Source organism: Mya arenaria, chromosome 4 (assembly GCF_026914265.1).
Source record: "Mya arenaria isolate MELC-2E11 chromosome 4, ASM2691426v1".
Classification (NCBI taxonomy): Eukaryota; Metazoa; Mollusca; class Bivalvia; order Myida; family Myidae; genus Mya; species Mya arenaria.
In genome coordinates, this window is record NC_069125.1 from 10,789,769 (window position 1) to 10,860,407 (window position 70,639).

General features: G+C 35.8%; 1 protein-coding gene across 1 annotated transcript; it reads right to left on the minus strand.

The window, feature by feature from the left end:
- Positions 1–1,243: 1,243 nt before the first annotated feature.
- On the minus strand, positions 1,244–47,410 carry LOC128229992 (serine/arginine repetitive matrix protein 5-like). Its single transcript, XM_052941956.1, has 12 exons — positions 47,357–47,410; positions 34,659–34,830; positions 28,959–31,748; positions 27,371–27,434; positions 24,446–24,484; positions 21,667–22,065; positions 20,400–20,582; positions 19,591–19,680; positions 14,040–14,072; positions 5,990–6,019; positions 5,322–5,351; positions 1,244–5,113 (listed from the first exon to the last, which is right to left on the minus strand). The coding sequence occupies exons 2-12, from the start codon at positions 34,785–34,787 to the stop codon at positions 5,064–5,066; spliced, it is 3,837 nt and encodes a 1,278-aa protein (XP_052797916.1). The 5' UTR covers positions 34,788–34,830; positions 47,357–47,410; the 3' UTR covers positions 1,244–5,063.
- Between the last annotated feature and the right edge of the window lie 23,229 nt (positions 47,411–70,639).

Genomic DNA, 70,639 nt, shown 5'->3' on the forward strand with positions numbered 1-70,639 from the left:
GACTTCGATCCTCCGCACTCCCCCCCCCCCAAAAAAAAAAAAAATAAATAAAAAAAATAAAATAATAATAATGATGATGATATTAATGATAATCCCACCCAACCACCAAAAAAATGCTCATATCAGGTCACGGTTCATGAAAGCTATACTTTTCGTAAGAAGCATTATTCAAATGCTGAATAAACCGCAATTTATTAACGTAACTATACAGACACGAAACACAAAATGCCCCTTACTCTCATTAACATGTATGCCACAGTCAGAACAGTTTGGCACGTCATACTTTGAATAACTCGCTGAATGTAAAAGGCCATTGTCTTCAAGAAGTTTCAATATTGAAATAGTTCGGCAATAGACGGGTTTCGATAACAAAGTGGTCAGTTCATACGTGTATGTATATAAATATATATATCATATTTGTGTCTTCAGTTTTCATACATTCATAAACTGACACGTGTGGAGTTTGTTTATTTTTAATCTTGTCAATTACGCGATGTACATGTAGGTCCGACCTAATCAGATCTGTTGTGGGTAGAGGTGTTGTGGGTGGAGCCAAGTAAATCAAGGATGTACTTTGAGTGGAACCAGATCTTTATCTACTGTTAAGTAAAAGATTTCACACTAGAGTCAATTCATTTTAAATGACTCTCGAAATATTTTGAAGCTTATAAAAGAGCAATATCAGAGTGAGAAATCACGTGACTTCAACGGGGCTCTCACATAGGTCAACACGGGTCAAAACCAATGTAAACAATCAAGTTAGTGGTGTTAATTTTAAACAAAACTGTTTTGAAAGAAAATGTATTAAAATATTTCTTAGCCTATAAAAGACTTCGCTATTTTCTACTTCTACACTTATAGATATCTTAGATTTGCTTGTAATTCAACGATGCAATCCCTGGCCAAAATTCCAACTTGACAGCATTTTGTAGAACGATGCAACGCTGTATGCGCCGTGAAATTTCACCCGGTGGTGTGGCATAACATTAATGGGTACATATGTTGACTACCTTTTTCAACTTTATTCTTCGAAAAAAAAAAGAAATCTGTGGAAGTTTCCATATTGATGACCCATTAAAACACACGTGCCAACTTTAGTGACCACCAATTTTAGAGACCACGAGAAACCTACAATACCTTGTGTGGGTGGACGCCTTTTACAAATTGTCCAGTACAAACGAGCATACAAGTGTAATGGGGTATTTCGCACGCATTATAATTATGTCGCTATAAGAAAAACTACACGTGCATTACGTCTTTCACAAAGTCTCCTTTTTGGGTTAAGTGTTTTTTATTATTATTCTCATATTTACGAAGCAAAACCGAGAGTCAAAATGCCACAGTGCATCTATTTGTGAAAATTTGACATTGGACTATTTCTTTCAGAAAACACAACATTGGTATTAAAAGCAGCACACACCCACCCACGTTTGTTTCAGATATGATCAATATTTGACAAGCAATGAGTACATGCATTCACACCTTCTAATCAAGCTTTGAGCACTTAATATACAGTTAAATACATTCTTATTGGAAGATATTTCTCACAAATCGTGTATGTACATACATGTATCACGAACTGTTAAAAGCAAGTTCAAAAGGAAATAAGTAAATCTGTGTTAACTATATGTTTCACCATAATGCCATCACTATCTGAACATTCTGTAAAATTAAGGAATGTCATAGTATACATAAGTTAAATTAAGGAATGTCATAGTATACATAAGTTAAATATAACTTAAACTTCTGAAATGAGAAAATACTTAAAATGTCTATAAACTTGTTCAATGCCAAAGGAAAAGAAACAAACAAGAACAATGGGAAAGAAAACTTATCAACCAATGCCAGTCTTTTTGACAATAATTTCATATCTGATTCATTTCTTTTTGGATATAACTTAAAACCTTAATGAAAACAACTATAATGCCTGTAAATTTCTTCAATGCCGAAATAAACAATGAAAACTAATCAACTAATGCCAGACTTTTTAATAACCATTTCATATTTTATTTATTTATTTTTTGTATAAACCTTAATGAAAAAAAGACTAAAATGCCTATAAACTTGTCCAATGCCAAAATTAACAATGTAAATATGAAAGAAAACTAATCAACTATTATATAAATACAGCCTTTTTGATAATGATTTCATATTTTATTCATTTCTTTTTGTATAAACCTTAATGAAAAAAGACTTTAAAATGCCTATAAAGTTGTCCAATGCCGAAATGCTGAAAATGGGAAAGAAAACTAATCAACTTATGCCATTGCCAGTCGTCCTTTTGATTATAGTTCCATGTGTTAACATTCTCTCAGTCATATATTTAATAAAATTAAAACAGTAAATAAACTTCCCAGCTTCTTAAGAGATAGTGTATCTGATTCAAACAAGAACATTTCATAAGGTAGTTCTAAAAAGCAATATAAATAACATAAATAGCCGAGAGGAGAATTATTTGTTTCAGTTTACCATTACAATATACTTGAAAGTAAAACCATTGAAAAATTTACTTTGTGTTTTAGGTGAAATTTTTTTAGAGTGCATTTTTTATATTTAACACCAAAAGCTTGTTTTCTTACTTTTCAGAAACTCATTTCATATTTTATGTACAAAATGGCAAATAAATTAAGATCATTTACAGTATATGTATATATAGTCTATATGCATTTGCTCAAACAACCTTTTATACAAGCACTTACATTTTACATTATTTACAATACTTTATATATATAGTATATGGTATTTACAGACACAAGACCATTAAAATGTTGTCTTAAGCTTAAACATAGACTCTGCTCAGTGGCATAGGGTCAACGCCACAAATAGAGAACAACAACAACACCCACACATTCACAAACAACAAACATTATATGGAATGTGTAATACTAGGGGGTCAGTAAAATGTAAATTTATTAAACTAAGTTTGTGTGCACAACCTCACTCTTGTTCCAACAACCCTGAATAAAAACCAGAAACGTAAATGCGGTATACATGTATCTTATCTAAGTATTCATTAACATGTAGAAACTTAAAAATGAAGCAAATCATAATAAAAAATAAAAGGTAACAACCAAGAATGTCTATGCTAAATGGATTCTAACTCTATCTGAAGACAAAGGAATAGAATTCAGAGTAGCTAATACAAACTTTTTTAAGATTTGATGCAGTTATATTTTTTTGCTATAATACAATACCACAATAAAGGTTTAAAACAGAATGATAATAAAGTTTCATTATTAAAAGCACTATTATAAATTCATTGAGATGTTATTGCATAGTTTAATGCGAAGCTTTTAACAATAAATAGTGTATTAAATGACCGATTTCCACACAATGACCAATACAAAAGTTTCATACAAAGCTTTTTACAAGTGACACCCTTATTCAAAATCAACACATACACATGCAGTCATCGAAATTAGACTTTTGGATCAACAAGCCCGAATTATTATACTATTGCTTGGCATCAAATTTTTGAACAAGCCCTGCTATATAAAATTCAGAAGTTGAGCGAGCCCGAAAGACATTTTACCAGTGCAGGGCTTGGGTGCTAATGTGCTAATTTCGATCACTGTACATGTATGACAAACATAAATTTTAAGTGATAAAGCTTTACCAACTTAGTGCTATTTCATTCAAACATATAACCCCCGGGGGGAAGGCACTTTTAAAATATACTACCTCCTTACAGAAGCAAATTTACCCTTTCGGGGTCAAAATTAGCGAAAAGACACCCACTGATATACTATTTAAATAATTGCCTTCCCACCATGGGTTATATGTTTTACTGGAATAGCCCTTACTAAATTTCATTCTTTACATCAAGTTCCTTAAAAAAATGTGTCAAATTCAATACAATGAAACCCATTTCAAAGCCATATTTGATTTGTTTTCAGGAATAAGTATGTACATTTTTCTAAAGCCATATTTTTCAGTACATGTACTTTTTAGAAATACTTCTTTCAGTATTTTGAAAAAATACAATCAACATTCATTAATAAAATTGGACAATTTAATCAAACAAAAATTATCAAGCATTGTTTTCTTATTTTTTTATAACCATCAGCCTTTGATTTTTTGGGGTACTATTATTTAAATATTGGTATTTGAAAAAATGGTGTTAAACTATGACATCTTCAATTTGTTCATAACAATTGAACTTGAATAAGTTTTCAGGAAATTTAAAAACATTATAAATACATAGTGAGAAATATAAAACACATTTTCATTTAGTTAATTGTAACAATTGAACTTAAACAGTTTCACTTAAAGCTGCACTCTCATAAATTGACCAATCTGACAACATTTCTATTTTTTGTCTTATAGAATGAGCCAATTTTAGTGTAAATGTCTGGAAACCAGTGATATAAGACTGCTGATAAAAGTTCAGATCAAAGTCTTCATATTTAGGTTCAAAAATTCATTTTTATGTCTAAAAGCATTAGTAACACTTTAAGAAAAATAAGTTTTTCGGCAGTTTTCCAAATAATTGAGATATGTTCTATAGTTATCTATCTTATATGAATGAGTTGAAGGTATTGATGCTTAAGTTTTAAGACAAAATTAACAGAAAAGTTAAAACTGTCAATCTGTGAGAGTGCAGTTTTAAAATAAATAAAAAATGCACAGTGACAAATATAAAACAAAGTACATGACATATCAAAATAATAAGTCTATCTTCTCTTCTACTTCATCCCATTGTTGTTATCTTTCCATTATGTATAAGCAGTTCATTGTTGATTTTTTTTGCACACATCCATTATTAGACTAGCTTCACATGCACGCCGCAGGTAGTATTAAGACTGTGAACTCCAAAGAACTACTTTAATTCATATTGTTTTAACACATTTTTTTGTCTCAATGCGCTCTATGTTAAGCAGAATGACGTCAAAACCATAAAAATAGATACATGTAAATTGTATAGCAGTCTGAGTATGAGTTTTGCTTGTTCGGCTATTTCCGCGCTGTCTTTTTGTATCCCGGCGTTTTATTTTTTATTACAGGAGAGATAATGGAGGAGACTGGAGTGTTGATTAAGCAGGTGGAAGTGTGGCCTACACCTCCTAAGTCGTGTACCCATCCTCCTCGACCAGTAGAACATGCACAGTGGAATCTGCGGGTTCAAATAAAATTGGCTACATTGATTCTATTAACAAAAAATATCAGGGTTTGTAAAAAACAATACCGGGTAAGCAAAATATGAGTCGTTAATCTGTGTCCAATTTTATCCTTTTCTGTATCGCATTTAATAAAATTTTGCATGTCAAAAGTAATTTTTTGTTTAAAGTTTAACGAATTATTAAAATGCAAACATTCTTTACCATTTTCGGTTGCATTACCATTTGGCAGGCCTGCAATACAATTATATAGAAATAATTGAAAATGAAGTAATTTGACAAATATGATTAAATAGTGGATATTTTGGAACTTCTGTGTAAAATAAAAAAAAAATTCAGAGTGACTAAAGAAAGAGATATTTTCACAGATGAAAATATGAGTTTCTGTGGTCATCAGTTAAATATATTTCCATCATAAATCGAAACTCAACAAATTTTCTCTTAATTTTATGTTAAAAATTACGAAAAATGTCAATTTATTTGGGGTAACCTTGAAAATCAAACAATAAAAATAATGTCATGATGTCCCTTTGGTGACGTCATTTCAAACAAGTTCAACTTGGCAGGTGAATGCTACATTTCTTTGGTTAAACACAATAGAAACCATATATTTAGACTGCTACCTCTTTATTTAGAGGTATACCTCTATTTTTAGACTAGTACTTCTAAATTTAGACCCGCATCTCTAAACCACATAGATTTGCATCTGTATTTCCGCCCTACTTTTGTCTTTAAGCAACTTTTGACCCAAATATTCTGTCATATAAAGAGAGGCTCCCATAAGCCTCATTTTAAAAGATAATAATTCTATGTTTCACTCCATGCCGCAAAATTAATTAAGACTATTATACAGCAGTAAAATAATGTGTTACCTGTATTGTGTCCATTCTGTCGGGCTGCACCTGGAATGCAAATATGGCATTTTATGTAGCTGAAACAACGTGCCAAAAACAATACTTATTATAAGATTTATGTTGTTGAAACTGTCTGTTTCTATTAATTTTGATTTTTTTTTTCTTTGTTATTTTGTCCTCTACAGGAAAATTTCTTGTTTATATCGATAAACAAGGTAAACTATTTATCAAAGCATGCCACAGTCTATAATATTTTTGCATAAAAGTGTCTTTTAATTATGAGAGAGGAAATTCGAATTAGGAGATAAAAGTCCAAGTCTTAATCAAGAGATAACTAATTCCTAATTCTGATATATACTAGTAATCTTGTTAAGAGGAAATGAACTCTCTAGTTAGGACTAAGTATCTCTAAGAGCCAGATACAAGTAGAATATCTCTCAAAATTATTATGGACTGTGACACTGTAAATGTTCTAAGTTTTGGGGTTAGAAGGTGACCCGATATGGGATATACGGGGCAATGGAAACCATATCGGGTGAGAGCGTCAAGCGTATATCACGTCGACAACCTGTTTACATGTTTCATCGAAATATAGACGTGATTTTGGTACAATATAAATTTGTTGACCCAATATGGAACAACAGATGTTTGTCATACAATACGCCCCCCCCCCCCGGCAGTTTTAAGATTATGACCATTCAAAATGTGGGGATAGAGTGTGTTATGACCATGACCTTTGACTCTATGACCTTAAAATCAAATCTGAGTCATTAGTTGGTCACCAAAAACTTGAATGTCAAGTTTAAGTGTCATGGGTGCAGGCATTGTCAAGTTATCACACAGACAAGCTTTTTTCGTTTAAGGTCACTGTGACCTTGACCTTTGACCTAATGACTCCTAAAATCATAAGGGGTCTTCTACTGGTCAGGCCTAACCCCAAGTTAAGTTTGAGGGCCATGGAAGCAGGCATTGTTCAGTTATCACTTGGACAACCTTTTATCATTGAAGGTCACTGTAATCTTGACCTTTGACCCTATGAGCCCTAAAATCGATCGGGGTCTTCTAATGGTCAGGCCCAACATTCACGTCAAATTTCTTCGAAGGGGGGCATAAGAAAATGGTGTCACCGCTTGACCAGCCCTGGACCAATTGCGTTGCGTCATTAATGTTGGAGGCATGATATATTTCCATAACTATATTCAAATTATTTATTTTACAGTTTGGTATAACTGAATATTAAATCTTATGATTTTCTTAAAGTCAATGACCCATCATGCAAAGTGGACAACCATTTTTATTAGTTTTTTCACATGTTCTCTTATATCGCAACTGTTTTAATGATGACTCAAGTATAAGCATATCAGACCCGTAGCTGACTGTTCACAAATACACAGTTATGTAATGAAATTTTGACAGGTCAAATTTTTTGTCATACCAATAACCCTGAATTTGAAATAAAAACCGAATGGGGGTAGGAGGTGAAGGGTTAATATGCTGTCTGTCAACGATCTGCGTAATCCAAAATTTGCACTACTTATGCGCCTGCGTATCACAAAACAAGAGGCACATCAGTGCCTGTGCTCCACTGGCCAAAAGGTTCAAGCAAAGACCACCTAACGAACATTTTCGTCAAGTTTCATAGAAATACAATCATCAATTTTTGAGGAGAAGTTATTTAAAAAAATTTTTTACTTTAATAGCTCTGGCTGCCATGTTGTGCAGTGGACCGAAATGATTTGGGCAATTTGAGTAAAGGAGCACCAAACAAACATTTCTGTCAAGTTTTATCGAAAAAAGGTCATCGGTTTCGACGACAAGTCGTATAAAGTTTTTTTTATTTTTTAGCTCTGGCAGCCATGGTGTGCAGTGGACTGGAACCATTTAACAAATTTTGGTTAATGACCACCCAAGGAACATTTCTGTCAAGTTTCATCAAAATCTGATCATCGGTTAACATTTAATCTGAATAGATTATGAAGCAAATATCTAACCTGAACAAGAACTGACGAGATAGAATCGACTTGGTGTTTCACTTACACTTTTCGGCCATTTAAGTTACTAAAAATAGCTGTTTCATAAACTTTCAGAATGTCACTTAAACGAAAATTAATGTTCAGTCTATATATACTTTCCTATGTATAAATGTAAGGTTTTTAAATTGATCTTTTTGTGAGAACTTTATGCTTATATGTTTACTTAAAAATTATTTAAAGATGCTATAGGTGAAAAATTAAGACATTATTTTTTTTTCTATTAAAGGGAGGTAATTCAGTAGTAAAATGTAATCAAAGCTATTAAAGCATGGCATTTCTTTTCTAACCATGTTGATATTATTACAGTCTATTCAAGCAAGATGCCTTTTGTTTTTACATAGTACCCATAGGTTCTGAAAAACAAGGAGCACTATTCCCAACAGAAGGATGTCACTCTGGCGGCCATATTGTGCAATGGACCGGAACCATTTGAGCAATTTTGGTAAAGGACCACCAAAGGAACATTCCTGTGAAGTTTTGTCAAAATCCGCTTATCAGTTTCAGAGGAGATGTCGTTTAAAGTAAAAGTTTACGCACGCACGCACGCACGCACGCACTCACGACGGACAATCTGTGACGACATAAGCTCCATGGCCTTCGGCCAGTGGAGCTAAAAATGACAACTCTTTTGGACTAATTAATTTTTTAACAGCAGAATTTAACATCAAATATATACAGTTCAATGGAAGTCATATATAAATTAGGGATCCAAACCATATGATATTCGAATATTTGGTATTTCTTTCAATATATATATAATATTCAATTACCAAAATACAACTTTTAGATGTTGTAGTAAAGAAGCATTTTATTAGCTAAAGAAATAGCCTGAGGGCATTCTAGCCCTACTTGTTGCAACAACAACAAAATCGAATATTTGAATATTTTGACATTCGAATACTAAACGTTTGATCAAATATTTGTTTGCATCTCTAAATTATCAATTGTTTTTTGGGCTCTAGCCATGTGCCTCTTAGCTGAGTTTATACTTAAAATGTTTGAATACTTGGCGGTCAAACTTTCAGGGAGGGGGCTGTAACTGATGGACATATAACTCGTGGCCCAATCCTCTTGCATGCTTGATTTATAAAAGTTTGTTTCAAATATTGTGTTAAGCTTTCCATAAATATTTAATTTTTATTGTAATATTTGTTTTTATGCAAATTAGGCTACCGGGGTATATTGAACAAGAGGGCCATGATGGCCCTAAATCGTTCACCTGAGTAAAAGAGTTTAACCTTTGTTATTAATATAGCTTGTTTCTCAAAGAATATTGAACAAGAGCTGTCAAAGTATGTGAAAAATGCCCCCCAATGTGACATTGATCTATGAACAAGTACATAAAAAGTTGATCTTGCCTTTATGTGTCAAATACATATTGCAAGTTATATTAAATTGCATCTGAGCATAGAAAAAAAACCAATCATACTAAATGACAGCCAACACTCTTTATGTCCTCATATTCAGCATTCCATTGTGAATAAACCTTAGAGGTAGGGACATGCGTCTTGCACACGACACGTTGTCTTGGTATGTCGAAAACATATGGCAAGTCATTTTAAAATCTGTCCATATAAGAGAAAGTCACAGCGCGGACACGACAGCCTATATTTTCCTTCAGGTTGCCATGGCAACCAGAGTTCTGCATGGAATTAATTTTTTTGAACAATTTTGAAAAAGCACCAACCAAGGATCATTTCTATGAAGTTTCATCAAAATTGTCCAAGCGGTTTAGGAGAAGAAGATGATTGTAACCAATTGTTGACACTTTTCCTTTAGGTTGCCATGTCAACCAGAGTTCTACATGGAATTAATTTCTTTGAACAATTTTGAAAAAGCACCAACTAAGGATCATTCCTATGAAGTTTCATCAAAATTGTCAAAACGGTTTAGGAGAAGAAGATGATTATAACCAATTGTTGACATGTTCCTTTAGGTTGCCATGGCAACCGGGCCAAACAAAATTATGTGAACAAATTTAAGAGAGGTCCATGCAAGGACACTTCAAACCAAATTTGCTGAAGATCTATCAAGGGGTTCATGCGAAGAAAATGTTAAGGTTTTTTTACTAATTTTAGCTCTGGTGGCCCTTAAAAGGGACCAAACAAAATTATTTGAAAAGACCTGACAGAGGCCCATGCTAGGATGCTTCAGACTTGAAGATCAATCAAGCAGTTAATAAGATCAAGTTGTTTAAAGGTTTTTCTATTTTTTGCTCTGGTGACCCCTAAAAGGGGGCAAACAAAACCATTTGAACAAAGTTGAGAGAGGACCATGTAAGGATGCTACATATCAAGTATGGAGTCATTCTGACCTTTACTTTCAGAGGAAAAGACGTTTAAGTGACAAGACAATGTAAAAACAAATGACCCCTGAGCAAGGCCAATTTGACCCCAGGACAATAATTTGAATACCTTTGGTGTAGGTCCACTAGGTAACACTATATACCAAATATGAAAGCTCTAGGTCTTATATTTTGGAGAAGAGGATTTTTAAAGTTTTATTATATAAGACTATATAAAAATATTGAAAACCTAAGCCTATGAACACGGGGCGTGGCCAATTTTGACCCCAGGGCTAAAGTTTGAACAATCTTAATAGTGGTCCGATAAACAATGCTTCATACCAAATATCTTAAGGCCTTCGCCTTTTGGTTTCGGAGAAGAAGATTTTATAAGTTTTCATCATATACATATATAAGGAAACCCATGACCGCCCGGGTGGGGACATTTTTGGACCCCAGGGCCAAAGATTGAACAATATTGGTACAAGTCAACTAGATGATATATCATGCCAAATATCTAAGCTCTTGTCACTACTTGATTTTACGTGTGTATCTATATATGTATATTTGTTATTAATTGATGTATGTGGCCCATATTGAAAATTGGTATGTGTACTAAATATGTTATCCAGTTTAAATTAAGACGTTACTTGTCTTTGTGAGTTCGGAGAAGATTTTTTAAGTTTTCACTATAACACATATAGAGAAAACCCATCAGCCCCGGGGTGTGGCCAATTTTGACCCCAGGGCCATAATTTGAACAAACTTTGTAGAGGTCCACTAGACGATGAATCATGCCAAATATCTAAGCTCTAGTCCAAGTAAGTTCAAAGGAGAAGATTTTTAAAGTTTTCACTACAAACATATAGAGAAAACCCATGACCCCCCGGGGCGGGGCCAATTTTGACCCCAAGGCCATAATTTGAACAATCTTTGTAAAGGTCCACTAGACGATGAATCATGCCAAATATCTAAGCTCTAGTCCAAGTAAGTTCAGAGGAGAAGATTTTTGAAGTTTTAACTATAAACATATAGAGCATACCCATGACCCCCCGGGGCGGAGCCAATTTTGACCCCAGGGCCATAATTTGAACAAACTTTGTAGAGGTCCACTAGACGATGAATCATGACAAATATCTAAGATCTAGGCCAAGTAAGTTCAGAGGAGAAGATTTTTTAAGTTTTTTTAGAGAAAACCCATGACCCCCCGGGGCGGGGCCAATTTTGACCCCAAGGCCATAATTTGAACAATCTTTGTAGAGGTCCACTTGATGATGAATCATGCCAAATATCTAAGCTCTAGTCCAAGTAAGTTCAAAGGAGAAGATTTTTGAAGTTTTCAATATAAACATATAGAGAATACCCTAACCCCCGGGGCGGGGCCAATTTTGACCCCAAGGCCATAATTTGAACAATCTTTGTAGAGGTCCACTAGACGATGAATCATGCCAAATATCTAAGCTCTAGTCCAAGTAAGTTAAGAGGAGAAGATTTTTGAAGTTTTAACTATAAACATATCAAGTATACCCATGACCCCCGGGGCGGGGCCAATTTTGACCTCAAGGCCATTATTTGAACAATCTGTGTAGAGGTCCACTAGACGATGAATCATGCCAAATATCTAAGCTCTAAGCCACGTAAGTTCAGAGGAGATGATTTTTGAAGTGTTCACTACAAACATATAGAGAAAACCAATGACCCCCCGGGGCGGGGCCAATTTTGACCCCAAGGCCATAATTTGAACAATCTTTGTAGAGGTCCACTAGACGATGAATCATGCCAAATATCTAAGCTCTAGTCCAAGTAAATTCAGAGGAGAAGATTTTTGAAGTTTTAACTATAAACATATAGAGCATACCCATGACCCCCCGGGGCGGAGCCAATTTTGACCCCAGGGCCATAATTTGAACAAACTTTGTAGAGGTCCACTAGACGATGAATCATGACAAATATCTAAGCTCTAGGCCAAGTAAGTTCAGAGGAGAAGATTTTTTAAGTTTTTTTAGAGAAAACCCATGACCCCCCGGGGCGGGGCCAATTTTGACCCCAAGGCCATAATTTGAACAATCTTTGTAGAGGTCCACTTGACGATGAATCATGCCAAATATCTAAGCTCTAGTCCAAGTAAGTTCAAAGGAGAAGATTTTTGAAGTTTTCAATATAAACATATAGAGAATACCCTAACCCCCGGGGCGGGGCCAATTTTGACCCCAAGGCCATAATTTGAACAATCTTTGTAGAGGTCCACTAGACGATGAATCATGCCAAATATCTAAGCTCTAGTCCAAGTAAGTTAAGAGGAGAAGATTTTTGAAGTTTTAACTATAAACATATCAAGTATACCCATGACCCCCGGGGCGGGGCCAATTTTGACCTCAAGGCCATTATTTGAACAATCTGTGTAGAGGTCCACTAGACGATGAATCATGCCAAATATCTAAGCTCTAAGCCACGTAAGTTCAGAGGAGATGATTTTTGAAGTGTTCACTACAAACATATAGAGAAAACCCATGACCCCCCGGGGCGGGGCCAATTTTGACCCCAAGGCCATAATTTGAACAATCTTTGTAGAGGTCCACTAGACGATGAATCATGCCAAATATCTAAGCTTTAGTCCAAGTAAGTTCAGAGGAGAAGATTTTTGAAGTTTTAACTATAAACATATAGAGAATACCCTAACCCCCCCGGGCGGGGCCAATTTTGACCCCAAGGCCATAATTTGAACAATCTTTGTAGAGGTCTACTTGACGATGAATCATGCCAAATATCTAAGCTCTAGTCCAAGTAAGTTCAAAGGAGAAGATTTTTGAAATTTTCTCTATTAACATATAGAGTATACCCTAACCCCCCGGGGCAGGGGCCAATTTTGACCCCAAGGCCATAATTTGAACAATCTGTGTAGAGGTCCACTAGACGATGAATCATGCCAAATATCTAAGCTCTAGTCCAAGTAAGTTAAGAGGAGAAGATTTTTGAAGTTTTAACTATAAACATATCAAGTATACCCATGACCCCCCGGGGCGGGGCCAATTTTGACCCCAAGGCCATAATTTGAACAATCTTTGTAGAGGTCCACTAGACGATGAATCATGCCAAATATCTAAGCTCTAGTCCAAGTAAGTTCAAAGAAGAAGATTTTTGAAGTTTTCACTACAAACATATAGAGAAAACCCATGACCCCCCGGGGCGGAGCCAATTTTGACCCCAAGGCCATATTTTGAACAATCTTTGTAAAGGTCCACTAGACGATGAATCATGCCAAATATCTAAGCTCTAGTCCAAGTTAGTTGAGAGGAGAAGATTTTTGAAGTTTTAACTATAAACATATAGAGCATACCCATGACCCCCCGGAGGGGGGCCAATTTTGACCCCAGGGCCATAATTTGAACAATCTTGGTAGAGGACCATTTGGTGATCCTACCTACCATATATCAACAGCGTAAGCCTTGTGGTTTGGGAGAAGAAGATTTTTAAAGTTTTTCCTTTCCATTGCCATGGCAACCAGAGTTCTGCATGGAATTCAATTCTTTGAACAATTTTCAAAGGGGACCACCCAAGGAACATTGGCTAAGCGGTTTATGAGGAGATGTCGTTTAAAGTAAAAGTTTACGGACGGACGACGGACGCCGGACAAATTGTGATCACAAAAGCTCACCTTGTCACTATGTGACAGGTGAGCTAATAAAAAACAGGAGATGTTTGTCAAACATTATGTCCCCCCCCCAACCCTCCCCTGAGTGTCATGTGTTACCTGCATTGTGTCCATTCTGCATTCCAGCTGCACCTGGAATGCAAATATGGCATTTTATGTGGTTGAAACATTGTGCCAAAAACAATACTTATTATAAGATTTATGTTGTTGAAACTGTTTCTATTATTTCTATTTTCTGCAATTTCTATTAATTTTGATTTTTTTCTTTGTTATTTTGTCCTCAACAGGAAAATGTCTTGTTTATATCGATAAACAAGGTAAACTATTTATCAAAGCTTGCCACAGTTTATGATATTTTTGCATAAAAGTGTCTCTTAATAATGAGATAGGAAATTCGAATTAAGAGATAAAAGTCCAAATCTTAATCAAGAGATAACTAATTCCTAATTCTGATATATACTAGTAATCTTGTTAAGAGGAAATGAACTCTCTAGTTAGGACTAAGTATCTCTAAGAGCCAGATACAAGTAGAATATCTCTCAAAATTATTATGGACTGTGACACTGTAAATGTTCTAAGTTTTGGGGTTAGAAGGTGACCCGATATGGGATATACGGGGCAATGGAAACCATATCGGGTGAGAGCGTCAAGCGTATATCACGTCGACAACCTGTTTACATGTTTAAATGTTTCATCGAAAAATAGACGCGATTTTGGTACGATATCAATCCCCCCCCCGCCAGAGTGCCATGTTGTCAGGATTATATGGACAATTAAATGAAATATACATGGACCGACATGACAACTGATTTGTCACTGACATTGGATGCCGTTGAGGCAGTTTTAAGATTATGACCATTCAAAATGTGAGGATAGAGTGTGACCATGACCTATGACCTTAAAATCAAAACTGAGTCATCAACTGGTCACCTAAAACTTGAATGTCAAGTTTGAGGGTCATTGGTGCAGGCATTGTTAAGTTATAACATAGACAAATGTTTTTCATTTAAGGTCACTGTGACCTTGACCTTTGATGTAATGACTCCTAAAATCATAAGGGGTCATCTACAGGTCAGACGCAACCCCAAGTCAAGTTTGAGGGCCATGGATGCAGACATTGTCGAGTTATCACTGAACAAATTTCGCATTCAAGGCCACTGTGACCTTGACCTTTGACCACCTAAAATCAATAGGGTTATCAACTGACCTCCAAGTCAAGTTTGAGGGCAATGGGTGCAGGCATTGTTGAGTTATCACTTGGACAACCTTTTATCATTGAAGGTCACTGTAACATTGACCTTTGGCCCAATGACCCCTTTAATCAATAGGGGTCATCTGTTCGTCAGGCTAAACCTCCAAGTCAAGGTTGAGGGCCATGGGTGCAGGCATTGTTGAGTTATTGATCGGACACCTATAACCAAAACAAGAGGCACATCAGTGCCTGTGCTCCACTGGCCAAAAGGTTCAAGCAAAGACCACCTAACGAACATTTTCGTAAAGTTTCATAGAAATACAATCAGCAATTTTTGAGGAGAAGTTATTTAAAAAAAAATTTTACTTTAATAGCTCTGGCTGCCATGTTGTGCAGTGGACCGAAATGATTTGGGCAATTTGAGTAAAGGAGCACCAAACAAACATTTCTGTCAAGTTTTATCGAAAAAAGGTCATCGGTTTCGACGACAAGTCGTATAAAGTTTTTTTATTTTTTAACTCTCGCAGCCATGTTGTGCAGCGGACCGGAACCATTTGGGCAATTTTGGTTAAAGGGCATCCCGATGAACATTTATGTAAAGTTTCATCAAAATCTGATAATCGGTTTCTGAGAAGATGTAGTTTAACGTTTTTTTCTATTCTTAGCTCTGGTGCCCATGTTGTGCAGCAGACCAGAACTGTTTGGGCTATTTTGGTTAAGGACTACCCAAGTAACATTTCTGTCAAGTTTCATTGCAATACGATCATCGGTTTCTGAGGAGAAGTCGTTTAAAGGTTTTTCTATTTTTACCTCTGGGGCCCATCTTGTGCAGTGGACCGAAACCATTGAAGCAAATTTGATAAAGGACCATCCAAGGAACATTTCTGTTAAGTTTCATCAAAATCTGATCATCGGTTTCTGAGAAGATGTTCTTTAAAGGTTTTTCTATTTTTTTGCCCTGGCAGCCATGTTGTGCAGCGGACCGGAACCATTTGAGCAATTTTGGTTAAGGACCACCCAAGGAACAATTCTGTCAAGTTTCATCAAAATCTGCCTATCCGTTTCAGAGGAGATGTCGTTTAAAGATTTTGCTATTTTTAGCTGTGGCGGCCATATTGTGCAATGGACCAGAACCATTTGAGCAATTTTAATAAAGGACCACCCAAGGAACATTACTGTCAAGTTTCATCAAAATCTGCCGAACCGTTTCAGAGGAGATGTCGTTTAAAGATTTTGCTATTTTTAGCTCTGGCGGCCATATTGTGCAATGGACCGGAACCATTTGAGCAATTTTGGTAAAGGACCACCAAAGGAACATTCCTGTGAAGTTTTGTCAAAATCCGCTTATCAGTTTCAGAGGAGATGTCGTTTAAAGTAAAAGTTTACGCACGCACGCACGCACGCACGCACGCACTCACGACGGACAATCTGTGACGACATAAGCTCCATGGCCTTCGGCCAGTGGAGCTAACAATAGGGGTCATCTACTGGTCAGGCCCAACTTCCATATCAAGTTTGATGACCATAGGTCTAGGCATTGTTAGGTTATCACTCGGACAAATTTAAAATTCTTTCATCATTAAAGGTTTTTTCTGTGACCTTGACCTTTGACCCGATGAGCCCTAAAATCAATAGGGGTCTTCGATTGGTCACGCCCAACCTTCATGTCAAGTTTGATGACCATACGCCCAGAAATTGTTATGTTATCATCGGACAAGCTTTGGTCTACCGACGGACAGACCAACCGACCCACTGACCGACCAACAGACCGACATGTGCAAAGTAATATACCGTAATTCACCTAAGAGTTCGGACACCTTAAATTAATTATTTTTTTCGCTGTCCGAATACATAGAAAATTACCATTTTTACATTTTATTTACATGTTTGTTTAACCTGCCTTTTTTCTTCATGTTTGCATTTTACCACTTATTAATTTACCCGTAGTAATCAATGGTCATAAACTTATTTATTACGCCTATAAGTGTAAATCCTTCATCAAGTTAATTAAAACACCATTTTATACATGCATTGAACTGAATAAACACATTCTATCGGCTTCAGATCAAAGAGTCACACTGTGTGACGTCACATAACTTACAGTTATTATACCCACGAGGATCTCGTGGAGAGCATGGACATTGCTATGCAGGATTAATGTATAACTGTACGATTATTGATTATTACAGTCTATAAGTGAGATACAAGTTTGAAAGTTTATTGGCAGATCGTTTTACAAACATGTCATGTCTATGTTTTCTTAATCCCTTGTTGTTTCTTTAATCCTCCAATAAATATATCACACTTCCTTTTCAACAGGCAATAAATCGTTTAGGATGGGTAGTAACTAATTAACTTCTCACCCTGTTGTATACGGTTAGGTAATCTAGCCAGGCATTGTAAAGATAAAAATCAATAATCTTCGTCTGTGAAACTTGGTAACTGTGAAAGTTATGATTGATGTCCTTTGGGTGTCCGAAAATTAGGTACGCAAAATAAATTATTTTGGAAAATAATTATGGGTGTCCGAATATTTAGAGTGTCCGAACTCTTAGGTGAATTACGGTACCCCTCTTTTTCAAAGGGGTCAAAATTAGGGATGCAAATGAACAGCAAAATTGATGTTAGGTATTTCTTTCGATCGAATATTCAATTACCAAAATACATCTTTTAGAAGTAGTAAAGAACTATTTTATTTGCTAAAGAAATAGCCTGGGGGTCCAGGGAGCCGGAGGCCCCCGGAAGCTCCAGGAATTAAACATTTTAAAACACATTTCAAAGCCTTTCCTGACTTTAAAAAAATCAAATCTATGTTGTATATTTATGATATTTCTGACAGCTTTTGTCAACATACATAAGGCCCCTTACAAAAACATCCCTCAATACTTAAAGTCTTGCTCATTAATCAAGAATTCATTTAACTCTGTAATTCATACAATAAAATAGTTGATTGTTTTCCAACACAGACTGTCAAATCAACTTTTGACAGCTATTGCCACCTCCATTTGTTTTTCGCAGGTTGTTCAAGCTCTTTAGTATTATGCAATGTATGGGGGCAGAAACTTCATTGTTCAATTTTGACGGCAGTATTTCGATTTATTTCTTTGTTAATTTTTGCCTCCAATTTGCGGTATGTCGTTAAAGTCATAAAGGATACTGACTAAATATTCGGCGAAAACCGGCTTTTCCCGCCATCCAAGTTTTTGTTGGTGCGGAAACTGCCGAGGTTATTCGGAGAACATCGGAATGACAATGCTTTTTTACGAAATGAAACGACTGTTTTCGGAAACGTTCGGCTGATATCGCCAATAGAATTTTACTACTCTTGGCAACGCTATTTATAGAACGAATTTGGGAACCAGTAATTTTAACAACTTTGTTTTGTCTTCAATTTTGAGTAAATCGCGATGTTGATGATGGGGTATGGGGTACCCCCCTCTGAAAAACTCACCGGATTTACACGATTTTGGAAAAATGACCCTTGAGAAGACTGAAAATACAGAATTCCGTATTAATACGGAAAACTTTCACCCATGTAAAATCAATAGGGGTCATATACTGGTCATGCCAAACCTCCAAGTCAAGTTTGAGGGCCATGGGTGCAGGCATTGTCTAGTAGGCACTCAGACAACCCTTTTGCATTCAAGGTTACTGTAACCTTACCCTTTGACCTGAAGACCCATAAAATCAACAGAGGTCATCTTCTGGTCAGGCTGAGCCTACATGTAACGTTTGCTGACCATTGTTGAGTTATCACTCGTTATCACTAGAAGAAGCTTTGTCATCCTTTTCACGTAAAAGGTCACTGTGACCTTATCCTTTGACCCCTTAATACAATAGGGGTCATCTACTGGTCAGGCCTGACCTTCATGTCAAGTTTGATGACCATAGGTCCAGGAATTATCAAGTTTGCATTTAAAGTCACTGTGATTGACCTCTGACCCAATGACCCCTTGATTCAATCAATCAAGTAAAGTTTTATTGTCCTTGATTAAACTGTGCATGAGTTATTATGTTATAAAAGACTTTGTCCACCAAATAACAAACTGAAAGACATACTGTCTGACAAATTGACATTGTTAATAAATGAGGCATCATTTTATAGGCAGGTTACAGCAGAGAATATGAGGTCAATTCCTTAAATTGTTGACAATCAAATGGACAATCAGTCAGGCAATTAATACAGTACTGAAGCATTCAGACTGGTTATCAAACTTGTTTGAGATGTTCTATCAATAGAAATTATGATAAGATTTGATTAAAATTGATGAAAAATTATCAAGTGAGAGAAATTTCTTTAAACTACATTCCCCTGTTTGATAATAGATAACTTTTACCACCTTTGACAAACAAGCTCAACTGACCAGACAGAACAAGGTTAATCTACCATGATAATATGTAAATTCCACCCAACAACATTTATGAAAGCTTCAATACAAAAGCAAAATATGATTTTACCTGTATCGGGTGTTCTATTTCTTATAAAAATGGCCTCTCCATTCTGTGCACCAGAAGTTCTATTTCTTATGTCCTCTCCATTCTGTGGACCTGGAATAAACAAAAATATCGTACATTATTCAATGATAATCGATATGGCTGCAACAAAATGCTGAAAACAATATTGCTATAATAATTACAAAATGCAGAGCCCATTAAGCAATATTAAGTGATATATCGGAATCAATTTTGATAACTTCATTTAGGACAAATGATTCAAGTCCCGTCATCATAAAGTTGATATTCTTAAAATATGAATCATTACTAGTTATAGTATAATACAATGAATTTCAATGTTCTGTAGCATTTTACTTTTGCATTGCATCAAACATTGATTTACCAATCACTGAAATTTGTCTTTTGGTTGAACAAGCCTGAATTCATTTACTTCTGCTTGACATTATATTTTTGAACAAGCCCTGCTGTATAAAACAAAGAATTTGAGCAAGCCCGGAAAGCATTTTATCAGTGCAGGGCTTGCGGGCTTGTGCTATTTTTGTCAACCAATATTTTTTGGCAAGGTTAACATTGAACAACTTTTGTTGTGTATCTTTGCACAGACAGGAACATTTCTCTTCAAAAAATAAAATAAAGCATATTGCCATAACGAGCAACAATGGTTCCTCAGACAGACATTCCTCCTTTTTAATTCTATAATCTTATGATTTTTGTACAGCATTTTTAAATGAGTCACATGAACCTCTCTTTTTACTCCTAATAAATTGAAGCACAAGACCAATAAATGATTTTGAAGATGATCAGCACTGTACCTTTTTTTTTCCAGCAAACAATCAATACGATATTGCTGAGTAACAACAAGACCACCAGAACAGCAAGAACAGCAATGGCAGCTATAGCGCCTTTCGATAATCTGTAGTCGACTCGTGATTCTCTTTTTCCTAATCCACTGTCTATGGAACTCTCTTCTAATCCACTGTCTACTGAACTTTTACCTACAACACAGATATGTGATCCTCAGGGCAATTATAAGACCCAGTCACCTCGTGCCACTCATACAATCAACAATGAATATTTCTTAATGCTTAAGCTGCACTCTCACAGACATACCGCTTTTACAACATTTTTTTTTTATTATTGTCTTGGAAAGAGCAACATATGCAAATATATGCAAATCAATGATAAATGATATCTGACAAAAGATCAGGTCACAGATTTTCATATTTCCGTTCGAAAATTAATGTTTTATGGCGTAAACCATTATAAAAGTTACTGAATGGTTTAAGAAAAATGCATAAAACATCAATATATGAATTTAAATATTAAAGTCTGTAATCTAAAAGATTTTTGAAAAATATATATATATGCCGCCCTAATGGCCCGCAATTAGTGATTTCGCATTAAATGTCCGTGATCTAATATAAGTTCATAACCAACTTTGCAACCAAGTTTGAGAACTGTCACTCAAAGAGTACTCTTTTTATGGTTCAAGGTCACCACAACCTTGACCTTTGACCTACTGATCTCAAAATTAAAAGCGGTCATCTGCTGGTTACGACCAACCTCCCGACCAAGTTTCAGGACCATTTGACCAAGATCCAGGGGGGGGGAGGGGGAGGATACAAATTGATACATTAGGTTGTTATGATAAACTAGTCTGAGTTCTAAACCTCACACTAATGTCCATTAGCATTGATCATGCGCGTTGATAGATGATTAAATAGCCAAAGAAAAGGAAATCACAAATAACAACCACATAACACAAGAGTATCAATACATGACCAAGAACAACCAGATATGGGTGATTTCTTAATATTTGAATTTTCAGTTTTATGCGTAATATACCATATATGTATATATATATATATATATATATATATATATATTACTCATCAAATGAAGCATAAAATATATATAATATACAAAGGACCTTCAAAGCATGGATGCTGCCATTCTTTATTTATAAAAAGGAAACCTGAGATTATATAATATCTAGCTTGACATATTTATTATTAGAGTATTTGCTTGTTGCAGTAAACATCTTAATGTTACAGATAGAAACTTCAAACTTTAACTTACCTTTCAGTGTGATGACCATTTTGGATCGATTCATTGTTACAGAAAGTGTATATCTTTCAGTCAAAGGTATCGTCCAATTTTCCGTTGAATTAGATGATCGATTCCAAGATACAGAATATGTATTTCTTTCAATCAAAAGATTCATTGAAGTAAAAGCAGAGGAAGCTGAGGAGATATCAACAGTCGTCTGGTTTTGACTTAAATTGAAGCCGCTTTGACACGATCCATCTGGTTGCAGTGAAAGATAAAAATGATCCTTGAAATCTTCATCAATTTCTGCAGTTTCATGCAGAGGATCGCAATCTCCGACACGACGTCGTGTGTCAATTTCATTGACACTGATAATGTCATTCTTGACCTCTGACCAAACTTTTGCCACCACATGGAATGTGACTTCTCCTGCAAAAAAAATAACCCAAACTAGAAATGTTGTTTTTCGAAGCGCCACTTCAAGGGGAGATAACCCTGCAATGTGATAGAGAGTTATAACGCTTGCAGGTTGCTCAACTTCATATCGCTATCGTTGTATGTTCCAAGTATCATCAATTCCTTCAAGCAGTTTTTGAGTATTTGCAGGACAGAATTTACCTTATAAAAAATGAACGAGGGGAGATAACTATGAGAAATAATTCTTGAGGGTGCACAACTTCACATCAATATCTAAGTATTTTCCAAGTTTCAATTAATTAATTCCAGTCAGTTCTGAAATTTATTTTTGGAAACAGTGACCTTGACCGGGCTCCAAACACAATCCAATGAAAAGTATCCATAAACTCTTCCTATTTACCAAGTTGAACTGCAATACGTCCATCCTAACTGAAGTTAATCAGAACCAACAGTTTTTCTAATTTTAGTAAAAGTGAACTTGTCCTTGGCCTGAAGAGGCTCAAGCACAATCACATGAAAGGTCTTCATAAACCTTTCCTGTATACCAAGTTTGATTGCAAAATGTCAACTCTAACTAAAGTTATTAAGTACAATGTCAACTGTTTTTCTATTTTTGATTATCTTAACCTTGACCCTCGGGGCCCAAATCCCATGAATGATCTCCATAAACTCTTCTTATATATCAAATTTGGTCACTTTATGTAAAATCTTACTAAAATTATTAGATACCAATGGTAATTTTGATGCTGGCCGCAAAAGCTGTATTTGTAAAACAAATTTATGATGATCATTCAAAGATTTGTAAACAGTGAACCTTGACCTTCAATAGAACAGAGCCTAAAATATCCCAAGCAAGCACTCCACATGTTCTTAATATATATGAACAACGAGTTTGGTGTCGATCATAAACAAAACTGTAGTTATTTGCTGGAACCCAAATATCAATATTTAGTAACGGTGACCTTGACCTTTGATGTGACAGACAAAAAGCAATCCCAAGCATGCTCTCCACATGTTCTTACTATACACCAAGTTTAGTGTCCATATAATAAACAACACTTTTTCCTGGAAACCTTGGTGACTGCTTAACAGCCCTAAACGACACACACGTGATTCTAATTATCGTTGAAAACCCAGTTAAAGGGACTGTCTCACAGATAATAAAATAGCGAAAAAAAGAAAATTGTCGAAAAATGACATAAACTTGGCATCAATGTGTACAATGCATTGAAACTTACTTACTGAAGTACCACATAGTTTACAATTTATTAAAGTTTAGCAGTTATTTCGTATTTTTTCATTAAAAAAAGTTACTGGGTATGTCTACCAGGTAGAATTCATTCCTTATGCGTGATTGGCTTGTCTGTGTTATCACCTGATATTACCGAGGTAGGTTTATAGCTTAATTATGTCACCCGACCAGAGTAAGCCTTAATAGCTCAGTAGGTAAGACACTGGTCTTCAATTTTTGCGACGCGGGTTCGAACTCGGTCTCCGACACAATTTTTTTTTCACATTTTGGTACTTTTTTTACAATTATGATATCAAAGCGTAACACATTCTATTAGATAATTGTCCTGAGATTCGTTACAGAAAAAACTTTTTTTGGTGCCAATCTGTCACACAGTCCCTTTAATAATAAGAATAGAACAAGGGATGTTTGTCAAACATTATGCCCCCTGAGCGCCATGTTGTCAGGATTGACTATATGGACAATTGAATGAAATATGCATGGACCGAAATGACAGCTGATTTGTCACTGACAGTGGATGCCTTTGAGGCAGTTTTACGATTAGGACCATTCAAAATGTGAGGATAGAGTGTGTTATGACCATGACCTTTGACCTCAAAATCCATAGGAATCATCAGCTGGGTCACCAAAATCCACTGTTAAGTTTGAGGGCCATGGGTGACAAGTTATCACACAGACAAGCTTTTTTCATTAAAGGTCACTGTGACCATGACCTTTGACCCGATGAACCCTAAAATTATAAGGGGTCATCTACATGTCAGATGCAACTCCAAGTCAAGTTTGAGGTCCATGGGTACAGGCATTGTCAAGTAATCAATCAAAACATTTTTGCATTCAAGGTCACTGTAAACTTAAAATGACCTTTGACCCGATGTTTCCTTCAGTCAATACAGGTCACCTACTGGTCTGGCTCAACTTCCATGTCAAGTTTGATGATCATAGGTTCAGGCTTTTTTGAGATATCACTGGGAGAAGATTTGTTTGTGTTAAAGATTACCGTGACCTTGACCTTAGCCCAATCACCCCTCAAGAGGGGTCATCTACTGGTCAGGCCCAACCTTCATGTCATGTTTGGTGACCAAAGATTCCACCCAACAACATTTATGAAAGCTTCAATACAGAATTAAAGTATGATTTTACCTGTACAGGAAGTTTGTGTGTCCTCTCCGTTCCATGCACCTGGAATATAGTACATTATTCAATGTTATTCATAAATCTATATGGCTGCAACAAAATGCCAAAAACAATATTGCTATAATAAAACAAAATGCAGAGCCCATAAAGCAATATTTGGTAATATATCGGAATCAATTTTGATAACTTCATGAAGGACAAATGATTCAAGCTTATAAGTGTTGGGAATCGGTTCCAATTTTAATATATAGTCGGTTCCACACAAGTAACCAATTTATTGATAGTACAATTGTTTTTTAAAATACTAGATAGTACCTGAATTGTAATATAATTCATCTACAGTATTAAACATTAAATCGTTTTATGCATATACATTGTGTCTATAATTGAAGTTTAAAATGAGTGTTGTTGAATTAAAATAGTTCATTTTCTTGCTCATTGTGGCTTTTATTAGTCATTTTGTTGAAGATAACATCTGAACACTTACTAATATTTTTTTTTTATGATCAATTATAACCAAATACAATTGACATTCAAAGTCACTGTGACCTTGACTTTTGGCTCAATGACCCCTAAAATCAATAGGGCCACCTACTGGTCAGGCCCAACCTCCAAGTCAAGTTTGAGGGCCATGGGTGCAGGCATTGTCAAATTATCACTCGGACAACCTTTTACCTTTCAAGGTCACTGTGACCTTGACCTATGGACAGATGACCTCCAAAAACAAAAGGGGTCATCTACTGGTCAGGCCCAACCTCCAAGTCAAGTTTGATGGCCATGGGTGCAGGAATTGTTGAGTTATCACACAGACCTTTTACCATTCAAGGTCACTGTGACCTTGACCTTTGGCCCAATGACCCCCAAAACAATAGGGGTCATCTACTGGTCTGGCCCAACCTCCAAGTCAAGTATGAGGGCCATGGGTGCAGGCTTTGTCATATTATCACTCAGACAACATATTACAATTCAAGGTCACTGTGACCTTGACCTTTGGACTGATGACCCCCCAAAACAACAGGGGTCATCAAATGGTACGGCCCAAACTCCAACAAGTCAAGTTTGATGGCCATGGGTGCAGGCATTGTCAAATTATCACTCGGACAACCTTTTACCATTCAAGGTGACCTTGACCTATGGCCCGATGACCCCCATAAACAATAGGGGTCATCTAATGACCAGGCCCAACCTCAAAGTAAATTTTAAGGGCCATGGATGCAGGCATTGTAAAGTTATCACTCGGTCACTATGACCTTGACCTTTGGTCTGATGACCCCAAAAAACAAAAGGGGTCATCTACCGGTCAGACTCAACTTCCATATCAAGTATGATTATCATAGGTCTATGCATTGTTGAGTTATCACTCGGACAAGCTTTAAAATTATTTTACCATTCAAGGTCACTGTGACCTTGACCTTTCACCCGGTAAGCCCTAAAATCAATAGGGGCCATCTACTGGTCAGGCTGAACCTTCATGATAAGTTTGGTGACCATATGTCCAGGATTGTTGAGTTATCACTGGGACAAGCTTTGGTCTACTGACAGACCGACCTACCCACCGACCGACATGTGCAAAGCATTATACCCCTCTTTTTCGAAGGGGGACATAACAAGCAAATTTGTTGAATTGATATCCCTGCCTGATTAGGCAAAGTTAATGGATTGAAAATGAAAAGTAGGTGGAATATTCCTACATGTTTATTAACACGTAATATGACTGCAGAGAAATGGACCGTTATGAATGTTGGATATAAGTTTGAATTTTACAAGCGGTCCATATTTCATCAAGGGAAACATCCTGACCAAGTTTAAACATAATCTGACCAATCATTACCCCATGTGACCCACTTATACAAGTGGTCGAGATTTGATCAAGGGGATCATTCTGACCTTTGAACATTTTCTGATCAATGCCTACCAAAATATGGTTCCAGACAGACGGACTGATTAAGGACAAATACAGTACGTCTCCCTTTTGATCAAAGGAGAGACAAAAAAATAAACAAAGCACATCAAATCTGTAGATAGCTAGCCTATATTTTGACTGGTCATTTATCTTAAAATTTGCAAAGAAATACCTTAAATATTACACCTTTGCAAAATTTCATTATTAACTAACGGTGGGTATTTCATCAAGGCCTTTGTCATGGTACAGTAATGAATAATAATGATGAGAAACATTATGTTATAAATTTAGATTGATAAGTGGAATAACTCTACAGCTATTTTTGCCAGTAATGGGCTTTGCTATATGTAATATGCAGTTGTATTTCACTTGTAACATGTAGGGCTTCCATTAAAAATTTAAAACTGTAGTTCCTTGACAGCAATGTTGGAAGTTTTCCTCAGAAATTAATAAGTTTGTGCCTCTCAAACTTCATGAATTTACCACTATTGTCCAACGAGATACTTCAAATATTAAATAATTTGTAACTATAATTTGCGAACTTCACAAAATTGTTTTTTTTTAAGAATTCACATTTTATTTCAAGACTTATTAAAAATATGGCCATAAAGTAACAATGACACCTGATTTTGATATTCTGAACTTCCAACCCTTCACTTTTGGAATTTTTCTCTAAAAAAAGTGGAAGTTTTTTGTATTTCCAAGGTCTCAATTTTAGAAGTTTGGGCACATGTTTAGGGGGTAATATACTTTTAAACTTCCTTTAATGGAAGCCCTGAACATGTGAACCCAATGTGAAAGTTTTTAAATAAATCTGATGTCACTGCTTTTATTGCAGTGGGCCATTTTATCAAGAACCAAGGAGCAATTATTTTTTTAATAGGAACAGATTTCAACAGTATCACTGCACCATGGAATTCTTTCCTTAGTATGAAACCACTCCAAGGTTTCTTAATAAAACAGCCTCCAGCACTTTTGACAATACCTCAGCTTATTTTTCTATAAACAATTGAAAAGATATTTCATACCATTAGGGACTATTTTTCCACTAACGCCTGCAGCAAACAGTCCAAGGATCAACAGCAACCATCCCTGGAATTTCAGAGAAGAGCTTAATAATATTACATAGTGGTCATTTCAAACAATTTAAAAAAAACAAACAAGGTTTTTCTTGAATGTTAAAATCCATCATTAAGAAATTTTATCAAAAAATGAAAAGGAGGATAGATGTTTCGGTGTAAGATCAATATTTCACTAATGATCACTTATTGTTAAAGGGACTGTACACCAGATTGGCACCAAAAAAATATTTTTTCTGTAACAAATCTCAGGCCAATTACTTAATAAAATGCTTAACTCTTTGATATCATAATTGTAAAATATAATACCAAAATTAAAAAAAAAAATCAAGTCAGAGACTGGGTTCGAACGGGTGTCGCCAAAATTGCACTCCAGTGTTGTATCCACTGTGCTACGAAGGCTTACCCTATTTTTTTTTGAATATTGAAGCTGTATAACTAAATTTATAATATCACGTGAAACCATTGACCAGCCAATCACGCATAAATAATGAATTCTACTAGGTAGACATACCTAGTAATCTTTATAAATGGAAAAATACGAAAAAAATGTGAAAATAAATTAGTTGTAAACTATGTGGTACTTCAGTTAGCAAGTTTCAATGCATTGTACACATCGATACTAAGTTTTTGTCAGTTTTCGACAATTTTCTTTTCTTTTTTTCGCTATTTCATCATACGGAGTACAGCCCCTTTAAATTTCATTTATGAGTGCCAATTTATTAGCCAAGAATTAACTACAGTTACTGTTTACTGTGTTCAAAAAAGTTATCGATATTTTACTCTGTGCATGCTAATGTATGTTTTTGAACACAGATTAGATTTTAAAAATAAATACTTTTGGTTATGTTTTCTGACCCTCCCTACGAAATAGGCGCCGAGCAGCTTCACCTCACCTTTATGAGCCGAATACATGTACCAATGCATTTTAAAATCCCTCCATGCATAACAAAGCAAGAGGCTGGACAAGACTGACAATCAGGGGTTTCAATAAGACCCAAATTTTTAGAAATTTTCATAGCATTTGTAGGTAAAGTAGCGTGTTTTGTGCACAATTCAAAATGTTTATATTTATGTTTATTGTTAATATTCGACCATAACAAGAACCTAGCATAGGGGCGCATGGGGAAGGGAGTGAGAGGGGTCCACCCCTATCACAGGGGGGGGGGGGGGGGGTTCTTGTAAAATGTTTTGTTTTCATACTCAATTTTAATCATTTTCCATGAATTTCAGACTTGTACAAAATGTCACAATGTCTCATTTTTCTCCTAAATTTCGTGTAAAAAAAACCCAAAACAGACAGTTTAGCATTTGTCACAATACTGTGTATCTATGCTCATTTTTTATTGCAGCATTCAATAATTAATAATAAACATGTGTGATCTTATCCCTTGAGGTAAAGATATGGGTCTTGCAGGCGACGCATCCTTTAGTTATTTTAAAATCCCTCTATGCATGACAACCATGACACACAAACAGGACAGACATATGGTGAGATTTTATATGCCACATCAAAAAGTTATTTAAAAGTACTTACTAAAAATGACTTCTTGCAAATTATTGCATTTTTGCCATTCTTGAGGCTTCTGTCCTCTGCAACATCCTCCGGCTTGTTGAGGCTTTTGTCCCCGGCAATGTCCTCCAGGTTTTTGAGGCTTTTGTCCGCGGCAACATCCTCCGCCTTCTTGAGGCTTTTGTCCGAGGCAACATCCTCCGCCTTGTTGATGCTTTTGTCCGCGGCAACGTCCTCCGCGTTGTTGATGCTTATGTCCGCGGCAACGTCCTCCGCGTTGTTGGGGCACTTGTCCGAGGCAACGTCCTCCGCCTTGTTGGGGCACTTGTCCGAGGCAACGTCCTCCGCCTTGTTGGGGCACTTGTCCGAGGCAACGTCCTCCGCCTTGTTGGGGCACTTGTCCGAGGCAACGTCCTCCGCCGTGTTGGGGCACTTGTCCGAGGCAACGTCCTCCGCCGTGTTGGGGCACTTGTCCGAGGCAACGTCCTCCGCCGTGTTGGGGCACTTGTCCGAGGCAACGTCCTCCGCCGTGTTGGGGCACTTGTCCGAGGCAACGTCCTCCGCCGTGTTGGGGCACTTGTCCGAGGCAACGTCCTCCGCCGTGTTGGGGCACTTGTCCGAGGCAACGTCCTCCGCCGTGTTGGGGCACTTGTCCGAGGCAACGTCCTCCGCCGTGTTGGGGCACTTGTCCGAGGCAACGTCCTCCGCCGTGTTGGGGCACTTGTCCGAGGCAACGTCCTCCGCCGTGTTGGGGCACTTGTCCGAGGCAACGTCCTCCGCCGTGTTGGGGCACTTGTCCGAGGCAACGTCCTCCGCCGTGTTGGGGCACTTGTCCGAGGCAACGTCCTCCGCCGTGTTGGGGCACTTGTCCGAGGCAACGTCCTCCGCCGTGTTGGGGCACTTGTCCGAGGCAACGTCCTCCGCCTTGTTGAGGCTTTTGTTCGCGGGAATCGGCTTGTTGGGGTTGTTGTCCGAGGCAACGTCCTCCGCCTTGTTGAGGCTTTTGTCCGAGGCAACGTCCTCCGCCTTGTTGAGGCTTTTGTTCGCAGGAACCGGCTTGTTGGGGTTGTTGTCCGAGGCAACGTCCTCCGCCTTGTTGGGGCTTTTGTCCGAGGCAACGTCCTCCGCCTTGTTGGGGCTTTTGTCCGAGGCAACGTCCTCCGCCTTGTTGGGGCTTTTGTCCGAGGCAACGTCCTCCGCCTTGTTGGGGCTTTTGTCCGAGGCAACGTCCTCCGCCTTGTCGAGGCTTTTGTCCGAGGCAACGTCCTCCGCCTTGTCGAGGCTTTTGTCCGAGGCAACGTCCTCCGCCTTGTCGAGGCTTTTGTCCGAGGCAAGGTCCTCCGCCTTGTTGAGGCTTTTGTCCGCGGCAACGTCCTCCGCCTTGTTGAGGCTTTTGTCCGCGGGAACCGGCTTGTTGGGGTTGTTGTCCGAGGCAACGTCCTCCGCCTTGTTGGGGCGTTTGTCCGAGGCAACGTCCTCCGCCTTGTTGGGGCTTTTGTCCGAGGCAACGTCCTCCGCCTTGTTGAGGCTTTTGTCCGAGGCAACGTCCTCCGCCTTGTTGGGGCTTTTGTCCGAGGCAACGTCCTCCGCCTTGTTGGGGCTTTTGTCCGAGGCAACGTCCTCCGCCTTGTTGGGGCTTTTGTCCGAGGCAACGTCCTCCGCCTTGTTGGGGCTTTTGTCCGAGGCAACGTCCTCCGCCTTGTCGAGGCTTTTGTCCGAGGCAACGTCCTCCGCCTTGTCGAGGCTTTTGTCCGAGGCAACGTCCTCCGCCTTGTCGAGGCTTTTGTCCGAGGCAAGGTCCTCCGCCTTGTTGAGGCTTTTGTCCGCGGCAACGTCCTCCGCCTTGTTGAGGCTTTTGTCCGCGGGAACCGGCTTGTTGGGGTTGTTGTCCGAGGCAACGTCCTCCGCCTTGTTGGGGCGTTTGTCCGAGGCAACGTCCTCCGCCTTGTTGGGGCTTTTGTCCGAGGCAACGTCCTCCGCCTTGTTGAGGCTTTTGTCCGAGGCAACGTCCTCCGCCTTGTTGGGGCTTTTGTCCGAGGCAACGTCCTCCGCCTTGTTGGGGCTTTTGTCCGAGGCAACGTCCTCCGCCTTGTTGGGGCTTTTGTCCGAGGCAACGTCCTCCGCCTTGTTGGGGCTTTTGTCCGAGGCAGCGTCCTCCGCCTTGTTTGGGCTTTTGTCCGAGGCAGCGTCCTCCGCCTTGTTGAGGCTTTTGTCCGAGGCAACGTCCTCCGCCTTGTTGAGGCTTTTGTCCGCGGCAACGTCCTCCGCCTTGTTGAGGCTTTTGTCCGCGGGAACAGGCTTGTTGGGGTTGTTGTCCGAGGCAACGTCCTCCGCCTTGTTGAGGCTTTTGTCCGAGGCAACGTCCTCCGCCTTGTTGGGGCTTTTGTCCGAGGCAACATCCTCCGCCTTGTTGAGGCTTTTGTCCGAGGCAACGTCCTCCGCCTTGTTGAGGCTTTTGTCCGCGGCAACATCCTCCACGTTATTGAGGCTTTTGTCCGCGGCAACATCCTCCGCCTTGTTGAGGCTTTTGTCCGCGGCAACGTCCTCCGCCTTGTTGAGGCTTTTGTCCGCGGCAACGTCCTCCGCCTTGTTGAGGCTTTTGTCCGAGGCAACATCCTCCACGTTGTTGAGGCTTTTGTCCGCGGCAACATCCTCCACGTTGTTGAGGCTTTTGTCCGCGGCAACATCCTCCGCCTTGTTGAGGCTTTTGTCCGCGGCAACATCCTCCACGTTGTTGAGGCTTTTGTCCGATGCTTTCTCAAAGCTATCTTCATAAATAGGCCTGGTTCCTTGGCAGAAATTTCGTTGCTTGACCTGAAAGAAAAGACATACATATTGACACTTATTCACAGTCATGTCATTTTAACATGAAATGTATCCATAAACTCTTTCTTTATACCAAGTTTGGTCAAGATATGTTGACCCTGACAAAAGTTATTCAGTTTCAACTATTATTTTTTTAAATAACAGTGACCTTGGCCCTAGGGACCCCGAACGCAATCCCATGAAAGGTATCCATAAACTCTTCCTTTATACCTAGTTTGGTCAAGATATGTGGACCCTGACTAAAGTAATTCAGTTTCAACCATTTTTCTATTTTTAGTAACAGTGACCTTGGCCTTGATCCTAGGGACCCTAAACGTTATCCCATAAAAGGTATCCATAAAATCTTCCTTTATACCTAGTTTGGTCAAGATATGTGGACCCTGACTAAAGTAATTCAGTTTCAACCATTTTTCTATTTTTAGTAACAATGACCTTGACCTTGACCCTAGGGACCCAAACGCAATCCCATGAAAGTATCCATAAACTCTTCCTATGGACCAAGTTTGGTCAAGATATGTCAACCCTAACTAAAGTTATTCAGTTTCAACAGTTATTCTATTTTTAGTAACAGTGACCTTGACCCTAAGGACCCCAAACGCAATCCTATGAAAGGTATCCATAAACACTTCCTATAGACCAAGTTTGGCCAAGATATGTCAACCCTTACTAAAGTTTTTCAGCGTCAACCATTTTTCTATTTTTAGCAACAGTGACCTTGACCTTGACCCTAGGGACCCCAAACGCAATCCCATGAAAGGTACCCATAAACTCTTCCTATAGACCAAGTTTAGTCAAGATATGTCATCCCTTACTAAAGTTTTTCAGTGTCAACCATTTTTCTTCTTTTAGCAACAGTGACCTTGACCCTAGGGACCCCAAACGCAATCCCATGAAAGGTACCCATAAACTCTTCCTATAGACCAAGTTTAGTCAAGATATGTCATCCCTAACTAAAGTTATTCAGTTTCAACCGTTTTTCTATTTTTAGTATTAGTGACCTTGACCTTGACTCTAGGGACCCCAAACGCAATCCCATGAAAGGTCTCCATAAACTCTTCCTATAAGTCTATACAAAGTCTTTTAATTTATTGGAAATGGAAGTGTGGCGCCAACCACAATGCGGACAAAGAGATCTTATTGTGTCTGCTATGTAACACAATTATCAAAATTGTTTAAATGTGTAAGTATTAAACAAGGTGAAGAATATTGAAAAACTTACATTGAAACTATATTTCTTTTTGATTGTATGCTAATAGATCACCATGAACAATATTTAAATGACATTTCATTGAAAACCACGCCAATTTTAACCAAATGTGGTCATTTTTTGTTCCAAGCACTATGTGCCAAAACGTTTATTTTTTTTACAGAGAAAACAGGCCTACAATGAGAGAAATGTGAAATCATACTACAATAAACAAATTAACTCACTGTTTCAAATGGTGAGTTTACAAGGATATGTATTATACCATACATAATCATGTTTCTTCTTTACTTATATACCTTTAAACAGTATCATGTAACCGCTGAGTAGAATTTACAAGACAAATATTGTAAGAGTACTTGTCTTATCAAATCTGTCATCGGAATCAAAATTTGCTTGTTTTATAAACTAAGATGTCATATAGAAAAAAGTCCTATTTAGTTCAAAGCTATGAGGGGTATAATGTAAGAAATAGAACAGACCACTTCGGACCTCCTGACATTATAGTGACCTCCCAGTCAGCCCACAAACATTGAATGGACCTCAACCAGGGGCTTCGATCCATTCTTTATTTGTGGTCTGATTGGTCAGGAGGCTCTCATTGGTCTGTACTATTTCTTAAATAATCCTCCATTTTTATTCAATAAACCACAGCGAAACATGAAAAAAATTGTGACTGATTTTCTATTTCTGCTTAATTATGTACAATATTTATCACTGCGCGTTGCCTAAGTAACCGCAAAATATAACAATTAGAATATTTGTCCATTGGGAAATGAAAAGCTGTCACGGTCAGGTGAAAAATGCCCCGGATTGGGCCTTGTTGGATGGATATTGGATATTGGAGCACAAAGCTGTTTGTTAATCATCTATGCTCCCCTTATAGAAACCAACTAGTCATTTCCCATTTAATGTCTTTGGGGGTAAATTAAGGTTATGATCAAAATTCCCAACAAGTTTGAGAATAGTAGGACCATTAAGCATTCTGTACCTATGGACAAGGTTTCTGTGTTCACAGTTACCATGAGTCATGACCTTTGCCCTACTGACTTAAAAATTAAGGACTCATCTGCTGGTCATGACCAATGTAAAAATGAAATCTGCCGTATGTATGTATGACCTACCAAGTATTAGGACTATGACCAAACATACTCAAGTTATAAAGCGAACAAGCTCTTTGTTTCCACGGTCACCCCTGTTTGACCTATGACCTACTAACCTCAAAATCAACATATAGGTCAGCTGCTGGTCATGACCAAACTCCCTTCTTATTTTCAGGACTGTAGGACCAAGCTTACACTGGTTATCTTATGGACAAACGTTTTGTGTCCAAAGTCAAAGTGACCATTACCGTTGACCTATTGACCTTAAAATAGATAAGGGCCATCTGCTGGTTATGACCAACCTTCCTTTTGAGTTTAGAGACTGTAGGCCCAAGCATGATTTTGTTATCAATCAGACAAACTATTGTGTTCAAGTCACAGAAACTGTGACCATTGACCTACTGACCTATATATCAACAGGGGTCATCTGCTGATCAAGGGCAACCTTTTGTTTAACTTTTATGGTCCTCAACAGTTCTTGTTCAGAAAATACATGGTTTTTCATCCCAAGAGGGCCTAGTTAAATACCATATGAAAACCTTTTTCTAGTAATATATTAAGTCTAAAGGATAAGTAGCAAAAAATACAAACCTTTGTTATTTTATCCAACGACACAATCTGCCCCTTGCTGCAGGTTCCCTGGGAATTAAGGTTCCCTTCATCTTCTCCTCCAGTCATTGGCAATGATGGCAACGGCACATTCAACTTTTCCTGGTCCATCTTCTGAATAGCGTTGTGATTTTTGAATAGGTATTAGTAAATCCTGAAACAGAGAGCTAAAGGTAAGCTTTTTAATCAGTGGTCGAAATTAACACAAGCCTGCAAACCCTGCACTGGTAAAATGTTGTCTGGGCCTGCTCAAATTCTGAATTTTATATACATGAAGCAGGGCTTGTTCAAAATTTTTATAACAAGCAATAGAATAAGAATTCGGGCTTGTTCATCCAAAAGTCTAATTCCGATGACTGTTTAATATGTAATTAGTCCATTTGAAATTTAGCCCCTACTGCAAAATGGTATTTTCAGATGTTCAGCATATCTATGACAAATCTATTTGCCTGTAGGCTGACAAAACAATTCTGTTGGGATATCGAAAATTTTAAATGATAGACCAATTACTTTAATATTGGATAACAATACGATATCTAACATGGCAAGGTGTTACAGGAAGGAAGCTTATTAAAGGTGGAACATAAAACCATAAGATATTTGAAAGGTTTTTTTCCAACTACAGTCAAAACTCGTCATGTCGACTTTGTCAGGACCTAGGAAAGAAATCGAGATAACGAATATTCGGCACATTCGAATTAAAAAAGCATCACCAAGCTCAACAAATTAGAGTTTGATTTGTGTCTGATGTTTACATCTCCAATTGAATGGTCTTGTTACATATTACCGTCGTGAAAGCAGCAAATGTTTTATTGAAAAATAAAGTGAATTTACCGGTAAGTGTTAAATTTGTTTATTGACGTTTATGGAATACACAAAACAGATATAAAACCACAATCAAATTCAATTGTACATTCAATCTCAAACTCAATCTCGGAACTGCCTAATTCCTTGGTGAACCATCTGGCCTTTTGTTCTTATTAACTCGCCATCGATGGTGGCATTTTTTCCCTTGAGTTGAGCAATAAATGTCTCTTTAATCAAAAACATAAACAAACAACTTTATTCTCCAATTATGACAGTTTGTTATATGACATGCACTGTAATTTAGCGACGTGCCGCAAACTGTCATGAAAATTTTCGCACCTACAACTCAATCTACAGTTCAACATAAGGAACAAAGACAATGTGTGAAATTCGACCATGTAGGGACTGAAATAGGAGGTTGACATAGCAAAAAGGTCAAGATAGAAAAGTCAACACAAGCAGATTTATTTCATATAGAATAAGAAGGAATAAATTCAGGACCGGTGAAAAAGTCGACACAACTGGAAAGTCGAGATATCCGACGTCGACATAGCGAGTTTGGACTGTGTACTTAATATGATGTACAATGTTTTGTACTGATACTGTTGAAGTAAAATACATTTCAATAATAACAAAAATAAAACAAAATTGAGATGTTACTTTAGATCCGCAAACAATGTGTATGCTGAAGGTTTGTTATATCAATTAACACATTTCATTGGCCGCTACCATCTGATTGGCAAAGTCGTAAATGATTATCAATCCTTATCCTTTTGATGACATTTTTTTTACATGTTGAGAGTTTTTACTCTCGAGCTTTGTACATGTATGGCAGAATTGACATGACCACCTTCACTGAAAATGTTAGCTTATTGTGTTCCTATCTGAATCTCTTTTCAATTTCACACTGTAATGAGAGTAAATGATGGATACATTTCAGCGTACAGAAATGAGGCGTATGTTGGTGAGAACCAGCAGCCCGGTTAGCTCAGTTACGGTCCATGGACAAATCCAGGATAGGATTTGAAGTTAGTGGGGGTGTACCTTAGGGGCGTAAACTTTTGACTTGTGGCCCTCCCTCAGAACCAAATTTTATTTAGTTTAAAGTGTTGGGGGGGGGGGACATTGTGAAAATGTTAACAATTCTCAGTCCCGAATGGTACATTTTGGGCGTATTTTATTACTTTTACCCTCCTTTATCTTCATTGAAATAAAAAGTAGTGTGCGCCCACGCCCGTGCCAAAAAGCTTCGCTAAAGCTTCGCAAAAACGTTGCTAAAAGCTTCGCAAAACGATGTTTAAAGCTTCGCAAAACGATGCGGTTTTGGCAAAAAAAAGCGCAGCTTTTGCGAAGCTTTGAAATTGTTCATTGAAAAAGCGCAGCTTTTCAAAAAAGTGTAGATTTTGTGAAGCTCCTTTGTTTTTACCAGAAAAGCACAGCTTTGTGCGGTATTGGCCAAAAAAGCGCAGCTTTTGCGAAGCTTTATGCCACAAAAAGCGCTTCTCTTCGCAAAAGTTGCGTTTTTTGTTTGAAAAAGCGCAGCTTTTGCGAAGAGCTTCGCTTTTGCTTGGAAAAAGTGCAGCTTTTGCGAAGCTTTGTGCGGTATAGGCCAAAAAAGCGCATCTCTTCGCACAAGTTGCTTTTGTTGTTTGAAAAAGCGCAGCTTTTGCAAAGCTTTGTGCGGTATTGGCCAAAAAAGCGCAGCTCTTTGCAAAAGCTGTGTTTTTTGTTTGAAAAAGCTGCGCTTTTGCGAAAAGCTGTGCTTTTGCGAAGCTTTGTGTGTTTTTTGGGAAAAAACGCATCTTTGGAAGCACTGTGTTTTTACTTTTACTTTAACTTTTGTGCAGTTTTAGCCAGAAAAAAACCACAACTTTTGCGAAAAAAGCTTGAGGGGTTGTTTTTTTAATGCAGCTTTAAGAAGCCATTTTTTCAGTATTTACCCTCAAAACTGATGTCTTCCCCCCTAACAACTTCTGATGTTATTAAAATCTAAACAAAAAAATAGATTTTAATAAAGATAGATCACATATATATAGCAATCAAGTTTACTCTCATTACTTTTATTGCAAAACTTCCCCAATAAAAAATAAAAAAGCAACAATATGACCTTTTATTGCTGTGTTAAAATATCAATTTTTTTCACTCACTCAGATACTTTAGTCTCTATTAAACCACATGATAGCATATTCTAAATGTTTGAAATCAATATTTATACTTAATATTGTTTATTTTTGTTAAGATCTTCTAATTATTTACACCATTAGTTGGTGTAGAGGCAATTATAACAACCTTTCAGTATGATACCTAAATTATAAACTATGTTTGTAAACTGTCAACTACATAGGAAAATGACTTTTTCCTATACTCTGCCTTATGTTGCCTTTTTGTTAAATTTAGAGGTTCCTTAACAGCTCTGTAATTAGTTATTACACAGTGTGAATTACCAGATTGTTAATTAATACTTAACATAATTGATCAATCCAATTTTCAATATCTGGTAGGCCACTGGCAGATGGCAGTTTTATTACCCCTTGGAAAACAACACTGATACCTATCAGATCTTCGTTCAATGGATAAACATTCTGCAAATTTTGATAGATATTCTAATCAATCCAGGTAAAAAAAAAGGGTAAAAACAAGAAATCAATGAGTTTTAAAACTACATCTTATAAATATTTTTATGAGCTGGATATCATTTTGAAATATAAGTACAAAATGCTAAAGATTGGCATAGTCACTGAGGTTATAGAAAATAGTCACTGAGGTTATTAAGTAATTGATAAACAACTAAAATAAGTATAAGAACTCATCGGTATTGCATGTCATCTTTTACAAACAAACATCAAATGATTGGATTGTCATATTCCAAATCATAGTCCATGTTCATCTGATCTTATGATACATGTAGTTATATCATAAATTTATTTAATTTATCTCTTTAATTATCAATGGTTGTTATTTGTGTAAATTCATAAATTCCTTTAAAAACATCCAACCCTTCCTACTGAAATCCCAACAAAATGGCTGCCTCTATTTCAAATTTGGTTCTGAGATTCTGATTGGTTGTTGTACAAATATGGCTTATCATGGGAATGGCTTATGAACAAAGCATTAAGATCTGTGATGATAACATGTATAGAAATTAAAGTAAATAAATAAATATGAATTCTGTGAATATTCAGTTACATGCAATTAATAACTGTTTATTTCGTAAGTGTATTATTTTGCATAATATTATAAAATTATGATTTATTGCATTGATTAATTAAAAATATGCTTTTTATTTTATTTTGAATCATTAATTGATAATTCATTTATTTATTTATTCATTCCTTCATTCATGGGTAAAGTTGAGAATTTTGAAAATCCTGAAAAATGCTTGGGGCCTGGGGGCCGCAGGGCCCCAGGTCAGGTCCAGGGCGAAGCCTTGGCCAGGGGGCCAGAGGCCCCCGGAAGCTCCTTGAACATAGCCATTTTAGTGGATATGAAATGCCTTTTCCAGGCTTTAATTTTAAATAATGAGGAGTATTGGAATAAGGTTTTTCAGACAAATATGACTATGAATAAGTATACTGATATACATGTGACACTACATACTAAAGAATATAATCCTGCATAAGCAAGCCAGTAATCATGATTTACTAATTTTATTTTAAAAACCTCAAAATTGGCCATGCTAAAATACCATATTAATCTGTCACTTTAAAGAACATGGTGCAAAAAGCAACTTGTCAAATCACGTCGCACTTCGGCCGAGATCGTTGCTAAGTTACCGGTACGGTACAAAAGACCATTAATCATTCTTGTTAATTGGCATCCTACTAATCAGCATTTTTGTAAATATCAAAGACTTAATAAAACTGTCAAAACATAAAGAAAACAACATTACTAAGGTGTTATAAATTATCTACAGTGTATAAAATTTTACGACATTTTGGGGGGAAATTTGACATATGCAGTACTGCAGTCGTCTGCACTTACACTCCGACCTGTTTTGGCAGTCTGATTTGGGGGTTTTAGCAGCACTTCTGATAATAAACTTGTTTTTACAAGTCAGAGGTAATATTTCTTCTGTTTCTCAATAAAAAACACTGGCACTTGACAAGTCTCAACCATGACGTATTTAATGCGTATTTTCTGAAAATCTAAAAATAGTAACAAATATCAAGTTTTTGTTTACATTGTTTCCGTCATTGTTTTTGTCTGAAAATTTAAGAAATTAGAAATTCTACCGCTTTTGAACACAAACTACCGCTATTGAGACCTAAATCTACCTCTCTGTCATTGCCAAAGTAAACTCAGCAAGTTTGCGGTTATTTTTGAGAGGCCTGTTGTAAGTTTTTCGGTATCGGAAGTAGAGGATTACCTTATATGGAAAATGCTTAAAATAGCACATGACGTATTGCAAAGGTTACAATCTACGCACACTTCTGGAGAAATGACCCGGAAACTGATGCTTTCTGTCACGGAAAGCTCACGAGAGAGATTCAATTCGAATTTCTTGAGATTGAAACTGAGATTTAAGTTTGCTTAGATATCATCACTGACCAAACTTGAAAACAAAACACTACTCGCGCCTTTTTTTTAAATATAATTGTGACTAAGGACCGCGTCTGCCATATATGGAAACTTTTGTGATTCTCCTCAATGACGTTAATCTTCCGATCGATTCGATTAGTCGAGCAGCAAGTCGTGTTTTCCCGCCTATTTCCGTGAAATATACGTCACAGCGTCGTTTCAAAATACCGCAGTGTTCGGATAAGACAATAATAACATAAGTTATCGCAGATCTATACGAACGTCGAAGCATCGAATAAGCGATGGAAAATATATTTCAAGGTCCCAGCCTACCCCCCCCCCCCCCCAATTTTCTCAACGGATCTCGACGAATTGGAAATTCGACCATCCGGGAATACAAAAATCCGGAATTTCCGGATAAATCCGGAAAACTTTTACCCATGTTCATTCAATTATTTATTCAAATCTTCATTCATTCATTCATTTATTATTCATTCATTCAATCACTTATCAATCGACCAACCAATCAATCAATCCACCAGTCAATCAATCAATAAATCAGTAAATCAATCAAACATTCACATTCATTCATTCGTTCGTTCGCTTGCTCGCACACACACACGCACGCACTCACTCACTCACTCACTTACGCACGCACTCACTCACTCACTCATTTATGCAATTTATGCAATTTATGCAATAAATCAATCATTAATTCATTCATTCATTCATCCATGTATTAATTTATTTTTGGATTCAACCCTTTTTTCTCCATATTTCATTCATTCATCAAGAGATTGAATACTTCATTCAATTAGGAATAGAAAGTATGGAGTTGATGAATAACTGAATATTTTTTTATGTAATTGTAGATTTACACATGGATAAACTGAAACAATTAAATAACTGCTGATAAAAGAAATCCTTAACTTGAACATGAATAATTGAGATGAAATGCAGAATTTTTAATAGAAAAAAATCTGCTAAAAAAAGCACTTATTATTTGAATTATACACTTAAAAAGCAAAATTCTACAAAGCAATAGATACAAAAAAATAAGCTTTGTCTTTTCTTTTAAAGCTTCGTCTTTGGTTGAAAAGCTTCGTCTTTTCCAATAAATATTGGCCATCTTAAATTTCAAAAAGATGAAGCTTTTTATGCAAAAGACGAAGCTTTTATGTTAAAGACGATGCCTTTGGTTTAAGGAAAATATGGCTTAAACAGAAAGACGAAGATTTAGCGAAGCTTTTTTACAAAAAGCGAACTTTTCATGAAAAAAACGCAGCTTTTGAAAAACAAGAGCTGTCACAGAGACAGCGCGCTCCACTATTCCACCGCTTTTCAGTGTAAGGATTGATAAGTTTTGGCGAAACATGCATGGATCACTTTTAGATTAGATTTCAATGCAATACGTGATGTGCAGAGATATTAACATAAATGTGGTTACATGCAAAATTTTAACAAGAATTTTTAAGTGTAATAATAAAGGGCCATTATTTGCAAAACACAGTTATCAAACTTGATTATTAGGTTGGGTGGTTGAATACCATTGTATAAAGTCTCAATGCAATACATCAAGTAGTTGCTGAGATAATATCCTATGTGTGCTAACATGCAAGACCTTAACCAGAATTTCTAAGTCGCATAATAAAGGGGCAAAAATGAGTTATCTTACTTGATTAGAAGGTTAAATGGTTGGGAGCCTGTGTGTAAAGTTTCAATGCAATACATGATGTATTTGCTGAAGCATTGACTTAAAAGTGGTTACATGCAAAACCTTACCAGAATTTCTATGTTGAATAAAAAAGGGGCCATTATTTGAATTTAATGCAAACTAGAGTTATCTTACTTGGTTATTTAAGTAGATTGGATGGTTGAGTACCATTTTATAAAGTCTCAATGCAATTCATCCAGTAGTTGCTGAGATAATAACCTATGTGTGCTTACATGCAAAACCTTAACCAGAATTTCTGAGTCGAATAATAAAGGGCAATTATTTGCATTAAATGCAAACTAGAGTTATCTAACTTGGTAAATTAAGTAGGTTGGATGGTTTAGTACCATTGTATCAAGTCTCAATGCAATACCTCAAGTAGTTGCTGAGATATTAACCTATGTGTGCTTGCACAAAAAACCTTAACCAGAATTTCTAAGTCAAATAATAAAGGCCTATTATTTGCATTAAATGCAAACTAGAGTTATCTAACTTGGTTAATTAAGTAGGTTGGATGGTTGAGTACCATTGTATCAAGTCTCAATGCAATACCTCAAGTAGTTGCTGAGATATTAACCTATGTGTGCTTGCACGCAAAACCTTAACAAGAATTTCTGAGTCAAATAATAAAGGCCTATTATTTGCATTAAATGCAACATAGAGTTATCTAACTTGGTTAATTGAGTAGGTTGGATGGTTGAGTACCATTGTATCAAGTCTCAATGCAATACCTCAAGTAGTTGCTGAGATATTAACCTATGTGTGCTTGCACGCAAAACCTTAACAAGAATTTCTGAGTCAAATAATAAAGGCCTATTATTTGCATTAAATGCAACATAGAGTTATCTAACTTGGTTAATTGAGTAGGTTGGATGGTTGAGTACCATTGTTTCAAGTCTCAATGCAATACCTCAAGTAGTTGCTGAGATATTAACCTATGTGTGCTTGCACTTAAAACCATAACCAGAATTTCTAAGTCAAATGATAAAGGCCTATTATTGGCATTAAATGCAAACTAGAGTTATCTAACTTGGTTAATTGAGTAGGTTGGATGGTTGAGTACCATTGTATCAAGTCTCAATGCAATACCTCAAGTAGTTGCTGAGATACTAACCTATGTGTGCTTGCACGCAAAACCTTAACCAGAATTTCTAAGTTAAATAATAAAGGCCTATTATTGGCATTAAATGCAAAGTAGAGTTATCAAACTTGGTTAATTCAAAGTAGGTTGGATGGTTGAGTACCATTGTATAAAGTCTCAATGCAATACCTCAAGTAGTTGCTGAGATATTAACCTATGTGTGCTTGCACACAAAACCTTAACCAAGGGGTGATGCCGACGCAGACACTTGGGTGAGTAGTATAGCTCTACTTATTCTTCGAATAGTCGAGCTAAAAACGAAAAAAAAGCACAGCTTTTGCGAAGCTTTTGAAAAAAAACGCAGCTTTGGAGAAAAAGCATAGCTTAAGCGAAGAAAAAGCTGCGCTTTTTATGAAGCTTTGTTTTTATTTGGCACGGGAGTACACTTGTAAATGTCTTTACAAAATTTGCATATCACATGACTTTCTGAATACCTAAAATTCTATGTTGATTTAGGTAGTACATGATTTGCATGATTAAACTTTTTGGTTCAAATAGGTTTCCTGGTAATGCATCTGAAAAACACTTATTTTATCAATGTTTCACTCTATGATATTATTTTACTCAATGATATCGAAATCGCAGAAAAAAAACAGTTATACATGAAAATACTTAAATTATAATAGTATTTTCATGTATAACTCTTTTTTTTACAAAGTGCATTTTACAAAAACATGAGCGAGTACCTATCTGTGATCATTCACTAAACAACATTGATGCTATGCTCTGCCCACTTATCTGCTTCCTTAAGCATACAGTAAGTCAGTGGACTAGTGTGGAATTTTGTTAGTTCATGTATTTCTTTTAAATAAAACATCAAGTGGATCTCAGGAATTTAACAAAGATTATATGAGACTATCATAGTTTAATATATATACACACTTAATTTTTTTCTCTGTGGCAATCAAGTGTCAGGTGAGGATTTTAAGTTTATAAACATATCTCATGGTTCATGTTTTTTTCTTTACATGATTTTGACTTTCACTTATATTTTTGCTGTTTCTTTTATTTTTCAAAAAATTAAGTTCATATAGTTTTACCACCGCTGGCAACTGTATGAAATATAACAAGAGCTGTCACAGAGACAGCGCGCTCGACTATTACGCCGCTTTTCAGTGTAAGGATTGAAAAATTTTGGCGAAACATGGATCACTGTAAAATTGGACTAGATTTCAATGCAATACATGATGTATTTGTTGAGATATTAACATGAATGTGGTTACATGCAAAATTTTAACCAGAATTTCTAAGTCCAATAATAAAGGGCCATAAAATATAAATAATAGAGTTATCTTTCCTATTTAATTACCGTAAATGACTGGGTATAAGACGGTAGGGGGTATTAGACGCAGAAAAAAAATCCGTGAAAAATCTGGGAAAAAAACATTTAATCTATGTTTTGGGTTAAAGGACGCATAGAAAATATGTCAAAAACGTCTGTCAATTTCGGCCACCATGTTTGTTAACAGTGACCAAAAATATTTTTTTCGTGGAAAATGGCGATGGTTATCTTTAAAACCATACAATGATAATGCAATATGTGTTTGATTTTAATTGGTTTTATGTTGGGAAAGGCACTTAAAAGAACTGATTGTGACCATTTGTTTCTGGATAGCACTGAAAGGTGCCTTTTATGAAAATATGTAAGATTTCTTTTTGACAGTATATCGTAAACTATAACCTGTCGAGAATGAAGTTAAGTTATGCATAAACCTTATATTGTACGGGTTTGTTCTCAAAATGTCAACACCTACAGAAAAGAATAAAGTTTGTGTAAATGTGTGAAAAAAACAAGACCATTATCGCATCAATTTGTAGTATTGGTATGTTAAACAGAACTAAAGGCAATGTGAGTTTTTCACACCTTATCATACAACTGACAAAAAATATTTTGACAGTGCGAAACTTTGCTTTTTATATATATGCATGTTTAATTATTGTTCAATTCAATTTATTATTCAAAATATTATTGAATAACTTAAATCGATAAATATTTTTGTTTAGATTATTAACGTCTTCCGATATACCGTATCCCGATCTTCAATTGCGGTTTTAACCCGTATATACTCGATCAATATGACGCGAGTAACATCCCTTTCTACATAAATCTAAACAAACTCTCGGCTTGAAATCTACCTCAGAAAAAAAGTTCAAAAAATTGTTACTGGGTATTATACACAGGCATTTTTTTACATCAAATTCTGAGGGGAAAAAGTGTGTCTAATACCCAGTCATTAACGGTAAGAAGGTTCAATGGTTGGGAGCCTGTGTAAAGTTTTAATGCAATACATAATGTATTCAAATTTATAAGTCAAATAAAAAAGGGCCATAATTTTAAGTTAATGCAAACTATAGTTATCTAACTTGGTTAATTAGGAAGGTTTGATGGTTGAGTACCATTGTATAAAGTCTTAATGCAATATACATCAAGTAGTTGCTAAGATATTAACCTATGTGTGCTTATATGCAAAACCTTAACCAGAATTTTTACGTCAAATAATTAAGGCCCATTATTTTCATTAAATTCAAATAAGTGTTATCTAACTTCATTAATTTAGTAGGTTAGATAGTTGGGAATGCATATATCTAAAGTTTCAATGAAATACATGATGTATTTGCCGAGATAATCACTTAAAGGTGCTTACATGCAAAACCTTAACTTAATCCTCCAGTATGGTACATTAACACATTTATACCTAGCTTACCATATACACACCTTACTTCAGAAACAATACCTGGTAGAGTCATTGGTCTGTTAAGATTTAATTCAAAGCTCAAAATTCACCTTTTATTTGTACCAGCATGGGAAAACCTAGTTATGTGAATTTCAGGCTATATCTGTTATTTAGGGTATTTTGACTTTTGAATCATTTCATTAGTGAAAATCATTTTTTTTTCATATAACTGAAAAATATAAGATGCATGTTTTTCTTAACATTTAGATGCTGCAAAATTGAGTGCAAAACTATAAATAGATCATTTTCCTGACATCATCGTCGACGAATCAAAACTCTCATTACATTATGCATACACTATTATGTCATAGCTGATAAATAGGAGTTTTACCTGACTGAAGATGAAAGTACAAAATATACGGTAAACGTGTCATTTTATCATATGAAAACTCTTGCCTCAAGTCGTTTGTTGTCAGGAGTCCTAAATTGTGTTTGTTAGGCTCTTTTTCATTGGCTATCGGCAATCGCCATAGTTTGCCCACTCTAAGAGTATCTATAAATAGAAAACATTGAAACATCCCTGATTGGCTGAAAATATTGCCGTTTGTACTCAGAATCGGGGCAACTAAACCAGAGTGTTGTGCAAAAACATCATCTAGCTAAGAACTTAATCGAACATGTTCTATATTACCTTTTGGGATGCGTTTAATGCGTAGTACACATCAAAAAACAAAATATATACATTACTGTATAGTAAGTAAACCTGGGAGGTTTAGTGCGCACGGTGTGGGGCTCAAACCAACGACTGCCGGAACACTAGCACGGCGCTTTAACCAACTGAGCTAACACACACTACAACAGTTATGGAAGCCATAACTAAGCATCATCACTCAGCCTGAGTCTCAGGTGTACCGTACGAGAAAGGATTAGCTACAATAATGAGCGATCAGGGATACTTTTTTTATTATTTTGACATTTCTTATGTTTCCCTGTTACGCTACAACTCTCTACCATTTAACAATGGGCGAAATGATATACTGAAATAATATGCATTGATGTTGAAAAATAATGACAAAGTTCAATTTTTATCCGACAGTGATCTGAAATGGATTAAATTTGTCATTAGAGTTGTTATTTTCACATTAATATATTATGGGTCACAAATACCGTTATACATGTACACAACCAGTCAGATTTGTCCCAGATTTACTGATATCGGGATACTTGATAAACAATCGACACTTGTAAGTGTTTTATGATAACTTAACATGTTTTTTGGGCATAGTGACATAACTTAATATGTGTTTAATAGTAGGCAATAATATTTTCGTAGAAATTTGAATTTATAACGGAGATAATTTCAAAATTGTGGCCGCGAGGATTCTCTGCGCAAGGACCGCTTGCTACTTTTTGCTGGGATGGTGGATGTCACGAGTCTGCCATATTAAAAAAATCGTTAAAAGACTCGTTGACGGCCATTTAATAGGTGGACTAGAGAAAGGATGCAAATAGCTTAAAAATAAAATGTTGTTTTTCTCTAGTAAATCTCTAAAATCTTTATTAAAATGTGATATTATTACTTCTGAAACAATATCAAAAGACAGAATGGCCATATTTTTATACATATATGTACATTATTTTTATAAGCTAGCTGTACTGTATGTGACGATCACCTGTGGCTGCGAGGTCAACTTTAACTTCAAGACATTTCATACATGTATGCGTGAGAAAAACAGGCTTTCATAACAAGATTTCCTTAATAAATGTATGACATTTTATGTGATTGTTAAAAAAACACTTCCAACAGAAAGTATTAACCACTCACGTTTGAAATTTGTTTTACGTCTGTCAAGGAAGGTGTGGTCGACCATCAAGATCATCTAGACGTTCCGATTGCATCTAGACGTCTGCATAGACTAGTACCCTCATTCTCTTTTCTTCAAAAAGCATTAGATTTTTACCAAAAAGTAACGAAGGGTACCAGTCTACGGCTGCATCTGATCCGGGTGGTGCTAAAAGCCGGTACCCGGTATCCGGTTCCGCCCGGTACCCGGTACCACTTTTCGATACCTGATTAAGTGCTACAGAGTACAGTAAGGTTATCGGATGACTAGTCTCATTATGACACGGCCCGCTTTTTTATTGCCTATCGAAGGTAATTTAAAGCGGCACTCTCACAGATTTGAAAACTTTTTTATTTTTTGTCTTGGAACGAGCCATTTTTGCGAAAATCCATGGACATCAGTTATATAAGGCTGCTGATAAAACATCAGATCGCAGATTTTTATATTTAAGTTCAAAAATGGATTAGATTAGAGTGATTAGAAATGTATTTGAACTGATTAAGTGGATAATACGCTTTACTGAAAATAGTGTATATACAGTCAAACAATTCAGTACAGATAGGGAAGTACATAAATTTACATTTCTCAAACTAAATTTATCAGCAAGCTTTTTCAAGAATATACTTAATTCTGTAAAATAGCAACATTCTATAAAATCATGAGGGGCTTTATCACCAATAAAGTTTTTATCGGACAGACAGACAGTTTTTTTCGACTTGTACGATGTACATTGCCAACAACACATATATTTATAATGATCATTTACAAATTTATATTTATAGTATCAAACATTGTATATCAAACGAGTACACACGCACACGCACACACACACACACGCACGCACACAAACACACGCACGCACGCACGCACGCACGTCACGCACGCACGCACGCACACTCACCGCGCACACACGCACACATACACACACACGCACACATACCGCGCACACACGCACACACACGCACGCATGCACACACGCACACACTCATACACACCGCGCACATGTGCACACAAGTACACACAAATTCGGTAGCTATTGTGATTGATATAATCTATCTAAAACAGAGGATGAACAAATGTTACCATATTAAGTTCTAACATAAATTATAGCGGATTTTACTTGAAGAGAATCTTTAACAAACAAACATTGATTAATTAGCTCACTTCTATTATCAGATTGCAACAATTGTAACTATTTGAATAGCAGACGGTTTTTGGCGCCGCACTGAAGTGCGCGCCTATTATGGAATGGGAATTTATTTTAGTTAGTGGTAGGAGCGGTTTTTAAGTTGGTTGACAGTTGGGTTTTACTGTTATTTTATAATGATTAAAAAATGCAAATGGGTGGCGATTGCATGGATGTTAAAAATGCTTTTTATGGTTGAATAGATAGTCTTCAATTTATCTTCAAAACATTATTTCGGAAGAACGACAAATAAGTTTAATAACTGTTTCCGATTCGTTTACGTTTTCCGATTGGTTACCTGAAATATCTGAAATATCATGTGCCGGAAATGTAAAATGTGTGGACCGGTAATTATGTGAATGGGAATAATTATGTTTTATGTTGTTTTGTTATGTTTACTGCATTGATTAACCAGGAGGTAATTTTTTTTCTTTAATCTAACCGATATTGGAATTAGATGTTCACCTAACTTTATTTGTTAATGTGTTGAAGGTGACGTTAGTAAAATTTTATTACGATTGTCCCCGAGTTGTAACACATACCGGATGTTGCTATTTTTAGAACCAGAAGGTATTTCCCCGCTATTCATAGGTCAATAATGGAATTTCTACATCGTAGCAGTTGGAAACTCGGGTGATGATTTTATCATGAATATGCGTTTAAAATAAGTAAACACTCAAAGTGCACACAGACAGTTGATTACGATACACCTAACAATTTGAGTCATTACAGTAAAACATGGATTATAAGTGAATTATACGCGTAAGAGAAGATTTTCTGTCGAAAAAAACGAATGTCAACAATCGGCATGGAACTGGGATATTCGTATCAAAGGGCTATGTATGTAAGTATCTTTGAGTAGTTTTGTACGTTGATGTGTTCAAAAATGATTGTTTTTTAATTTATCTTTGCCATTCTTAAATCATTTTTATTTGCTAAATGTTAAGACAGCGTGTTAATATTTTTACATACATGTACTATAATTATATATATTATTATAAATATACATGTTACATCTACTTATGCACCAGTCAATTGTAACCACGCCCCCCACCCCCAGGTCGGTGGTATACCGGGGATAGCGGGGGGAAAGGACCGTGTTTTTACCTTCGAGGTGTCCCCACAGTGCCGGGTGAATGCGGTGGTGGGGCATGGTTACTTTGACTTTCGGTCCAGCCAACCCCAGGTAAAATCCTCGTCCTGCGAGGACGAACTGATGGTCAAATCCCTGCCATATGCCCCCGCACCCCAGGGAGCCTAGGTAAGGCATATTCCCCGCTATATTTTGCTCGAAGACAAAACCACCGCATTCACCCGGCACTGCAGGGCCACCTGAAAGGTAAAAACACAGCCCGTTTCCCTGGCTATCCCCGGCATAACCCCGGACCTGGGGGGCCATGGTTACAATTGACTGGTACATTATGTACATGTTTCATATTTTTAAATGTACTTATGCACATTATTTAAGTATATGATATGAGTATGATGATTATAATCTTTTATTTGATTGTTTTATCTTATGTGGCCTATTTTTAACATACAATAATACCTGAACATATCCATTATTTGTTTACAAACTGCATATTTTCAAAATAAACATGTAAGAAAAGACATACATGGTTTCGGGCTGGAAGCCACGACAGCTTTGACACTAGCGACATTCATTTGCTTGGTGTAGGTCTCGTTAAAACCCCGTACTGTTGTGAATCATTATCAACCATATGCACAACTACACATTTGTGCTTACCAATTTACTCTTGGCTAAAACGGATATTAGTGCAGAATGTATAATTGGTACATGTGCATTTGTCTTTCACAGTTGTAGTTTCTGCCGGTTGATAATCAGAAGTTTGATTTCTTTCAGGTAGGAAAATGACTGAATATTACTAAGTCAACAAATTGTGGTTATGAAGAATTCCAGCCTGCATTAAATACTATGTTAGATCATTGAGACAGATTTGACATCCATGTCATCCATAAGGCAGTCACATCTGATAGAGATGATGTAAGTATTTCATATAAAACATATTTGAGTTGGTGTTTGTTGTTTTATAAACTCACTGTATTCAATAATCAAGTGGTGGTGGTGGTGGTGGTGGTGGTGATGACAATGATGATGATGATGATGATGATGAATTTTATTGATAAATTTAGTAATTTTCTTTATATATTATCTACATGTATGTATCAGCTTGTTGTTGTTTTTTGAAATATTGTCGAGAAATATTAAACTGTTTATATTTTATTTTGTATATGTATGGCAGTATTGTTATCTATACTAATAAGTTAGAAAGGCTTTTAAAGTACTTTTTTTCCTTTACAGCACTAAACATTCTAGATGGGTAAAGAACCTGAAGGGGCATAAAAACCAAATCAGCATTGACTCAGCATTGAGTATTTATCATCTGTGCACACACTACAAGTACAAACGCATGGGAACAGACCAAACTTCAAATGTTGAAGAGTGAAGACTTATTGTGAAAAATTCTAAATGTAAGAATACCATTGACAAAATAAAACAAATAGACATCGATTACCTACAGAGACTGTTTACATGTTATAATATTAAAAAGACAAATTAGTTGAGAACTTTCACTCTGACATTTTTGGAGGGGCATTACCGCCTACATGTACATAGTGTTCTTGTTTCTTAACATATTTTAATTTGAAAGTACATTCATTGTTTTTAAATCTGAATTCTGAGTTAGTATCATATGTAAAATTCATTTATTTGAATGATTACATTTTATGAATAAGTCCAATAAAGCTTTATCAATTTTTACAAGAAAAGGGTTGATTTTTAAGCATTTTATTAGCTATAAAAATGTATGGTTACATGACATTATGTATATTTTCTTCAAAATTGAACGGTAAACTATCATAAATTGTCTTTTAAATTGTTCATTAGACATCATAGAAAATATTTAAAATGATTTCAGCAGGTTGTCTTATTATTAATTATTTTTTTATGAATTTATAAAACTGCTTTATATTTTCAAACATCGAAAAACTGCTCTGTTCAGAAGACTCACAAGATCAATCAAAATGATTTTTTTGCATGTGTATCAATAATGCTGTTCGGTTGAACTTATGTTTTCTGTTAACTGAAGTTTATTTCACCAGAAACTGTTGTGTTTATTTCATAAGCTCTGATAATGTGAAACAAAAATCAAATGTAGACAAAATATTTACTTTTCGCTCTTTGTAGCCCTTGGAGTTTGGGGTTGAGTGAAATGAAACTTAAATAACTTTAATTCACGGTAAAATATCTTCAAAATTTTCAAACCTTTTGTCAATATTACTTTTATGGTCACAATTTCAATCAGTCTTATGATAAAATAAAATAAAATGATTTATTATAATATAAGTCTTTGAATTTGGCAAGTTAAAGTTACAAATTACTTGATTTTTAACATTCTAATTGAAAAATAGTGGAAAAAGATATTGTATTCGGGAGATTTTAACTTCCACATTTCAGTGTAAAACTTCCAAAATTGATGGACAGGAAGTTTATACTTCCAGTTTCAAATTCTTAATGGAAGCCCTGTTATATGTATTGATTTCAAATAAGAGTTTCATTTTAAAGATGCTCATTTAAAGATAATGAACAGACACACAAAAACTAGACACATTTGATACTAATTGTATGAATGATTATTGTTTAGGTGACCTCTGATTTGTTTTGGAGATATTCATAAATGGGTGTTATTCTTTGTTGTTTTCAGTTTCTTATACATTTAAGGATTTTTATAATTGCTTTTCTGGTATATATTAATTTAATGCAAATGAAAACACACTTTAAAGTAGACACATTTGATACTAATTATATAAATGATTATTGTTTACATGTACTCTGATTTGTTATGAAGATATTCATAAAGGGGTGTTCTTCATGTTATTATACATTTTGGACTTGATTTAGTATTGCTTTTCTGGTATATATTCATTTAATACACAAAGAAATTATTTTAAGTGTTCAGTATCACTTTCACATATTGTTTACTATAATTTTGTGCATATTTGGCCAATTTATGCTTATATGTGCTTTGTTGTATTTCAAAACCTTTGTGAAAAATAGAAACAGTTATTTCTTTCATGCATAGTCTGATACATATTCAGTTTGTATGCATTATTTTTATCATATTTGAAAAATTTGCCATTGTCCTATAATACACATGCTATTTTTGTGTTAATATCACTATGAACTAAAAACATCCATTTTCAACTCTTCTTTACCATGTAAATGGAGAAGTTAACATAATAACTCTATTGACCAGTTTTTTTGCAATTTGTCCAATTTCATACATTTTATTATTATTAAACAGCTAAAAACAAGGCATGTTATGTTATAAATGCATTTCATCAACAGTTCAATAATTATGTTCTATTTATGTTTGTAACTTTCATACGAAATGATAATGTTTATTAAAGTACTACAAAAATGGTTATTTCATGTCACTTTTTCATGATGAATTCCCCATATAATCAAGAAACTTATTCTTCCCTTCAAGTTGTCATTCCAGCATGGTGACTTTGCCCCCTCCCCCTAAATGATTAGAACTGCAGTGTACACGAACAATAACTCTATTTCAGCGAACTGCAAGAGTTATTCCCTTTGTTCCTTTTCCTGTCCGTAGCATAACAAGAAAACTACTTTTTGGAATTTCATTAAACATCATTGAATGGTAAAGCACAACAAGAGGAAGTGCAGTGCACAATGACTATAGCTGTATTTCAGCTAATTACAGAATTATTGCCCTTTGCCTCTTTTTCTTGACCAGAGCATTACTTTCAAAATACTCATGGTATTGAAGCACCCTAATTCTGTCGTGTTCATTAATGTACCACACTCATAATGAAATGTTCAGCTTGAAACTCTACAATTTCAATGCTTTAGCCTATGTTGTTAAGCAGAATACTACAAATATTTTGAGAATTTCATGGATGCGGTTCGATGCATTGTAATATGCGTGTTGGCCTTGACATTCCTTGTTTTTCAACATATAACAAATGCATTAACTATTAAACGGCGCCCTTTGATGCTTTGCATCAATGGTCTTTCTTGTATTTAATAGCATTTCTTAAAATATTGCTTTCTAATATCATTAGAAGACTGGCACAAATAGACCAAATGAAATTTATCTTCAATATTGTTGGAATTACAACACAGACAATGTCTTTGCTTTCAGACAATATTATTTCTAGCGTATCCCGTGACCGGTCTGAATATGATTCCAGTTCATGGTCAGTCGTAGTATACAAATGAAAAATCGTAAACTTTTTGGCAAAATGTCTAGATAATTTTCATATTCTATACTATTCCTAAAATTCTATAAATATCTTACACTGTGGGGTTTTCCTGGATTTTAAAACAGTTTAAGTGTTGTTGTTTTTCTACATTTGAAGACTGTCATAAATGTACTAGTATTAATAATGTGAATATCATCAAAACCTTATTAACTAAAACCCAACTAATTTATCACTTAGTTCACATTTTCTTTCCTTTAGATCTTTATAATACCATGTTCCAACTTGAATTGGTAGTCGATTAATTCTAGTTCTGATTTTTTTTAAATACATGATCTTAAAAAAAATGAAGCAGGAGTTTTTACTAGATAATCTTCAAAACAAAAGCGTTTTTGAAACAATATATAGCTACAACATTTAACACGATTGAAAGAATAAACTCAACAAACATATTGCTGTCTCATCTGCTTGTTCCCGTTAAAAAAAACAAATAATGGTTTCACAGTTAAAATCATATTTGTTTATGAGTACAGATAAGTATACCGACAATGTTTTTGAAACATGTTTTAAACTTACTGGGATTTACGTGCTAGATAACCCCAGTAAATTTGAAAATGCTAAAAACTGCGAAAGATGCACGTCTCATAAGCGACGTGGTTCATCAGTAAGTACGATTTTAAGCAATGTACACAACAATGTCAATTTTATGTAAGTTTTTGACATTTTTTTTAAAAAAAACTGCAATTCTATCATCTGGTGTCTGGTCCCTTTAATGTAGAATACCACTTATAACGGACAGTGTGTACTATTAAGTGATGTTTTGTTTTATTTTGTTTTTTAAATACAGAATCACAAAGTCAAAAATTATTATTTCCAGACATTTGCATAACAAACATTTATGACAATAGTTTGATCAATCATGAGTACATACCATTAACATAAAAAAGAATTTCATAAATAATAAAGTTATGGTTATAACATAAAGGAAAAGAGCAAAATGTGTTTAACATTTTTGGGAAATATTTGCACAAAACAGTTAACAGCTATTTAACATTTCAACACCATTAAATAAGCTAGACATCAGTTTGAAACATTTACTATCAGTATGTAGTACTATACAATATCTCAGTCATTTTATTTACTTTTCTATATAGTCCGTATCGAATCGTTTTATTTCTTAATATTTCGGAATGAAATTGTGAAATATGGCATGTATAAAAAGTTAAAAACATTATTTCCATTAATAAAGTAATGGTTATAAAATTATGGTATATGAAAATATAAACGATGAGTTTTATTATCTTTTATCATTTAAAAATAAAATAAAAAAATATGAACAAACCCTGTTAATATGGATATTTAAATCATATATTGATAATGTCGGACATATGTGTGTTTGAAAATGCCGAAAAAAAGTATAGCAGTATCTTTTATGACCAGGGCATATGCTAGGGGTCGACGATTTTAAATATTTGACATAAATACATAGGTGTGTGTAAGTATATCTATACTCGCTCTCGGGCAAGGCCCATTCAGTGAGTGGGATTAGATTGTAAGTAGTATTAGTTTTTTGGAGCAAAGTGCTCGGAAAGCTACCCTGGTTCTTTAACGTGCACTACGAAATGTATAGCACTGTCACACGGGACCCCCATTGAACGTTCCTCCCGGAAGTCGATAAGTATGTTTTTACTTGTGCGGCGGGGAGTCGAACATGCGACCTCTGGATTGACAGTCATGTGGCTTTTTACATGTAATATTGAAAAAAATAAAGGCGAAAGGTTTCCGTAATCAGGGGCCGAAATGTCTACACGAAAGGGGCAATTGGTAAGGGGCCGAAATGTCTCACGTTTCCTTTAGGGACTGTTTTGTCTGGTAGCCTTTAGTTATAACTGTCTTTGCATTTAAACATTTTCATTTATTAATTTATATAATTAAACCTCTCAGTAAAATGAAAAATATGAAAGAAAACGACCCTAATCCCTCCTATATTGAGTGTATTTGCACGGAATGTGAAAGAACAGGTTATGTCTGGTAACATCCTAATAATCTATTTTCTTGTATTCTTAAATGTTATATTGTATTTTTGTTTGGCTTCAAAACTTAGGCCGTGTCTGCATTAGATTCAATATCCCGGAACCATCTATGAGTAATCCGGGACTTCTAACTTATAACTGCATAGATCGCTTATTAAGAACACTGGCACCGGATTTTCAAACTCAATCAATTTTTTTTTTAAATCAAAAAAAAATCTGATAATTCCGAACTAAAAATTAATATCGAAAATGTGAAAAAACATGATCTTTTTTTTTATAAATATGCACTTTGTACTGTATAATATACTAATACTAGTATATTATACTTGTATATTATACAGTACAAAGTGCATATATTTATAAAAAAATATTTTTCATTACCGAAAATGTGAAACACTATATATATATATATATATATATTTATAAATATGCACATTGCTTGCCGGAGATGGCCGAGTTGTTACGATTGAAACTGCCGGGATCGCTTATATCCCTTATTAGCATAGTTCTTGAATAAAAACTGAAATTGAATCTGAAAGCTTATTAAGAAAAGCCGGAACCGCTGTGGCTGGGACCCAAGGTCATACCTGGTGGGAAAAGTCGGGACCATTGTGGCTGGGACCTAAGGTGATAACTGGTGGGATCGCTTACTGAGAAAGCCGGGACCGCTGTGGCTGGGATCTCAGCTGATAACTGGTGGGATCGCTTATTGAGAAAAATCCGTGACCGGTGTGGCTGGGACCTCAGCTCATACCTGGTTGGATCGCTTTTTGAAAAGGCCTGGACCGCTTATGGTTTAAATGTATCAATCCCAGCCAGGACCTGGTTGATAGTCCTGGATTTTCCGGTAATAGGTCCGCGATCCCTAAATATAAACAGCCACACAAAGAAATCAATCGAAACATCTCAGCGCATTCGGAACTCCTCGGCCATTTTTATCGAAAACAACATCGGGTGTATGCCGGTTTATCATTTGAAGTAGTCCGTAGATTTTTTAATTCAATCATTAATTCAATGTAGTGTTTTGGATTGTATTTAATGATCTTAATTTAAATTGATTGCCAGTGAAGTGTATTATTGCAAACATAATTAAGATTCCCAAGAGTAAAGTAATATGGTTTAAAAGCTAAAATAACTAACTACTCGATCAACTTGCAGCGGACTTAAACATACCGATTTCTGAGTATGTAAACTGTCCATATAATATATCCGAGGTTGTTTTCGATAAAAATGGCCGAGGAGCTCCAAAAGCATCTCAGCGATCACCGCCATACGCATTCGAAACACCTCGGCCTTTATCTATCGAAAACAACCTCGGATGTATGCCGGTACATCAGTCGATGTAATTCGTAAAATTCTAAACAATACCATTAATTACTTGAAGTGTTTTAACGTGTATTGTGTATTACTAAGTCTTAATTGACTGCGTATATTGCATAACTAATTATGATTGCCAAGAGTAAGCCAATGGGCTGAGATTGTATAACCATGATTACGGTCATGTGTTAATTAAAAGAAATGAGGCATGTAACAATGAGTAGGCACTTCCGAGTTGGTGTAATTTGCGTTCTATCTTTCTAAGGGAGACCACTCGCTTTAAATTTATCCCCATAATTGTACCCTTCATTTGGGACATTTTTGGCAGTCTTCCGTCAAATCATTCGGAACTCCTCGGCCATTTTTATCGAAAACAACCTCGGATGTATGCCGGTAAACCAGTAGATGTAGTGTTTTAGCTTGTATTTGTTGATCTTAATAAATTAGTTGAAATTGATTGCCGGTCAAGTGTATTGTTGCAAACATACTTAAGATTCTCAAGAGTAAAATCATTAAGTTTGACTGCTGAATTGAAATAACTACGCGATCTACTTGCAGCGCAGTTAAAGTGTACCGATTTCTGGCATTGTAAACCGTTCATATACATCAGCGGGTGTTTTCGATAAAAATGGCCGAGGACTTCTGAATGCCGTCAAATTCATCGTCTGCAACTGACTTGATAAACGTCGACAACAAAGAACCGGACACAAACAACTGGCCGTAAAAAATATGCTAAGTGTATGCGAGGTCTTGGGGGGGGGGGGGGGGGGGGGGCTTCGAATATTGCTGACCACAGCATCCACTAATATTTCAATTCAAAACTTGCAAGTGGTAAAAAAAAGAGAAAAAACTTCGTTGACATTGCTCGTTTAGTTAGTATTTAACATACTAGTCGATTAGAAATCAACGATATACACAATTATTCACGTTTTGAAAAATATAACTTTATTGATTACAGGAGATTGGTTCAACTACTAGAGGTACTTCAGTACTTAGGTGGATTAGTTTGACGGGACACTAGTAACATGATTTCCTCGTGTTTTTGTGGGTATATGGGGAAAACGATTTTGTTTTCGTCACTTGAGGTTTTGTATTTGGTGAAATAAGAAGTTATTTTGAAATGTCTGAAAGCGAAGATATAAATTTGGTAATATTTCCCGCCCATCCCATCCCTATTTTCGGGTTGATTTTCCTGTTACATGTGCTCTATTAACATGCATATTTATTTTCATTTACAGAATTCCACTGTTTGATTGCCTAACATAAGTTAGTAACGTATTTGTAACTTTTATGATTTAAGATTTACCGTATGTTTAGTTTCGTTCCAGTTTTTTCATGATGTTTTCTAAGATACCAGTCATTATTGATGTTACTGACTCTAAGGACGGGCGTGGCCACGATTGACCAAGGTTACGATCCAGATGTGCTCAGACGCTATAACCAATCTTTCAGCATCCAAATACTGTCTTTTCCTGTGTACATGTTCACCAAATACATTGCCAATTCCTAAACTGTTTGTGTTGTTGTATTTTGAGATTAGTGAATAATTAGTTTACTCACGTATTGAGTGAGTAAACTAGTATAGTGCATTTAAACTATATCATGCTGTTCATCGTAACTTAATTCACGTTTGTATCCAAACCATTGGTGTTTGCTGTACCTTGAATGTATGGAACGTCAAATCTACATAAACTTGAATATTCGAAGAGTTCTTCAAACACTTATAGAGACCCCTTCAATTCAATAAAAGAGGGTTCGAGTCGAATTAATAATAGAACCAGTATAAAAAGAGACCTCTGCAAATATATACAATTCAATTAATGATATCTCCAACTCATCTGAATTAAAAATCTCTGCAATTGTATTGTAGACCTCTTCAAATCAATGAGACCTCTCTCATGTAAGTAGAGATACCTACAAAACATATTGCATACTGTGTGTTGTTTTTCAAATGTAGTCGAATGAAATGCTCTCAACAATTGAATTATAGAGCATATCTTCAAATCAACTATGGATAAGTAGGCACTTGTTAGAATTTAAGCCATCTTCCAATCAAAGTCTCTTATTATTTGACGAGGTCTCCAATTATTTGAAACTCTTCTGCATGAATGTATTTTGTATTAGTAATGATTTTTATACGCTGTGTATGTTTTATTAGTATAATTTATCCTTGTTTTGTCTGTTTAAATGAAGCAATGCCAGCAATCTGTTGACTGTGAGTGGTGCCAGCGATTACAGCACAGAACTTACGGAACACGTAAGAAATATATTTATTTATGGTCATTTAATTTGAATGTTCGTTGGTCATGATTGGTGCCGTGTGCACTTTCGCGGCTAGTTTTTAAGCCGCTGTGCACGTGGAATCGTCATTTGATGTTCGTCATCCAGCCAGAATAGTTTTGCAATTCCCGCCCATCCGACTCTTTTATTGCAAAACATCAATGTCAATATAACAGTTATAATTATATTATATTATTATGGACAATTTAAGTATGTACTATATTTGAACAGCTTGAACTTGTGTTTGTACTGTCAGACAGAACTATTTTTTATCGTTTTAGCAAATGAGAGAGTGCTGCCTTTTTAAGTCACACGTTAAAGGAGAAAATGAAGGTTTTATATGGACCCCTTGGGTCATTAATTTACTGGTGTTTTGATTTAGTGTATAACAATACAATGTACTGCCGCCTGACGTGCATACACTTATCTGACTATGTCTGAGTTCTTGTTTTATACGTTTATTGAAGCTGCACTCGCAAAGATTGACCGTTTTGGCAACTTCTTGGAATGAGCCAAAACTGCCGAAAACGATCAGATCGCATTTTTCTCATATTTACGAAAATTGATGGGTTTTTTTGGCTAAAAGCGTTACTTACCCGTGCAAATTGTCAGCTGTTTTCCAAACAGTTGAGATGATCAGATATGTTCTATTTTGAGTTATATAACGTGACTGAAACGAAGATCATCTGTTTTTAAATGTCAAAGCCGCTTTTCTGTGATAGTGCAACTCTATGAGGGTTGATATATAAAAAAGTAAAAACATGTTTGGATGAAGGTACTGAAAGAAATCATTTATATTTTCATTGTATTTAAGTGATAATGTTCATGAATACGTTTTTACTTAGGTACCAAGCCATTTGAATAAGCTAAAATACATGAGGGGGTAAAAAAATGTGTCATTTCTTATTTTTCGATTAATAATTAAATATTAATACATAATGTTATTTAGAGGTTAATACACGGCGTAGCCGGGCCGTTATGACTACGTCTCGGGCCATTATGAATCACTCGGGCCAATTATCACTCAACGGCCCGGCTACGCCGTGTATTAAATTATTTCGCTCTACTGGCCAAAGGCCAGAAGAGATTATGCTATGGTAATGTGTACGTCCTATGTGCGTCCGTGCGTGCGTCAGTGCGTCTGTAAACAATTGCTTGTGAACACGATAAAGTCTTTTGATTGTATCTCGATAAAACATGTACAGTATTTAGATATCCATTAGAGCTTGGTTCCTTTTGAAAACCAATCAGATCCGCCCATGCATGCCTAGATTATGGGCCTTGAAAGTTTTAAAGAAATGCTATATTTAGCAACCTATTTTTAGCCAAGTCTTCATGAGCGAATTTGTCTTTTTTTAGCCAAGTTTACATGTAAAGTCAAGTCTGGGATGAAAGGGAGACAACTTGCTTTTTTGGTTTTGAAGTTGATTTTGTGAATTACTCTGCTTTGTTCTTGTTGAAATGCCTAAGGCCAATTTTTAGCTCTATTGGCCAAGTCTGTAGTTCTCGCATTCATCTAAACAAAATTGGTTATGAATGTTTGTTCAAATTATGCCCCCCGGGGTCATTACTGGCCACGCCCCAGGGTTCAAAGGTTTGGTATACTTAAATTGGGAAATGTTTAAAAATCTTTTTGTGTGTTCGCGCATCCATCTTAGCACACTTGCATGTGAATGTTTGTTCAAATTATGCCCCTTGGGTCATTACTGGCCTTCCTCCGGGGTTCACAGGTTTGGTATACTTAAATTGGGAATGTTTGAATTAATTTTTTTCTGAAACAGCTATGCAGACACTTGCTATTTTGAATAATGCATAATTTAGTGGTCTGCTACCAGGGTTGTTCAAATTATGCCCCTGGGGTCAAAACTGGCACTGCCCCGGGAGTCACAAGTTTCATAGAGACTTATTTAAGAAATGTTTTCAAAATCTTCTTGTTTCAAACCACAAGGCTCATACCTTTGATATTTGTTGTGGATCATCATATGAAGAATGTCAAGCAAAACAGTTTAAATTAGTTTTAAAGCTACAGCAATGATATTTGGACAATGTGTACCGTTTTGCAAACGAGCATCAATGTTGTCCTCGGATGACCTTTACTTTGACCATTTGACCAACTTTTTTATTCTTAAAGCAACAGAAATGAAATTTTGACCATGAGTACAGTTTTGAAAGCATTTTTTTTTTGTCAGATGACCTTTACTTGGCACATATTAAAATAGTTCATGCAACTAATCTGCTTACAATACTTTCTGGGCTCAGATGTTGAACGTGCAGCGTTTTCAGGTAACCCAAACACAAAACGTGAACTACATGTTTGTTGCCTTTTACCCATACATACATGCTCTGGATTGGAAATGACCACAAGAGCCATGCCAGTAGAGCATAGGCCCTTATGGACCTCTTGTTTCTTTTTTCCGTAAGTTTGAAGGCTTTTTTTAAAGTTTACCTTTTTACCAGTTGTGCATCCTTATTTGCTTCTGGCTTGATTACGATGAATTTTTAAAACTCGCTCTCAAATTAAATTTAGTTTTTGAGAGTAAACCAAAAAGGAAAACAACATTCTGTTGACATTTCATGTTCCTATCATTTTCAATTGATCACCTTGAAAATTCCTCAACACGTCTACCCGATTTTTTCTGTACGAATAACTGACATCTGTCGTTTCATGTCTTGAATGTCACGATTCTATTTAATAAACATGAACACAGCAATTTTAACGACTGTTTGTACTTAAATAAACTTATACCTCGTATTATTAATGTCAACATGTATGCTCAATTTTAAGTCAATTCAATTTTGTCGCTCCTTTTGCTTTGTTTTTAGAATGTTAACGCTGAATAAACAAAACGCCGCCCTAATAGTCCAGACTGGTTATGGAACACTTACATATTTTCCTAAACTGCGTTCGCGTTTGCCTCCCTAGGATTTTAATATTTTATCTGTTTAAAACAGACCAATAAATTGTGATTATTTAGTTAAGAAATTATTTTACAGTGGCCAAATTTGAATTTTAGACAAAAATTGAATTCACGTTCTACGGGCCGCAAAATGACAATCGATAATCGGCCCGGGCCGCAAAACTGATAATCGATGAGTCATCAGACAGATGTCATTGATTCTTACAGAAAAAATCAGATAGACGTGTTGTGGAATTTTCAAGGTGATCAATTGAAATTGGAATGGGAACATAAAAATGACAACAAAATGTTGTTTTCCTGGTTGGCCCACTCTCAAAAACTAAATAATAAAAAGTAAATTTAATTTGAGAGTGAGTTGACTCATAGTAGTCAAGCCAGAACGAAATGAGAATGCAAACTTTAAACTTAAAAAATAAGAAAAACAAACATATGTATTAAAGAGGTTAATACACGGTGTAGCCGGGCCGTTGAGTCAAAATTGACTCGTGCTCAAAATTATGAGTCACTCGGGCAAATTATCACCCAACGGCCTATTAACCTCTAAATAAGCACTAAGTTAGCGCGTGTTGCAATCTTCTTGGTCGTAGTAAAAACGTACAGGGAACGCATTGAACATGGTGCGCGCGTGAAGATGCGCGCAGTAAAAACGTATTTGGAACGTGTGAGACGCATTGAATGGCTGGCCGGGGTGCAGTAAGGACGTAGTATGCACTTGAGTGAATTATTGTTTAAGAATTTGACCGCGTCCTCGCTTCGGACGTCGAAATTGCCAGGACGTAGTGCGGCCATCATGGTCTTCGTCTAGTGTGATGGGGGCATAACCAAACTCGCATACGCCCGGCCAGGAAATCGACTCCGAGACGCCTTGTTTAGAAGCTAGACCACTAACCAGACACACGTGTCACAGTGTGGCTTCCTAGTTGTTTTTTAATCACTCATTAAGTCTGTCAACTGAAGCCTATTCATCAAGATAGTCACTTTTGATTGAAGCATCCAACACGAGTGCGAAACAATGGCTCCAGCTTTTTGGGAACTGTAGATAAATAAGAGCCAATGACACCTCCAAGAAGTCGTCCTATTTTACGTTAACATGCGGTAAGTCATACTGACTTGTTGTAATACTATCGCTTGTTAACGCTGAACTTTGGTAACATAGCTCATTATGTCTTCGAATCAAACGTTCAATAATGTTCAATTAATAAGGAGTTGTTCTATAAAATTTGAGGAAGATTAAGCGATAAGTTACTAAATATTGGAATATATTTACTTGACACCCGAGAACCCGATTAGGACGGTTTAATTCGTGTAATTGTAAGCACAACAATCATGAAGAATTTATTACCGATCTTTATATATACTTTTTAATAAAGTTTTTATCAAGTAAATATATTAATTAAAGCTACCAAAATGTCGCCTTTGAACGGCAGTATAGTGTTAAGTTTCTTTTGGCGCCGAGCGTGTTTAAGATTGAACACCAATTAAAGTATAAATTACTCGTATTTCTGTATTTTCAAAGCTCATTCAAAAACATTCTAAAACTGTTCTTTTAATTGCTTTTAAACGAATAGTTTATACTTGGTGTGAATGAATTGTTTAACGAGTATCATATTGTTTAACGAGTTGGTGAATTTTGTTTCTTTTATGAAAAAACTTATGGGTTCAATGAATGACATTTCTGGATTTGTTCTGGATACCAACATTAATCACACTACTATTACATAATTATATTATTATTATTAGCAGTAGTAGAAGTAGTAGCATTGGTAGTAGTAGCAGTAGTAGTTGTAGTAGTAGTGGTGGTAGCAGCAGCACCATCAGTAACAGTAGCAGAAGCAGTAGCTGTAGCAGTAGTAGAAGCAGCAGCAGCAGCACTAGTAGTAGTAGTAGTGGTAGTGGTAGTGGTAGTGGTAGTAGTTGTAGTAGTAGTAGTAGTAGTAGTAGTAGTAGTAGTAGTAGTAGTAGTAGTAGTAGTAGTAGTAGTAGTAGTAGTAGTAGTAGTAGTAGTAGTAGTAGTAGTAGTAGTAGTAGTAGTAGTAGTAGTAGTAGTAGTAGTAGTAGTAGTAGCAGCAGCAGCAGCAGCAGCAGCAGCAGCAGCAGTAGTAGTAGTAGTAGTAGTAGTAGTAGTAGTAGTAGTAGTAGTAGTAGTAGTAGTAGTAGTAGTAGTAGTAGTAGTAGTAGTAGTAGTAGTAGTAGTAGTAGTAGTAGTAGTAGAAGTAGTAGTAGTAAAAGTAGTATATACAGATAAATACAAAGTATATATGCATACATCGGTGATATAATATACACGAACATCAATAGAAAATTATGATATTATATAGATGGATATTAAGAACATTAAACATTTCGATTAATCATTAACAGACAGACAGACAGAAATGTTGATTAATTTTCAGTATGGTCACAACTATGCGTGTCCTAAAACAAAGAAACGAAAAAAGTATAAGTGAGTTAAATTAAAGAACAAACAAGAGAGTATCAAAATATGGGGAAAAGATACATATAAAAATCAAACTGTGATATATATATATATATATATATTAAATATAGTAATGAATTATTATGGGGGGCTATTTACAAATATCATAATACTTGAAAGATCTAAACGATGTTATTTATTAAAGAATTTCTTAACATAAATGCTTGATTAACAGAAACACCATCATCCATGCACATACAATTGTATGTAAATAGTCAGATGTAGTCTCAATTGACAAAAATATATAAACGATAATTATTCAGAATAATCTACTCATGATGTATCACAGACAAGAAAATTATATCAGCAGGTTACACTTAATTCAAGAAATAAGGCGCTTTATGTGTAATAATACCCGTGAAGCCACTTTGTTCAGATGCTTAAATAGATTAGCACGTGTTATAAAGTACCTTAAAGATGGACTCGTTCTCCCAAATAAGAGTTACCACAATTAATACAAATGTTTTAATATACCAAAAAGGATGATTAAATGTCGAAAAAAATGGTTCTTATGGAGGTTACCTAGTTTAGTTAAAAGGAAGGTGCATAAAACACGGTATTTCTACCTTATGAGACAATAGTTCATCACAGTAAATCTTTTAGCACTCACCAATCATTAAATCATTTTTTCGTTTTAGCTATTAAATACACGGTTACAATCTTGTTATATAATCGGTAATTAAAATTATACATAAAGGCACTATTTAGTAAGAAGTTAAAGGTTTATCAATCAAAATTGATGTTGGTTATACATGCGTATGTATTGATTTTGAAAAAGAGTGTCACTTTTACAAGAGTCTTAAACGAAAGTAAAATAAGGCGGTTTAAAGTGAAAAACCGTAATTCAAGTTTTTTAAAAATTTAAATGTTACATCCGCCGCAACAGTCTTTCTACTGCAACTGGGACAGGATAGTTGGCAATGTTTTTATCATATAAAATGGGGATGAGTGAAAATAGAGACACTCATTGATCAGTGCATGTTATTGTCATCATCGACCTAAAATTGTCGAGCCCACACTGTTCATAATTGTATCCCAAAGGGATATACGATACTCTTCTTTTTGTAACAATAAAGATGAACAATGATATTGTCTGTCCTAAAATTACTGTACAGCATTAACACATCTGTAAATATGAGCGTGACACAAAATCACTTAAAATAGGCTTACAGACTCGTCAGAGTTTTTGGTTTAAGAATATGCTTACAGACTGGTCAGAGTTTTGGTTTAAGAATATGCTTACAGACTGGTCAGAGTTTTGGTTTAAGAATATGCTTACAGACTGGTCAGAGTTTTGGTTTAAGAATATGCTTACAGACTGGTCAGAGTTTTGGTTTAAGAATATGCTTACAGACTGGTCAGAGTTTGGGTTTAAGAATATGCTTACAAACTGGTCAGAGTTTTGGTTTAAGAATATGCTTACAAACTGGTCAGAGTTTTGGTTTAAGAATATGCTTACAAACTGGTCAGAGTTTTGGTTTAAGAATATGCTTACAAACTGGTCAGAGTTTTGGTTTAAGAATATGCTTACAGACTGGTCAGAGTTTTGGTTTATTTCTTGCAATATCCAAATAGTGGTTAACAACTATAAACATACAATGCATATCACATTTTGGATTGCTCGATTTTCATTCACGTTTTGTACAAATTTTAAAGTAGTTCGTCTAGCTAGGAGTAACTCGATTTTATTTATAATTTTCTTCTACTCGTACTTGGATAAAAAAAGCCCAGTATTCAAATATTGCATTATATATCATAAATCGACTAAAGCGTAATTTTGGCACAGTGGATAAATGCCAGGTACACATCCTACAGTTTGTCTATCGAAGTTGATAAAGCGTATAAGTCTATTATTGAAGATGCTCTTCGTTATTGACGATGCTCTTCAATAAATCTTCGTTATTGAAGATGCTCTTCGTTAGAGACTGACACGGTAGTCTGCACATTTGACCGAAAAACTGAAGTTTTTTTTTACATTCGATAACTATTTCATAAGAGGTGATGTTCAAAGAAGACAAGACGAATTTAGTAGCAACTTTTCTCTGAATTCATTGCATGTGTTTTACACAAAGCCTATGCGCTACTTCTAATCTCTGAATTTCATTCTTTGAAATATTAGTCCATAGTTCACACCCGTACATGGCCCGTTGAAGGATTGCTGACTGGTAATAGGTCCTAAGGGTTTTGGCACTGACAGTATCAGGGTGTATACCACTGCTGCATATGTTTAGATAAGACCCACGTAGTTTTGTACACGTTTTTTGTGCACATGCCTGCACAGAAAGTGCCTCATTGCAAATAATACATAAATGGTTGTATTTCTTCATTGGTGGGACGAGGTCGTGTCCTAGAGTAAAAGACGGTTGTACAGATTGAACTTGGACACATGATTGGGAGAGCTAACAGAGTATCTACGTTGAACGTTGGGTTAAGAGAATAACAGTTCGAGTTCATTTTCAGTAATGTATAAAAAGTACATCGTGCCAGACCCGATCAAAGGCTTGTCGAGCGTCCAAGAAGCAGAGATATACTTGGGATGAAATTTTAAAATTCCTTTGCGTAATGCAGACACTCTCTTAATTAAAAACTAATTATGATGCAGCCTAACTGATCTTGAAATTCGCCTTGTCTATTCCATTTTTCCACATTTATTCCCTTACAGCGGTCAAGCAGTACATTTTGATATATTTTTTGAGAATTGTAGATGACAGGGTGATTGCTCTATAATTGTTAGGATCGTCCTTCCTCCTGTCCCCACCTTTATCAGTGTGTGTATACCACGTGATAAATTGCGTCATAAATGCTACGTCGGAGGGCAACATTTTGCTTCGAATGAAAACTTTAAACAAATATAACTTTACCATTTCTTCACCATATTAAATGAATCATAGCGCAGTCTACGCCGCTTACGGAGCCCTGTCTTCGATATTTTACAAGAGTTTAATTGAGAGTTTAGTTTCTTAAAACACTTCGAAAAACCTTTTCACAAAACGGCCGCCTGACGGAGTAGCTACAATAATGAGTGATCATGGATACTCTTTTATTATTTTGACATTTCTTATGTATCCCTGTACAATAATGAGCGATCAGGGATACTCTTTTAATATTTTGACATTTCTTATATATCCCTGTAACGCTATGACTCTCTACCATTTAACACTGGCGAAGAATATATAGTAAGATTATGCATCTATGTTGAAAAATAATGATAAAATTGTTTAATATATACCCGACAATGATCTAAACTGGATTGAATTTGTCATAAGAGTTGTATTTTCACATTAATATATTCTGGGTCACGAACACTTTTTTATACATGTACACAACCCGTCAGATTTATCCCAGATTTACAGATATCAGGATACTTGATAAACAATCGACGCATGCAAGTGTTTTAAGATATCTGAACATGTTTTTTTGGCATACTGACTTAAATAAATAGTGTTTAATAGTAGGCAATAATATGTTCGTAGAAATTTAAATTTATAACGGAGATAATTTCAAAATTGTGGCCGCGAGGATTCTCTGCGCAAGGACCGCTTGCTACTTTTTGCTGAGATGGTGGACGTCTCGAGTCTGCCATAGTAAAAACAAATTGCCAAAAGACTCGTTGACGGCCATTTAGGTGGACTACCTGACGGAGCAGACGTACTGTCAAAACATTATATTGGAAACAGGTTTGTCGAAGTGTTTGATGAAACTAATCAACTTATCAAACTCCGATAATAAAACGAAGGCGGGGCTCTTTAAGCGGCATAGACTGCCGTTTGTTTCATTTAAAATGGTGTAGTAAAAGAAAAGTTATCTTTGTTTAAGTCTTCATTTTAAGCAAAATGTTGCCTTCCTATGTAGCATATATGACGTAATTTATCACGTGGTATACACACACTGTTTATGTAGTGTTATGATCTCAACTTCTTTCATTTTCGCAGGTATGTAGCCAAATTTTAGCATCGCAGAGTAAAACAATAGCTAGGGGTTGTGCAATAACCTTTCCACCATATAAGAAGTTTTATGTCCGAGTTCATCGGGACCACAAGCTTTTCCAGCTGGTAAGGCTTGTTTACACGCAGCAACTACTTCCGGTTATACTCTTACGTCCGGGTCAAGTACATTGCCTATTATTGCTTGGTGTACAGTATATTCTACGATCCGTCCCCCCTCCCCCCCAAAAAAAAATAATAAAAAAAAATAAAAAAATAGTTCACAGTATTCTCACGGTTTCGATATGTAACACCATTAAATATAATTCCATCCCCTACTTTCATCTTTCATCTTCTTTCATAGCTTTTACTGTTTTCCAGAAATAGACATAATATGTTTCTGCTGCTAGTTCTAGTATTGTTCAGGAGTATAAAATACTGTTCAGCGTGATATCTACGTCATCTTCTAAACAATGCGTTCTCAGTATTATATTGCGCCGTCATTGGATCCTGAGAGTTCCGAGGCCGTCCAGCTCGACACCATAAACCGCGCGTAAACTACATATGGTAATGGACTTGAGTAAGCTCTTCGCACAAGTACAGTTTTAAGAATATTCGAAATTTTAGGACAGGCAAACTATCATATGCATTTCAAATGGCGCAACAATTCACATATCGATGCATAAAAGCGATCAACGTCCGAAATATCCAATAATGAATTGTTAAGTACTTCAATATCACTCCTTAAAGCTGCACTCTCACAGATTTAAAGTGACACTCTTATTCAAAATCAATACATACACATGTAAAACAAACATAACTTTTGAGTGATACCCCCTCAACTACTTACTAAATAATGCATTTATGGAAAATATTAATTACTATTAACAGTATTATTACTGTGTATTTAATAGCTGAAAAAATGCAATAATATTAAATGATTGGTGAATGCTAAAAGATTTACTGCGATTTACTATGGTCTCATAAGGTAGAAATACCATGTTTTCTGCAGATTTCTCGTAAATTAAACTCAGTATCCTTCATAAAAACCATTTTTTTCGACATTTGTTCATCCTTTGGGGTATATTAAAACATTTGTATAAAATGTGTTAAATCTTATTTTGGAGTAATAGTGCATCTTTAACGTTTTGACAACTTTTTTAATTTTTTTCTTGGAACGAGCTAAGTTTTGCGAAAATCCATGAAAACCAGTTATATAAGACTGCTGACAAAAATCAGATCGCAGATATTTATATTTAAGTTCAAAAAATGATGTTTTATGCATTTTTATTAACGGTTTAAGCCAAAAAACTTTAATTTTCGAACGGAAATATGAAAATCTGCGATCTGAGGAGTCTTTTATTACTGCTTTGCAGATATTTACGCAAATATTTGCTTATTCCAAGACAAAAAAAGTTGTAAAAACGGTAAATCTGTGAGAGTGCAGCTTTAATGCATAATGTTATTAAAATAACATATTTATCATTATTCACCTTTTTCCAAATAATTCGAATTGAATCTGCATTCATACCAAATGGCCTCTGATCACTCGTAATGCTCAAACAACATAAAATAGGCCTATGCCTTGACATATTCACACAACTTTCATCAGCCACTTCACGATGTATAAGGCAATTAACAAATTCAACTGGAATACAGATGTAGTCAAGGGTTTACGAAACGCAGTCGTAAGACACATAAGTAGCAATAGACTTAAAACATGTATCTAGCAAGTTTATGGCACACAAGTTACAGTCAGAAACAGATTTATATAGCCTTCCGTATCTAGTTCTTAGTATATGTGCATTTAGTTTGGCATTAAAGTTACCCATAAATATAGTCATACCTTTATCACAGTACATGGTATTCAAATCATACATCTTA

What these genes read in the sequence shown, in the direction of transcription:
- LOC128229992 (XM_052941956.1), bottom strand. Translation starts at nt 34,787, where the DNA reads ATGGACCAGGAAAAGTTGAATGTGCCGTTGCCATCATTGCCAATGACT. An exon ending in AAATAGAACACCCGATACAG is followed by an intron (nt 14,073 to 19,590) that starts GTAAAATCATAT and finishes TTTGCATTCCAG; the next exon opens with GTGCAGCTGGAATGCAGAAT. An exon ending in ACAGAATGGACACAATACAG is followed by an intron (nt 5,352 to 5,989) that starts GTAACACATTAT and finishes ATTGTATTGCAG; the next exon opens with GCCTGCCAAATGGTAATGCA.